This window comes from Staurois parvus, unplaced genomic scaffold (genome assembly GCF_062004578.1).
Source record: "Staurois parvus isolate SC_StPar_1 unplaced genomic scaffold, SC_StPar_1.0 ptg001791l, whole genome shotgun sequence".
Lineage (NCBI taxonomy): Eukaryota > Metazoa > Chordata > Amphibia > Anura > Ranidae > Staurois > Staurois parvus.
The window spans coordinates 1-68,614 of record NW_028319587.1 but is presented as its reverse complement, the minus strand read 5'-3'; the positions used below and the strand labels follow the sequence as shown (position 1 = coordinate 68,614).

Genomic DNA, 68,614 nt, shown 5'->3' with positions numbered 1-68,614 from the left:
GGGAGCGAGGGTCCTTCTCAGCAGCCCTGGAGCATGCTGGCAGGGGTCTGGCCTTTCTGTCCTCTCAGGGCTGTACTTAGGGGATTCACTGGTGAGAACTGATGGTACCGGTGATCCATAATGGAGGAATACAGAGGACAACCATGACAGGACTGTACCTTGAAGGTGATCAGCTCCATGCCCAGCACCCGGGTGTAGAAGGTGGCCGTCTTCTCCATGTTGTGGACCGTCAGAACCAGGTGATCCAGCCGCTGTATACAGAATGGGGTCTGAGAGGCAAAACGCACCAGCGGGGGGCAGACCTGAGAGATACAGAGTGTGTCAGTGCGGGTGATCGGGATTATTGGTGCCGTGTGTGTCAGTGTGGGTGATCGGGATTATTGGTGCCGTGTGTGTCAGTGTGGGTGATCGGGATTATTGGTGCCGTGTGTGTCAGTGTGGGTGATTGGGATTATTGGTGCCGTGTGTGTCAGTGTGGGTGATCGGGATTATTGGTGCCGTGTGTGTCAGTGCGGGTGATCGGGATTATGGGTGCCGTGTGTGTCAGTGCGGGTGATCGAGATTATTGGTGCTGTGTGTGTCAGTGCGGGTGATCGGGATTATTGGTGCCGTGTGTGTCAGTGCGGGTGATCGGGATTATTGGCGCTGTGTGTGTCAGTACGGTCGATCGGGATTATTGGTGCTGTGTGTGTCAGTACGAGTGATCGGGATTATTAGTGCTGTGTGTGTCAGTGCGGGCAATCGGGATTATTGGCGCTGTGTGTGTCAGTACGGTCGATCGGGATTATTGGTGCTGTGTGTGTCAGTGCGGGCGATCGGGATTATTGGTGCCGTGTGTGTCAGTGCGGGCGATCGGGATTATCGGTGCCGTGTGTGTCAGTGCGGGCGATCGGGATTATCGGTGCCGTGTGTGTCAGTGCGGGTGATCGGGATTATCAGTGCCGTGTGTGTCAGTGCGGGTGATTGGGATTATCGGTGCCGTGTGTGTCAGTGTGGGTGATCGGGATTATCGGTGCCGTGTGTGTCAGTGCGGGTGATCGGGATTATTGTTGCTGTGTGTGTCAGTGCGGGTGATCGGGATTATCGGTGCTGTGTGTGTCGGTACGGGTGATCGGGATTATTGGTGCTGTGTGTGTCAGTGCGGGTGATCGGGATTATTGGTGCTGTGTGTGTCAGTGCGGGTGATCGGGATTATTGGTGCTGCGTGTGTCAGTGTGGGTGATCGGGATTATTGTTGCTGTGTGTGTCAGTGTGGGTGATCTGGATTATGGGTGCTGTGTGTGTCAGTGCGGGTGATCGGGATTATTGGTGCTGTGTGTGTCAGTGCGGGTGATCTGGATTATGGGTGCTGTGTGTGTCAGTGTGGGTGATCGGGATTATTGTTGCTGTGTGTGTCAGTGTGGGTGATCGGGATTATTGGTGCTGTGTGTGTCAGTGCGGGTGATCGGGATTATTGGTGCTGTGTGTGTCAGTGCGGGTGATCGGGATTATTGGTGCTGTGTGTGTCAGTGCGGGTGATTGGGATTATTGGTGCTGTGTCAGTGTGGGTGATCGGGATTATGGGTGCTGTGTGTGTCAGTGCGGGTGATCGGGATTATTGGTGCTGTGTGTGTCAGTGCGGGTGATTGGGATTATTTTTGCTGTGTGTGTGTCAGTGTGGGTGATCGGGATTATTGGTGCCGTGTGTGTCAGTGCGGGTGATCGGGATTATGGGTGCCGTGTGTGTCAGTGCGGGTGATCGAGATTATTGGTGCTGTGTGTGTCAGTGCGGGTGATCGGGATTATTGGTGCCGTGTGTGTCAGTGCGGGTGATCGGGATTATTGGCGCTGTGTGTGTCAGTACGGTCGATCGGGATTATTGGTGCTGTGTGTGTCAGTACGAGTGATCGGGATTATTAGTGCTGTGTGTGTCAGTGCGGGCGATCGGGATTATTGGTGCTGTGTGTGTCAGTGCGGGCAATCGGGATTATTGGCGCTGTGTGTGTCAGTACGGTCGATCGGGATTATTGGTGCTGTGTGTGTCAGTGCGGGTGATTGGGATTATTTGCGCTGTGTGTGTCAGTACGGTCGATCGGGATTATTGGTGCTGTGTGTGTCAGTGCGGGCGATCGGGATTATTGGTGCCGTGTGTGTCAGTGCGGGCGATCGGGATTATCGGTGCCGTGTGTGTCAGTGCGGGCGATCGGGATTATCGGTGCCGTGTGTGTCAGTGCGGGTGATCGGGATTATCGGTGCCGTGTGTGTCAGTGCGGGTGATTGGGATTATCGGTGCCGTGTGTGTCAGTGTGGGTGATCGGGATTATCGGTGCCGTGTGTGTCAGTGCGGGTGATCGGGATTATTGTTGCTGTGTGTGTCAGTGCGGGTGATCGGGATTATTGGTGCTGTGTGTGTCAGTGTGGGTGATCGGGATTATTGGTGCTGTGTGTGTCAGTGCGGGTGATCGGGATTATTGGTGCTGCGTGTGTCAGTGTGGGTGATCGGGATTATTGGTGCTGTGTGTGTCAGTGCGGGTGATCTGGATTATGGGTGCTGTGTGTGTCAGTGCGGGTGATCGGGATTATTGGTGCTGTGTGTGTCAGTGCGGGTGATCTGGATTATGGGTGCTGTGTGTGTCAGTGTGGGTGATCGGGATTATTGTTGCTGTGTGTGTCAGTGTGGGTGATCGGGATTATTGGTGCTGTGTGTGTCAGTGCGGGTGATCGGGATTATTGGTGCCGTGTGTGTCAGTGCGGGTGATCGGGATTATTGGCGCTGTGTGTGTCAGTACGGTCGATCGGGATTATTGGTGCTGTGTGTGTCAGTACGAGTGATCGGGATTATTAGTGCTGTGTGTGTCAGTGCGGGCGATCGGGATTATTGGTGCTGTGTGTGTCAGTGCGGGCAATCGGGATTATTGGCGCTGTGTGTGTCAGTACGGTCGATCGGGATTATTGGTGCTGTGTGTGTCAGTGCGGGTGATTGGGATTATTTGCGCTGTGTGTGTCAGTACGGTCGATCGGGATTATTGGTGCTGTGTGTGTCAGTGCGGGCGATCGGGATTATTGGTGCCGTGTGTGTCAGTGCGGGCGATCGGGATTATCGGTGCCGTGTGTGTCAGTGCGGGCGATCGGGATTATCGGTGCCGTGTGTGTCAGTGCGGGTGATCGGGATTATCGGTGCCGTGTGTGTCAGTGCGGGTGATTGGGATTATCGGTGCCGTGTGTGTCAGTGTGGGTGATCGGGATTATCGGTGCCGTGTGTGTCAGTGCGGGTGATCGGGATTATTGTTGCTGTGTGTGTCAGTGCGGGTGATCGGGATTATTGGTGCTGTGTGTGTCGGTACGGGTGATCGGGATTATTGGTGCTGTGTGTGTCAGTGTGGGTGATCGGGATTATTGGTGCTGTGTGTGTCAGTGCGGGTGATCTGGATTATGGGTGCTGTGTGTGTCAGTGCGGGTGATCGGGATTATTGGTGCTGTGTGTGTCAGTGCGGGTGATCTGGATTATGGGTGCTGTGTGTGTCAGTGTGGGTGATCGGGATTATTGTTGCTGTGTGTGTCAGTGTGGGTGATCGGGATTATTGGTGCTGTGTGTGTCAGTGCGGGTGATCGGGATTATTGGTGCTGTGTGTGTCAGTGCGGGTGATCGGGATTATTGGTGCTGTGTGTGTCAGTGCGGGTGATTGGGATTATTTTTGCTGTGTGTGTGTCAGTGTGGGTGATCGGGATTATTGTTGCTGTGTGTGTCAGTGCGGGTGATCTGGATTATGGGTGCTGTGTGTGTCAGTGCGGGTGATCTGGATTATGGGTGCTGTGTGTGTCAGTGCGGGTGATCGGGATTATTGTTGCTGTGTGTGTCAGTGCGGGTGATCGGGATTATTGTTGCTGTGTGTGTCAGTGCGTGTTATCAGGATTATTGGCACTGTGTGTGTCAGTGCGGGTGATTGGGATTATTGGTGCTGTGTGTGTCAGTGCGGGTGATCGGGATTATTGGTGCTGTGTGTGTCAGTGCGGGTGATCGGGATTATTGGTGCTGTGTGTGTCAGTGCGGGTGATCGGGATTATTGGTGCTGTGTGTGTCAGTGCGGGTGATTGGGATTATTGTTGCTGTGTGTGTCAGTGCGGGTGATCGGGATTATGGGTGCTGTGTGTGTCAGTGCGGGTGATCGGGATTATTGGTGCTGTGTGTGTCAGTGCGGGTGATCGGGATTACCTGGGTCCTCAGCAGCCGGCACAGGGACATCATGGTGCAGGGCAGGCAGTAGGAAGTATAATGTCTCTGTATTTCCCCGGCTGGATTTTCTCAGTGAACTTCCTGGTGTTCGGACAGATGAGGGTGGAGCAGACATGAGGATCCCTCCCCCGCTCTCTCACTTCTCCTTCCTCAGATCACAGATGCATGTTAGTACATGAGATCTGCCCACTCAGAGGAGAGCATGCTGAACAGGAAACAATGCTGCACGAAAACTGATTCATTGTATCTCCTGTCATCCTGATCCGTGTACTCACCCCCGACTGTGCTGCTCAGATACATCCACTCACCTGCCTCTTTATTAGGTACACCTGTTCAATTGCTTGGTAAAACAAATTGCTAATCAACCAATCACATGGCAGCAACTCAATGCATTTAGGCGTCTAAACGTGGTGAAGATGACTTGCTGAAGTTCAAACCGAGCATCAGAATGGGGAAGAAAGGGGATTAAAGTGACTTTGAGCGTGGCATGGTTGTTGGTGCCAGACGGGCTGGTCTGAGGATTTCAAAAACTGCTGATCTACTGGGAATTTCATGCACAACCATCTCTACGGTTTACAGAGAATGGTCCGAAAAAGAGAAAATATTAGTTGTTTGGAGGAAAATGCCTTGTTGATGTCAGAGGAGAATGAGCAGACTGGTTGCTGCCACATTCAGATGGTTGGGTCAGAATTTGGCATAAACAACATGAAAGCATGGATCCATCCTGCCTTGTATCAATGGCTCAGGCTGGCGGTGGTGTCATGGTGAGGTGGATCCATCCTGCCTTGTATCAATGGTTCAGGCTGGCGGTGGTGTCATGGTGAGGTGGATCCATCCTGCCTTGTATCAATGGTTCAGGCTGGTGGTGGTGGTGGTGTCATGGTGTGGTGGATCCATCCTGCCTTGTATCAATGGCTCAGGCTGGCGGTGGTGTCATGGTGAGGTGGATCCATCCTGCCTTGTATCAATGGTTCAGGCTGGTGGTGGTGGTGTCATGGTGTGGTGGATCCATCCTGCCTTGTATCAATGGGTCAGGCTGGTGGTGGTGTCATGGTGTGGTGGATCCATCCTGCCTTGTATCAATGGTTTAGGCTGGTGGTGTCATGGTGTGGTGGATCCATCCTGCCTTGTATCAATGGTTCAGGCTGGTGGTGGTGGTGTCATGGTGTGGTGGATCCATCTTGCCTTGTATCCATGGTTCAGGCTGGTGGTGGTGTCATGGTGTGGTGGATCCATCCTGCCTTTTATCAATGGGTCAGGCTGGTGGTGATGGTGTCATGGTGTGGGGGAGATTTTCTTGGCAATAGCATGGCGGACCTAATAAAGTGGCCAGTGAGTGTATGTTGTCACCATGGGATAGAGAGAGGATGGGGGTCATGGCTGGCAAGAGAGGACAGGGGTCACCATTGGATGGACAGGGAACAGGGGTTGTGGCTGGAAGGATTGAGCACAGCTGGCAAGATAGATGAGAGGGGTCACCACTAGAAGGAGAGGGGACCGGGGGTCACTGCTGAAAGGATTGAGCACCACTGGAAGGAGAGAGGACAGGGAGGGCCACTGCTGGAAGGAGAGGACAGGAGTCACCGCTGGAAGGAGAGAGGACAGGGGTCACCGCTGGAAGGAGAGAGGACAGGGGTCACCGCTGGAAGGAGAGAGGACAGGAGTCACCGCTGAAGGAGAGAGGACGGGTCACCGCTGGAAGGAGAGAGGACAGGGGTCACCGCTGGAAGGAGAGAGGATAGACAGGGCCACCACTGGAAGGAGAGAGGATAGACAGGGCCAATGCTGGAAGGAGAGAGGATAGACAGGGCCACCACTGGAAGGAGAGAGGATAGACAGGGCCACCACTGGAAGGAGAGAGGATAGACAGGGGTCACCTCTGACAGGAGAGAGGATAGACAGGGCCACCACTGGAAGGAGAGAGGATAGACAGGGGTCACCTCTGACAGGAGAGAGGATAGACAGGGGTCACCTCTGGCAGGAGAGAGGACAGACAGGGGTCACCTCTGGCAGGAGAGAGGACAGACAGGGGTCACCTCTGGCAGGAGAGAGGACAGACAGGGGTCACTTCTGGCAGGAGAGAGGACAGACAGGAGTCACCGCTGTAGGAGAGAAGACAGACAGGGTGACCGCTGCCAGGGCACTCAGCATAGCTGCCTTGTACATGCACAGGCAGCAATATCTCTTCCTTGGCTCTTCCTCACACAACACAGAGCTGAAATCCAATTCTCTTTCACTCAGCTACAATCAGCACAGTGTGTAAAAACTGTCCCCCTAGTTCCAGTGAAGGGAACTCTTAAGGTGACATTTTGGACAAGTTCATGCTCCCAACTTTGTGGGAAGAGTTTGGGGACGGCCCCTTCCTGTTCCAACATGTCTGCTCACCAGTGCACAAAGCAAGGTCCATAAAGACATGGAGGAGCCAGTTTGGGGTGGAGGAACTTGACTGGCCTGCAACCCCATAGAACTCCTTTGGGATGAATTAGAGCGGAGACTGCGAGCCAGGCCTCCTCCCCCGACATCAGTGCCTGACCTGACAAATGTGCTTCTGGAAGAATGGTCCAACCTTCCCATAGACACCCTCCTAAACCTTGTGGATGGCCTTCCCAGAAGAGTTGAAGCTGTTATAGCTGCAAAGGGCGGGGCCAACTCAATATTGAACCCTACGGACTAAGACTGGGGGGCCATTAAAGGTCATGTGCGTGGAAAGGGCGGGGCCAACTCAATATTGAACCCTACGGACTAAGACTGGGGGGCCATTAAAGGTCATGTGCGTGGAAAGGGCGGGGCCAACTCAATATTGAACCCTACGGACTAAGACTCGGGGCCATTAAAGTCCATGTGCGTGGAAAGGCCGGCCGACCAATACTTTTGGCAATAAAGTGTATAAACCAACATCAGTAACACTTCTCTTGAAGCTCCTAGACTTTATCAAATGTACAATTTTGTAATAGATGGGAAATTTCAGATTCTCATAAAAAAAATGTCTTTCCATCTGCCATCTTAAATGGATTTTTTGTTTGTTTTAGATTTATCCAACTGGTGGACAAAAATAACAAGTTAAATCTGGAGTTTAATCCATGAAGATAATGAGGTCTGACGACGCCCAAACTTTGTAGAAAAAATGAGCGAGTAATACTGAACACCGTGCCAACCTAATTTTCCCCAGATTTCGCAAGTTGGTAACAAAATGAATTTACAAGTCGGCAACATGAATGGTCAGATTCAAAACTCAAGTTTACGATGGGCCCTCAGGGAAGACTTGGTAAAACAAGATACAGCTTGAAGCATATTCCACAGAGCATAGGACAGCTGAGAAGGAATACAGAAGTATCAGAAACCTCCACTCACAAGGTCTTCAGAGGAACTCCGATGAGGCCCTGTTGCAAATTGGGATGGGGCTTGGATTTGCCCCATTGTTCACAATGAACTCTTCCTCTTTGTGAATGGGCTGAATCCAGAAGCAGCAGAAATTATTTATTTATTGGGATATTACATAGTTACATAGTTAGTCTGGCTGAAAAAAGACAAAATCCAGTTCAACCACTAAAAAAAAAGTTATAATCCTACACCCACAGTTGATCCAGAGGAAGGCAAAAAGCCCAGCAAAGCACGATCCAATTTGCTCCTGCAGGGAAAAAAATTTCTTCCTGATCCCCCGAGAGGCAATCGGATATTCCCTGGATCAACTTTACCTATAAATGTTAGTGTGACGAACGCAGGATCGCTGTCACCAACATGTGACGATCCCACCGCTGCCACCAATATGTCACGATCGCAGCGTCAGACCCCAGACCTTCTCACCAAACTCATGACTGAAGGACTGGCCGATCTAAAACCGCGATGTGACGTGCGTAACAACACCACGTCCAGCTGCACCCTGCACAACGATTTTCCAGCTAATGGACTACAATCTATGTACCTGCAGCCTGGACGCTATTGTTACTGGGTCAGGTTAATTACGCAATTAACCCTTCACACTGCCACCACCTCCTTTTTATACAGAGAAAGAGGAAACTTGGCGTTGTCAGCTATAACATTATAATGATTGCAATAATCGTCTGCATAACCCGGTCATTGACACAAGCCGGTTATACAGAGAGTTAAAGCAACAGTAGCGTCTTTTTAACCACTTGAGCTCCAGAGGATTTACCCCCCTTAATGACCACGCCTCTTTTTGCTACTCGGCGCTGCACTAATTCAACTGATAATTGCGCGGTCATGCAATGCTGCACCCAAATGAAATTTACGTCTTTTTTCACACAAATAGAGCTTTCTTTCGGTGGTATTTGATCACCTGTGCGCTTTTTATTTTTCACGCTATAAACAAAAAAAGGACAAAAATTTTGAAGAAAAACAATATTTTTTACTTTCAGCTATAAAAAATATATAGTAAACTCAAAGTTAGTTATAAATTTAGGCCAAAATGTATTCTGCTCCATGTTTTTGGTAAAAAAAATCCCAATAAGTGTATATTGATTGCTTTGTGTGACAGTTATAGCGTCTACAAACTATGGTATAGATCAGGGGTGGGCAAACTTTTTGACTTGAGGGCCGCAATGGGTTCATATATTGGACCCGGGGGCCGGACCAAGAGTAGATGAATGATGTGTATGTGTCATCCATAGTAAGTATAGTAATAATCTCCCATAGTAAGCATAGTAATTAATCCCCCATATAGTAATTCATCCCCCCTATAGTATTTCATCCCCCATATAGTAATTAATCCCCCATATAGTAATTCATCCCCCATAGTAATTCATCCCCCATATAGTAATTCGTCCCCCATATAGTAATTCATCCCCCATAGTAATTCATCCCCCATATAGTAATTCATCCCCCATAGTAATTCATCCCCCATATAGTAATTCATCCCCCATAGTAATTCATCCCCCATATAGTAATTCATCCCCCATAGTAATTCATCCCCCATATAGTAATTCATCCCCCCTATAGTAATTCATCCACCATAGTAATTCACCCCCCATATAGTAATTCATCCCCCATATAGTAATTCATCCCCATATAGTAATTCATCCCCCATAGTAATTCATCCCCCATATAGTAATTCATCCCCCATATAGTAATTCATCCCCCATATAGTAATTCATCCCCAATAGTAATTCATACCACATAGTAATTCATCCCCCATATAGTAATTCGTCCCCCATATAGTAATTCATCCCCCATAGTAATTCATCCCCCATAGTAATTCATCCCCCATATAGTAATTCATCCCCCATATAGTAATTCATCCCCCATAGTAATTCATCCCCCATATAGTAATTCATCCCCCATAGTAATTCATCCCCCATATAGTAATTCATCCCCCCTATAGTAATTCATCCACCATAGTAATTCATCCCCCATATAGTAATTCATCCCCATATAGTAATTCATCCCCCATAGTAATTCATCCCCCATATAGTAATTCATCCCCCATAGTAATTCATCCCCCATATAGTAATTCATCCCCCATAGTAATTCATCCCCCATATAGTAATTCATCCCCCATATAGTAATTAATCCCCCATATAGTAATTCATCCCCAATAGTAATTCATCCCACATAGTAATTCATCCCCCATATAGTAATTCGTCCCCCATATAGTAATTCATCCCCCATAGTAATTCATCCCCCATATAGTAATTCATCCCCCATAGTAATTCATCCCCCATAGTAATTCATCCCCCATATAGTAATTCATCCCCCATAGTAATTCATCCCCCATATAGTAATTCATCCCCCATAGTAATTCATCCCCCATAGTAATTCATCCCCCATATAGTAATTCATCCCTCATATAGTAATTCATCCCCCATATAGTAATTCATCCCCCATATAGTAATTAATCCCCCATATAGTAATTCATCCCCCATATTAATTCATCCCCCATATTAAGTCCCCAAGTCCCCCCTGTGTCAATTCACTTACCTTTGCTCCGCGCGTTCCTCTCGCCGTGTTCCTACGCCGTTCCGGTGTAGCATGAAAATCTGTCTCCTATGAGGATCTGTCCCCCTCGACGTATCTGCGCATGTGCCAGTTTAAGGCATTAGCAGCCGATCGGCGATCTCCGGCACATGCGCAGATACGTCGAAGGGGACAGATCCTCACAGGAGACAGATTTTCATGCTGCACCGGTCTTCAGGGCGGACTGTGAGAGGAGCCTAGCGGGAGCCTAGCTCCGCGGGCCGGATTAAAAGGTCCGCCGGGCCGTATACGGCCCGCGGGCCGTAGTTTGCCCATTGCTGGTATAGATAATAGAATTTACACCATTTTTCTGCTATACAGCGCTGCGCTAGTTTAACGGTCATGCAATATGGTACATAAATGAAATTTACATCCTTTTTTTCCCACAAATTGAGCTTTCTTTCGGTGGTATTTGATTGCCTGTGGGTTTTTTATTTTTTGCGCTATAAAAAAAAAAGGCTGACAATTTTGAGGAAAAAAAAACAATATTTTGGACTTTTTGCTATAAAACATGTCCAGTAAAAAAAAATGCAAAAATCAAATTTAGTCATAAATTTCTGCCAAAATGCATTCTGCGACATGTCTTTGCTAAAAAAAAACCCAATACGTGTAAATTAATTGGTTTACGTGAAAGTTATAGCGTTTACAAATGGCGGGAAAGATACTGGGATTTTTAGTTTTTTTTTATACTAATAATGGCGGCGATCAGCGAATTATGGTGGCGATCAGGGACTTATGGCAGTGACCAGTGACTTATGGCGGGACTGCGGCGGACATTCTGACATTGGGGGGTACTGACTTGGGGTCACTGACATCCCCAAAAACACTAATACAGTGATCAGTGCAAAAAAAAAAAAACTGACACTGTACTAATGGCAATGGGGAGGAAGGGGTTAACTTTATTTAGCAGGGAAGGGTTATAGGAGTGAGGGGAGTGTTTTACTAGGGGGCGGGGTGTGTACTGGGCGGGACAAGGCTGATCGAGAAAGAGAAACTGTTCTTTCTCGATGAGCTCATCCTCGAGCTGACAGGGAAGTGACAGACAGCATAGCTACTGCAGCTGTGCTGTCTGTCACTGTTTGCCGCCGATCGCTGGGACATAGCCGCTAAGGAGCAGCTGTGACCCGGCGACTGACATCTGCGGCGGTGATCCGCAGGACAAATAGGGCGGCGGCGCGCCTCGTGCGCGCCCCCTATTTGTTTACAAAACACACGTTTTAAAACGTGGTTTTGCCTGTGAGTGCCGCCCTGCCACCGTATATGTACAGTGGCAGGGCGGCAAGTGGTTAAAGGCAGGGATTCATAAATTGCAATACAGAGCTATAGAAACAGTTCAACACTTTTAGAAAGTAAGATTTATTACCAAAAGGTTAGAAGGGTGCAGTACAAATATTTACAGAAAGAAGATGTAACCAATATATATATATAAATATACAGAGCATAACAGCACAGCAAACAGATAACAGGAAGAAGTTTAGGGAAATAAGTACTTGCCAAATAAATGCCAGGGGTTAAGCAGCTTCAAGTTTCATGAGCTTCAGGTTGATTTGCTTCTTGTCTCTACTGCCAATTCCATTGACTCATCGCAGGAGACTTTGCTTTCTGTCTGCAGATCTTGCATCGCAGACCGTTATATCTCTCTAACTCCCCTCAAGAAGGGAGAAAGCTCTCCTTATCTAAGACAATCGCACTGGAATTTTCCTATCACGGCCAAACCAATACCTTATTTGGCAAAAGGATTATTAGGCAGGCTCAGCATCATATGCTGCTTGCATTCCTGAGGGAGGGACATGAGGAGATACATGAAACCTCCAGGTGCTCGCATAGGAGTTCAAGAGAAATACAAAAATGCAGAGGTTTAGGAGCAAAATGAAGGACCGCGCCCATCTCTGTATGCATGATTGTGACAGTTAGTACTTGCAATTTGTTGCCAAGACACCAACAAACACACGGTGTCATTGGTTTCTCCATGGCCTCTGGCATCTTAGCATCCCGCTGGCTTGTAAACAAGCCGGTGGGCATTCCAAGTGATGTCATTGACCAAATATGGCTTTTACCAAATTTGGTCAATGACATCAGCCACTATTCTTTACATTCAATGGCGGACCATTGTAGACGTTGTCATTCAAGGAGACGGCTGGGAGAAGATCATCATACATGGCCAGCGTTTTTCTATTGGTGGGTCATCAGGATCACTCAGAATTATGATTAACATTTGTAACGGAACAGGCCCAGACGACGCTTGAGTACTTCCGTTAGAATACCGCTTCTCCGTCTGAATGCCGACCATACAAGACTAGACGACACCAGTCTTGAAGTAAACCAGGAGGTAAACTAGTTTATTTGAGCACAGATACAAGATATATACACTCAGGGGACAATCTCCCCTCCCTGCATAATGACACAGGGCGGGGCAATCTACATTTAGTAACAAGAGACACACAGGTATTCAAACTTCACACCAGCAGACAGTCCCAACAGGAGGGAGGGCTGCTGGAGACACCCCCCCCCCACTAAGCTAATACACATAAACACATACATCCCATAATAGTTTGCTCCCAAGCAAGACAAACAATAGAACAATGGGATGCAACCACATAACATCAAACAATCAACAACCCCCACCCCAATATCAGGACAGATCACCCTGTACCCCTAAAAGGCACATCCCTTTTGAGAACGTACGTTTTGTACGAAACGCGTTAAGGAGGAGCCCCGCAAGCAGTGATGTCATGTAGGTCCGGCGGCCATCTTTGATACCAGCTGGGCAGTGTATCCAGCAGCTGTTTAGCTGCATGTCATTGTATTTGAGGATTTACCATTACTATTACTTGTGTTTTCTGGATCATTTAATAAATGGTTCATTAAGCATACTACACTATGGGCACTATACTTTCTTGCTCTGCACCGAGCATCTAATTCCCCAGGACCCCCCAGGTGACCATCCCAGGGCTCAGAAGAGAGAGACCTACATCAGACCCCACCACAGCTTACCTTTAAGGGGACCTCTGATTGACATCCTATCGCCCAGACCCATAAGGAGGAGGTTTACACATACCAGGCTGCGTCTTATTCCACCCTAAGAGGGGACCTCTGGCTGTCTGATTAATTGCGCATTTTTAATGCGCCTCTGGTGAGTGTGCATTTCTACTATTATTTCGCACATCACTGGATTACCTGCTTCCACTGGGAGAATAAGAGTCACCTATTCTGTAGCTGCACCTTTGCCGAACTTTCAACTTATCATCTTAATATTATTTATACGTGTTGATGTCATATATGAGCAGCTTATTATAGTCTCGAGGGATTTGTATGGTTATCTGTTTGATATCTCTATCTGCACTACTTCATTGGACACTATTTGATTATCCTTAGTATTGACATTTCTGTGCAGATCATGTATTTACTTTATACATTTTGGCATTTACTTTGGTTTTAGTACCGCACTTTAACCCTGTGCAGGTTATGCGACTATATTGGTAATTTTATGCGTATTTGCCATTTATCACGTTTAGCGCTGCACTACATTTTTTACTTGCACTTCATGCAAATTGGGTGCATGCTTAGCTTTTACCAATCATGGCCAGGGCTGCTGTTAGAAACCATGGGGCCCCATACAGCCAACAGCCCCCCCCCCCCCAAAAAAAAACAACAACAAAAAACAGTTCACTATGTTTCAGTTATGAATGAACACAGTGAGTGACTGATACCAAACACGCATTGTGTTTGTTCAGGAAAGGGGCTGGTAAACGTCCTTTCCCCAACTCTCTATCCAGAAGGATCCTATTGAGTGGTTGCAGCTGCTGGTGGGAAGGAGAGGAGGGAAGCCAGCAGAACTGTGGGGGTGGGGGGTGCATAGGGAGACTTGGGTAGCTGGGAGAGACATATGGTGCACAGTGAGGGTGAGGAATTTGGGGGAGGTCAATTATTGGAACTGATCCCCTGTATGACTCTCTCTGCAGCAGCTGAAAGCCATCGGGAGGGAGAGGAGAAGAAGCCGTCTTTCAGCTGCTGCAGAGAGAGTCATACAGCAGATCGGTTCCAGTAATTGCCCCCCCGCCATGTCGATCACCTTCCCTGCCCACATCAGATTCACCCAGCTGCCTGGGCCCCGTACAGGAGGACTAATGGTACCCCTTTTCCACAGTCGTGATCAGGGGCAGACTGACAACTCATGGGGCCTCCGGACAATAGGGGTCATGGGGCCCCTGTGTCCTTGCCCAAACTCAAAAAAGCCTATGTAAAAAGGTACCAGGGGCATCTCATGGGGCCCCCTACTGACCCCGGGCCCTTGGGCAGTGCCCGAGTTTCCAAATGGTCAGTCCGCCCCTGGTCCTGATCATGGTACTCAGGGGTTGGATTGCTGTGCAGAGCCAGCCCACATGGAGCTAAAGTGGGTTGGGCCTGCTGCTGACACATATGCTAATAGCTTGTCCTTCAAGGGAGACTACAGTATTGTTCACACCCCACCACTAGTGTCAGGATGTCATGTGTTGTCACTCAGACAGCAGAGAGCACTACCAGGATCAACAGGTATTTGGAATGATCTGCAGGGGGATAACAAAATGTCAAATACAAATGAGGGGGGAATGTTTTCTGCTGAACAACATATTGATCTCTAACTTGTGCCTATAGTTCCTCATAACCACTGGAACTCCTTGTGAGAACAATGGTCCCTATCTCCAGTGTGCTGCGGCTCTAATACATTGATAACAAAAAAGTACTTGCCACATATTTTACTCTTAAAAGAGAAGTATGGCTTTAAGAAAAAAAAAATCCAGATGCGGCATCTGTCCTCCGCTGGGTCTAAGATGGAGAAGGGCGCAATCAAAGACCGCTGATTGCTCAGTTCTTAGTCTTCATTGGAGCACCGGGCTGGGGAGGGAGTAGGAGCGACTCGCTAAGAGGCTGAGCCAGGGGCCAGTCTAGGTATATGGGTGAACCCCGACTTTAAAGTGACGTCAACCGACAGCGGGCTTTAGCCTGTTGTCAGCTGAAAATGGGTCACAGGACTGCAGAATGAAGAGCACTTCTGTGATTCATAGGAGCTTTGGCTATACGTTTACTTTAAGGCAACCTGATAGCATTCATGTAGAATATAAAATGTGTTGATTGGGATGGTTTTACCACATGTGTCACTGACACAGACCCCCTCCACCCACCAATGCCCCCTATGTCACTGGCACAGACCCCCTCCACCCTCCAATGCCCCCTATATCACTGACACAGACCCCCTCCGCCCTCCAATGCCCCCTATGTCACTGACACAGACCCCCTCCACCCTCCAATGCCCCCTATATCACTGACACAGACCCTCTTGGCCCTCCAATGTCCCCTATGTCACTGACACAGACCCCCTCAACCCTCCAATGCCCCTTATGTCACTGACACAGACCCTCTCTGCCCTCCAATGCCCCCTATGTCACTGACACAGACCCCCTCCACCCTCCAATGCCCCCTATATCACTGACACAGACCCCCTCTGCCCTCCAATGCCCCCTATGTCACTGACACAGACCCCCTCCACCCTCCAATGCCCCCTATATCACTGACACAGACCCTCTTGGCCCTCCAATGTCCCCTATGTCACTGACACAGACCCCCTCAACCCTCCAATGCCCCTTATGTCACTGACACAGACCCTCTTTGCCCTCCAATGCCCCCTATGTCACTGACACAGACCCCCTCCACCCTCCAATGCCCCCTATGTCACTGACACAGACCCCCTCCGCCCTCCAATGCCCCCTATGTCACTGACACAGACCCCCTCCACCCTCCAATGCCCCTTATGTCACTGACACAGACCCCCTCAACCCTCCAATGCCCCCTATATCACTGACATATACCTCTCCACCCTCCAATGCCCCTAATGTCACTGACATATACCTCTCCCCCCTTTAACACCCCCTATGGTACTAACACAAACCCCTCTACCCTCTAATACTGCCTATGTCTTTGACACAGACCCCCTCCACCCTCCAATGCCCCCTACCCTCCTCCCTCCATCCTCCAAAACCTCCTATATCATTGACTTATACCTCTCCATCCTCTAATGCCCCCTTGTCACTGACACAAACCCCCTCTACCGTCCAATGCCCACCGTGTCACTGACTAAGACCCCTCCACCATCCAATACTTCCTTTGCCACTGACATATACCTCTCGACCCTTCAACACCCCCTATGTCACTGACAAAGACCCCTCCACCCTCCAACACCTCCTATGTCACTGACAAAGACCCCTCCACCCTCCAGCACCTCCTATGTCACTGACAAAGACCCCTCCACCCTCCAACACCTCCTATGTCACTGACAAAGACCCCTCCACCCTCCAGCACCTCCTATGTCACTGACAAAGACCCCTCCACCCTCCAGCACCTCCTATGTCACTGACAAAGACCCCTCCACCCTCCAGCACCTCCTATGTCACTGACAAAGACCCCTCCACCCTCCAACACCTCCTATGTCACTGACACAGACCCCTCCACCCCCCAGCACCTCCTATGTCACTGACACAGACCCCTCCAACACCTTCTATGTCACAGACACAGACCCCTCCAACACCTTCTATGTCACAGACACAGACCCCTCCACCCTCCAACACCTCCCATGTCACTGACACAGACCCCTCCACCCTCCAGCACCACCTATGACACTGACACAGACCCCTCCACCCTCCAGCACCACCTATGACACTGACACAGACCCCTCCACCATCCAATACCTCCTATGTCACTGACACAGACCCCTCCACCCCCCAGCACCTCCCATGTCACTGACACAGACCCCTCCACCCTTTAACAACTCCCATGTCACCGACACAGACCCCTCCACCCTCCAACACCTCCCATGTCACTGACACAGACCCCTCCACCATCCAATACCTCCTATGTCACTGACACAGACCCCTCCACCCTCCAACACCTCCTATGTCACTGACACAGACCCCTCCACCATCCAACACCTCCTATGTCACTGACACAGACCCCCCACCGTCCAACACCTCCCATGTCACTGACACAGACCCCCTCCACCCTCCAACACCTCCTATGTCACTGACACAGACCCCTCCACCCTCCAACACCTCCTATGTCACTGACACAGACCCCTCCACCATCCAATACCTCCCATGTCACTGACACAGAGCCCCCACCCTTCAACACCTTCCATGTCACTGACACAGACCCCTCCACCCTCCAACACCTCCTATGTCACTGACACAGACCCCTCCACCATCCAGTACCTCCCATGTCACTGACACAGAGCCCCCACCCTTCAACACCTTCCATGTCACTGACACAGACCCCTTCACCATCCAACACCTCCTATGTCACTGACACAGACCCCTCCACCCTCCAACACCCCCCATGTCACTGACACAGACCCCTCCACCATCCAACACCTCCCATGTCATTGACACAGACCCCTCCACCCTCCAACACCTCCTATGTCACTGACACAGACCCCTCCACCCTCATGCACCTCCCATGTCACTGACACAGACCCCTCCACCATCCAATACCTCCCATGTCACTGACACAGACCCCCCCACCCTCCAACACCTCCCATTTCACTGACACAGACCCCTCCACCCTCCAACACCTCCCATGTCACTGACACAGACCCCTCCACCCTCCAATACCTCCCATGTCACTGACACAGACCCCTCAACTCTCCAACACCTCATATGTCACTGACACAGACCCCTCCACCATCCAATACCTCCCATGTCACTGACACAGACCCCTCCACCCTCCAATACCTCCCATGTCACTGACACAGACCCCCCACCCTCCAACACCTCCCATGTCACTGACACAGACCCCTCCACCCTCCAACACCTCCCATGTCACTGACACAGACCCCTCCACCTTCCAACACCTCCTATGTCACTGACACAGACCCCTCCACCATCCAACACCTCCCATGTCACTGACACAGACCCCTCCACCATCCAACACCTCCCATGTCACTGACACAGACCCCTCCACCATCCAACACCTCCCATGTCACTGACACAGACCCCTCCACCATCCAACACCTCCCATGTCACTGACACAGACCCCTCCACCATCCAACACCTCCTATGTCACTGACATAGACCCCTCAGACCTCCAACACCTCCCATGTCACTGACACAGACCCCTCCACCATCCAACACTCCCTACACTGGAGAAACCCACTTGTTGGTGGGACTTTTAAGGCACACATTAGAAGAAAAAAAGAAAGAATGTTCTAACAAATTACAGTGAAAAGAGAACCATATTTTATTTATACAATCTTAGAAAAAAGACATATAGTTACACATTGTGACGGTACACCAGACGTGATTTTACAATAATTAGATGAAGATCAGTCATGCGTGTATTTGTACTTGACGCGTTTCGAGACCAATCACGATCTCTTCTTCAGAAGTGCTCAAAAAACATGACGCATAGCCCCATACAGGGGCGGAGAGTATACAACAATCCGCCAATTGATTAAAACTATTAAATGGATGTAGCCAGTAATTCCATGATCCCCACACGGCAAAAGTGGAAAGGAGAAAGAAATGTGTGAAGAAACACAGCCTCTGCTCCGTTTATCTTCTGAAGGGGTCCCTCCACAGTCACCAAAGGGCAACCACAAGGCTGCGTTATCATCAAGATTGTTACAGATGATATGGGGGTGCAACTGTGGCAAGGAACACCCAAGATGAAAATAATAATATATAATGATGACCCAGCATCCAAATCCCAGGAAGGAAAGGAATCTCTCCGGTGTTCTATGGTGGGCAGGGGCGGACTGACAACTCATGGGGCCCCCGGGCAATAGGGGATCATGGGGCCCCTGTGTCCTTGCCCAAACTCATAAAAGGCTATGAAAAAGGTACCATGGGCATCTCATGGGGCCCCCTACTGACCCCGGGCCCTCGGGCAGTGCCCGAGTTTCCAAATGGTCAGTCCGCCCCTGATGGTGGGTCCACTGGAAAGAGGGCACCACGGCTGAATAAGCAAAAGGCTTATTGAATGCTGGGTCATCATTATTATTATTTTTTCATCTTGGATGTTCCTTGCCACCATTGCACCCCCATGTAACCATACATAGAAAACGCCCTTCCAGCAATAGAAACAAGCAGCAGGGTGCAGCTCTCACATTATCAGTCCATAGAGGTCCTTCTTGTGGGAATAAGGCCTGACAGTGCCTTATTCCCACATGGCTGTGAGTGCTCATCTGTGTGTTGGCAGGGGGCAGCCCCTTGTCAGTTGGGGAGATCGCCGCACTTACATTGCCTAGTTAATTTTTTTTTTTTAGTTCAGTCGGCTGTATTGCATGAAGAAAACCTCCCAGTGTGTACCCAGTTTAACCTCCTTAGTGGTATTCCCGAGTGTAGCTCGGGGTAAAATTTGAGTACCAAGAGCGGTAACCCCCCCGAGCTACACTCGGGCTTACCATGCGGTGTTGCTCAGGGGGTCCCTGCAGCACTTACCTTGTCCTTCGCTCCCACGATGTGTCCCTTGCAGCGTCCCCGGCCATCTCCTCCAGCCGATGCCGGCATCCGGCTTCCGTGTTCGTCGGGACGTACGGGCGCCGGAACCGGCGGCAAATTTGAAATTTTTAAAAAATGTCACTTTTTTTAAAAATGATTATAACTTAGTAAAACATTGCTGTTTCAATGCATTTCACATACATATTGTCCCGAGTGCTTTGTCCGGCGCCCTGCCTGCATTTTGACTGTTCTTTCTGCCTGGAAACTGAGAAACATCCATGGCGTCCAAAAAGCGTCCCTTTAGGTCAGACGTGGTTTTAGACCGGCTAGAGAACAGCGATAGTAAATCAGAACCACTTGCAGAATTGAGTGATAATGATTGGTGGGGGAAATTCCTCATCAGACACTGAAAACGATTCTGCGACTCAGCTCAGCGATGTGCGAACTTGGCGCTATATTTCACATTTCAGTGTTTTTGGTTTGATTATATTATTGAATTACATTTATTATTATTATATTATTATTTTTTATGATTATTTATTAAATTATAATTTATGATTTCGTGTTTCAAATTTTATCCTCCCCGGGATGTTTACTAGACTCTTGTTTGGACAGATTTCAGTGAGTTATTCCTAAAAATTACAGACCTACAATAAAAAACTACATATTTCCATGCAAAAAAATGTACTGCTTTGAGCACAAAAAATCAGAAATAATCAGACCGCCACGGAGGTTAACTGCTGTTTCAAGATTTAATTTAAAGGAATGGCAGCCCATTTCTTTGGTCAATGTTCCTATCTTTCATTGATGCCCCCCCCCCCAGCTTACTTGTGAGGCAGTGGAAATCTTTATTCCATATAATGAGCAACTTTATTCAGCCACAGCAATTTATTAAGAAAAATCATCGGGGTTTGGTAACTTTACACCTCTGCATGATCGATTTTCTGATATGTCTCAATATACTGCAACATTTTTCAAATAGATACAGCTGTATTAAAAAAACAGTGGTGCTTCCTATCCAACTAGCCAGCAAATAGGTTTCCGACACATGAGCCAGCTAATTGTATTCTACATTAGTGATCATCCTGCACCGACCTATTGAACAGAGAAATGACCTCTGAAAACGTCAGCAAAAATGTAACAAAATTAGCTTCCTATTGCAATTAAGGCAAAATTATCTTGAAAAAGTTGACATTGCTGTATTGTCTCCCTTTTTATTGTAAAGAGCTGAGAAAACTGTTGGCGCCATATAAATCCTGTATAATAGCATGATAATCACATGGCTTTGTTAATAAACAAACTTTCACCCCCTTCCAGTCCGGACACTTTCACCCCCTTCCAGTCCGGACACTTTCACCCCCTTCCAGTCCGGACACTTTCACCCCCTTCCAGTCCGGACACTTTCACCCCCTTCCTGTCCAGGCCAATTTTCAGCTTTCAGTGCTATCACACTTTGAATGACAATTGCGCGGTCATGCAACACTGTACCCATATGATTTTTTGTAGCATTTTTTTGAGACAGATAAAGCTTAATTTTGGTGGTATTTATTCACCACTGGAATTTTTTTTTTTTTTGCTATATAAATGAAAAAGTCCATAAATTTTGAAAAAAGCGTTTTTCTTATCAAATTTTTCAAATAAATAATATTTCATCATAAATCTTGGCCAAAATAAATTCAGTTATCTTTTTCGTAAAAAAAAAATAACCCAAATTAGTTTACAACCAAAAATTATAATTTTTAAATGTATTTTTTATATTTTTATTTTATATTTTTATATTATTTATGGGGTTTTTTTTCTACATACTTACATACTGTCACCCTAGCAGTACAGTGTCACCATGGTGACACTGTACTACTTGTTGGGGTTGATGAAGGTTTTTTTTTTTTTTTTTTTTTACACTGATTGCTTTTACACCCATAAAGGCTGTAAAGTCAATAATTTCTCCTCTCTGGCTGCATTCTTGCAGTCATTGAGAACTACTGTGTGAGCTGTGATTGGTCACAACTTGTCACATGGTACAAGGCTGTTGTGAATAGCCCTGTACCATGTGACCTCTGTGATCATTCACAGATTTCACACGTAGTAAGCAATGATGTCAGAAGCGACATCTTGCTTACTACTCTGCATGTGGTCACTGATTGGCCAATCAGTGATCACATGATCGGGACCTCGCACAGAGGTCCCGTACGATGATCGGTGTTCCACTGTGTCCAGAGGACACAGTGGGCACCGGACAGTGGTGCTGCGCGCTCCCAGAGAGCGCGCACAGTCCATAATGGCAGGCGCCATTTATGAAAGGCAACCCGCCCCTGGACAGCCACCGTCCGGCCGTTTATATACAGTGGCCAGACAGCAAGTGGTTAAAAGTGCACTCCATGTGCATATAGAATGAAATACTTTACTTTTTAAATCCATTTCCATTTCTCAGCTAATGAGGAACCACAAGAACAGGTCCAGGATGGCCATTTAAAACCCGTTCCAGCCTCCACCGCCTTCATTTCCCATGCAGTTGATGGGAGCCCACCATCATTGCTGAAATTATGGCAAGTTTTTCTAATTTATTTGCCATTAATTGGATATTAAATTTGCTTATCCCTATAGTAGAGTACCGGGATCATTCTTTGGACGGACCATGAAAAGCTAGATCCCAGTGTTTGCCCTCTTCTGCCTGTTGGGCAAGATGTACCGTAAAAGTAATGACATCAGATCCCGGCTCTATAGAATACGGGCAGACGTCTGTCTTTCTGTTTATGGTCAGCTTCAGTTTTGCCACAACACACCAAGCTGTATATGTACTTCACAAACTTTGAGGACCCGCAATAATAGATAACAGGGTCCAGACAACAGCTAATGCTACTAATAGTGAAAGACATGATATAGGCAAAATACATAGAGTCTCCAAAAGGCTTATTGATGTTCAGATAATTAAGCAAAAAAAAGGTGTTGGTCGGGCCAAAGCAAATAATAAATTCAAAAAGCACTGTGATACAAAGGCACACGGATCGGGACTTTTTAAAGGTGCTTTCGATTTTTGGTGAGCTCAGACTTCGGATGGTTCCGGCGTAACAGAAAATTGTAACAATAAAAGGCAACAAAAAGAAAATTGAGATATAAGCAGTGAAATAATGAAAGTAAATGGTCTCAAAGCCTTTATGTGCCGTCGTATCATAGCAAACTGTGATGTTCAGTTGGTCGATGCGAACAGTTAGTTGGCTTATAAGAAGCGGCACAGCGCTGGCGATGGAAACCATCCAGATGAAAAGACAAACATACCAGGCTCTGCTCACGGTGCGCCATAGGAGAGATTGCATAGGATAGACCACGCTCAGGAAGCGGTCCACGCTGATACTGGTCATCAGCAGGATGGAGCAGTTCATGTTGCAGAAAGATACAACAGTCACAAAGCGGCACATTCCTTCTCCCATCACCCAATGGTTTCCTGAGGATCGGTAAATGATTTCAAAAGGCATCAAGACAACTAAGAGGATGTCGGCAACAGCCAAGTTCAGCATGAATACCACAGCCGGTGTCTTCACTTGAATTTTGCACAGGAATATCATGATTGCTGTTAAGTTCAAAGGCAGCGATATGAGGAACACAACCGTATAAACCGCAGGTGCAAATTTAGTCAACCAAGGACTGCGGAGATAAGCTAAAACATCTTCTGAAATGGAGGTCCGGTTGGTTTCATCACCCGTTCTAGCATCTAAAAAAAAACAACAAGAATTTAACTGAAGTTACTGAATTCGGTCCCATTATCTATACTACAATGAAATCTCAAACACAACAAAGCATTGGGATAGCTAGGGTACAGGATTTAGAGATAAGTGGCAACATGAGGCTGTAAGGAAAGTACTCCTCCAACATAGTAGAATGGCTACCCTTTGGTTGGATGGCTCATTGAGGTGGGCATCCAGCAGAGTTGAAAATTGGGCTGGCCACTTGGACTACCATCAGATTTTGGCAGAACTTCCATTAGGGCACATTTTAACTACGGATCATACGGCTCTATAGCAGAGGGTGATGGGACCACCATTGACCTCTCTACTGTCATTGATCTTAAAGCGTAACTACGATTGCTGTTATTTTCAAAGTCAGCGATATGAGGAAGACAACCATATAAACCGGTTGCTGTTATGTTCAAAGGCAGCGATATGAGGAACACAATCGTATAAACCGATTGCTGTTATGTTCAAAGGCAGCGATATGAAGAACACAACCGTATAAACCAAAGGTGCAAATTTAGTCAACCAAGGACTGCGGAGACAAGCTAAAACTTCTTCTGAAATGGAGGTCCGGTTGGTGTCATCACCCGTTCTAGCATCTTAAAAAAACAACAAAAATGTAACTCAACTGACTGAATTTGTTCCCATTATCTATACTACAATGAAATCTCAAACACAACTAAGCATTGGGATAGCTAGGGTACAGAATTTAGAGGTAAGTGGTGACATGATGCTGTAAGGAAAGTTCTTCTCCAGCATAGTAGATTGGCTACCCTTTGGTTGGATGGCTCATTGAGGTGGGCACCCAGCAGAGTTGAAAATTGGTCTGGCCACTTGGATTACCATCAGATTTTGGCAGAACTTCCATTAGGGCACATTTTAACTACGGATCATATGGCTCTATAGCAGAGGGTGATGGGACCACCATTGAGCTCTCTACTGTTATTGATCTTAAAGCGTAACTACGATTGCTGTTATGTTCAAAGGCAGCAATATGAGGAACACAACCGTATAAACCGAAGGTGCAAATTTAGTCAACCAAGGACTGCGGAGACAAGCTAAAACTTCTTCTGAAATGGAGGTCCGGTTGGTGTCATCACCCGTTATAGCATCTAAAAAAAACAACAAAAATGTAACTCAAGTGACTGAATTTGTTCCCATTATCTATACTACAATGAAATCTCAAACACGACAAAGCATTGGGATAGCTAGGGTACAGGATTTAGAAGTAAGTGGCGACATGAGGCTGTAAGGAAAGTACTTCTCCAGCATAGTAGATTGGTTGGATGGCTCATTGAGGTGGGCATCCAGCAGAGCTGAAAATTGGGCTGGTCACTTGGACTACCATCAGATTTTGGCAGAACTTCCATTAGGGCACATTTTAATTATGGATCATATGGCTCTATAGCAGAGGGTGATGGGACCACCATTGACCTCTCTACTGTCATTGATCTTAAAGCGTAACTACGATTGCTGTTATTTTCAAAGTCAGCGATATGAGGAAGACAACCATATAAACTGGTTGCTGTTATGTTCAAAGGCAGCGATATGAAGAACACAACCGTATAAACCAAAGGTGCAAATTTAGTCAACCAAGGACTGCGGAGATAAGCTAAAACTTCTTCTGAAATGGAGGTCCGGTTGGTGTCATCACCCGTTCTAGCATCTTAAAAAAACAACAAAAATGTAACTCAACTGACTGAATTTGTTCCCATTATCTATACTACAATGAAATCTCAAACACAACTAAGCATTGGGATAGCTAGGGTACAGGATTTAGAGGTAAGTGGCGACATGATGCTGTAAGGAAAGTTCTTCTCCAGCATAGTAGATTGGCTACCCTTTGGTTGGATGGCTCATTGAGGTGGGCATCCAGCAGAGCTGAAAATTGGGCTGGTCACTTGGACTACCATCAGATTTTGGCAGAACTTCCATTAGGGCACATTTTAATTATGAATCATATGGCTCTATAGCAGAGGGTGATGGGACCACCATTGACCTCTCTACTATTATTGATCTTAAAGCCTAACTACGATTGCTGTTATATTCAAAGGCAGCGATATGAGGAACACAACCGTATAAACCGAAGATGTAAATTTAGTCAACCAAGGACTGCGGAGATAAGCTAAAACTTCTTCTGAAACGGAGGTCCGGTTTGTTTCATCACCCGTTCTAGCATCTAAAATAACAACAAAAATGTAACTCAAGTGACTGAAATTGTTCCCATTATCTATACTACAATGAAATCTCAAACACAACTAAGCATTGGGATAGCTAGGGTACAGGATTTAGAGGTAAGTGGCGTAAGGAAAGTTCTTCTCCAGCATAGTAGATTGGCTACCCTTTGGTTGGATGGCTCATTGAGGTGGGCACCCAGCAGAGTTGAAAATTGGGCTGGCCAGTTGGACTACCATCAGATTTTGGCAGAACTTCCATTAGGGCACATTTTAACTACGGATCATATGGCTCTATAGCAGGGGGTGATGGGACCACCATTGACCTCTCTACTGTTATTGATCTTAAAGCCTAACTACAATTGCTGTTATGTTCAAAGGCAGCGATATGAGGAACACAACCGTATAAACCAAAGGTGCAAATTTAGTCAACCAAGGAATGCGGAGATAAGCTAAAACATCTTCTGAAATGGAGGTCCGGTTGGTCTCATCTCCAGTTCTAGCATCTAAAAAACACAACAAGAATTTAACTGAATTGACTGAATTTGGTCCCATTATCTATACTACAATGAAATCTCAAACACAACTAAGCATTGGGATAGCTAGGGTACAGGATATAGAGATAAGTGGCGACATGAGGTTGTAAGGAAAGTACTTCTCCAGCATAGAAGAATGGCTACCCTTTGGTTGGATGGCTCATTGAGGTGGGCATCCAGCAGAGTTGAAAATTGGGCTGGCCAGTTGGACTACCATCAGATTTTGGCAGAACTTCCATTAGGGCACATTTTAACTACGGATCATATGGCTCTATAGCAGAGGGTGATGGGACCACCATTGACCTCTCTACTGTTATTGATCTTAAAGCGTAACTACGATTGCTGTTATGTTCAAAGGCAGCGATATGAGGAACACAACCATATAAACCAAAGGTGCAAATTTAGTCAACCAAGGACTGCGGAGATAAGCTAAAACTTCTTCTGAAATGGAGGTCCGGTTGGTGTCATCACCCGTTATAGCATCTAAAAAAAACAACAAAAATGTAACTCAAGTGACTGAATTTGTTCCCATTATCTATACTACAATGAAATCTCAAACACAACAAAGCATTGGGATAGCTAGGGTACAGGATTTAGAAGTAATTGGCGACATGAAGCTGTAAGGAAAGTACTTCTCCAGCATAATAGATTGGTTGGATGGCTCAATGAGGTAGGCATCCAGCAGAGCTGAAAATCGGGGCTGGTCAGTTGGACTACCATTAGATTTTGGCAGAACTTCTATTAGGGCACATTTTAACTATGGATCATTTGGCTCTATAGCAGAGGGTGATGGGACCACCATTGACCTCTCTACTGTTATTGATCTTAAAGCCTAACTACGATTGCTGTTATGTTCAAAGGCAGCGTTATAAGGAACACAACCGTATAAACCGAAGGTGCAAATTTAGTTAATCAAGGACTGCGGAGATAAGCTAAAACGTCTTCTGAAATGGAGGTCCGGTTTGTTTCATCACCCGTTCTAGCATCTTAAAAAAACAACAAAAATGTAACTCAAGTGACTCAATTTGTTCCCATTATCTATACTACAATGAAATCTCAAACACAACAAAGCATTGGGATACCTAGGGTACAGGATTTAGAGGTAAGTGGCTACATGAGGCTGTAAGGAAAGTTTTTCTCCAGCATAGTAGATTGGCTACCGTTTGACCTCTTTCCACCATTGACCTCTCTACTGTTATTGATCTTAAAGCGTAACTACACTGCATCAAAGCAACCCCCCCCCCCCCCACACACCACCACCAATCCATGTCGCCATGTTTTATTTTGCTGAGAAATCACACTAAAAATGCCCCCCCCCCCGAATTTCTGGCCATGGTCATCTTAAGAGATGGCAGATGATTCATGCAGCATTTACTTCCTGGAATCTGGTTGGTTGGAAGGTTTTCTTACTTTATTAAGAAATGGAGAAATGCTCCTTTTTATTGGTTGTTGGTGCAAAAGGATCCCCTTAAATTAGTGATTAGTGGGGGAAGGGCTCACTTATATTTATGGTCAGTCTAGAAGGGCCCTTTACATTGGTGACTAGTAGAGAATGGCCCCTTACATTGGTGTTCAATGAAGAAGTCCCTCCTTACATTGATAGTCAGTGGAGTAGGGTCCCTTTACATTGGGGGTCAGTGGAGAAGACTACCCTTACATTGATTATAAGTGGTTATTTTAACCCTGTTGCAAAGTCTGCCCCTTTTGTGTGAAAAAAATGTTACTTACACAAGATGCAGGAACATGGAAAATACACAATTCCTACAGAAACAAAAAGAACAGAGAGCTAACACTGCAACATTCTGTACATTAGAGACAATCAGAGCAAGCATTACACAGCCCAAGTGTCCTTTCAGTGGAAATCGTTATGTAGCACCCCCCCCCCGACACCTGAAAGGTAGGTGAAGTACAGAGTGGGCCAGCATCTCACCTCTGGGTGCAGTCCTCGGCAATAGTCCAAAATGTGTACAGATGGGCTCCAGTCACTTTGGGGGTACTAAAACAAAAGGAGTTTATTGACCCTAATTAAAAACTCCAGGGAGAGAGGGTAAGGGCACAGGACACCCATGGATATGCAGACTTCACAATACTGAACAAAAGTACTTACAGTCTTCACAGATGTAGAACGTTTAAGCCAGACAGACATTCTGTGACTGACATACTCATACCATCCCTTCAGAGCTCTGTACTGCGGCCAAACTCCTGTGTACATGCGCAGAAGTGACGTCATCACGGCTTGGCCATTCAAACAAGCCCGCAAACCCAGAAGGATGACCGGGTGAAGAAGGATGCCCTGTCAGCGGTGACAGCACACCACTGGAGAGCTTTGTTTTTAGGTACGTTTTTCATAATGTGCTCATATACGATCCATACTAGCTCATTATGTCATTACCTTGCAGGGAGAAGTTTTTTTTTTTTCCCAAAGAGTCTACTACCGCTTTAAATAAGTTCTTTGCTCTGTTTCTTTCATTCTTTGACCACAGTTCAGTAGGGAGCCTATGAGAAGGTTTATTTTATAGCATGCAAGTAGACTAGTAAGAAGTTATAGACCAGAAAACCCCATATAGTCATCCATTTATAACAGATCAATAGGCTGATGACTCTGTTGGGGTTTGTCATATTGCAAATAAAAACCCAAATGGATTGCATCCAAATGGAAAAGAGGTCATTCAAGCAGGGCCCTCAAATCCCTCTTGTATTGAACTGTATTGTTGCTGTATTGTCTCCCGTTATATTGTAAAGCGCTGAGCAGACTGTTGGCGCTATATAGATCCTGTATAATAATAATCCTAGGGCAACACAGGTTAATAGTATCAGTGTAGCTGGTCCCTTACATTAGCATCAGTAGGGAAGAGCCCCCTGCTTTGGTTTTTACTATGGAAGGGTTTTTTGCATTGGTCGTCAGTGGAGAAGGTATATTTACTTTGGTGGTCAGTAGAGAAGGGTGTCAGAAGAGAAGGCCACCTAACAAAGGTGTCAGTGGAGAAGGCCACCTTATTTTGGTATCACTAGAGGAGTGCCCCTTACATTGGTGTCAGTGGTAGAAGGCTCCACCTTCATTGGTGTTTGCGGAGAAGGACCCACTTACAGTGATGTCAGTAGAGAGGGGCCCTGTTACTTTGGTGGTCAGTGGTTTGTTAAAACCTGGTCAGCACCACTCTGTGAAATACACTGACTCGGTAGCAAAGACCCTGGCTCCGGAAGCCATTTCAAGATGCTGTAGCGTAGTGGGACCCCCTTAGAAGCCAGCAGTTGGAGATTTTTTCTGGACTTTTGTCCTGCAGCCAGGCACACAATCACAGTCACTCTTTGGCTCAGCAACAGTTTAGGGGATACTTTAGGTTGGGGAAGAATGGGATGCTCGAAAAAGAATTATGCAGAAGATGAGGATACTAGTTGCACTGTAGGCATAATGCTCGTAGGGGCCAGCAATGGACTTGGCTTAGTTGAAGCAGATGAAGGCACAAACTTCCTTTTTTAACCCCTTGGCGCCAGTGCCTCCCGGCCCTTTAAGGGTTTCAGAAGCCGGGAGGCGGGACTTGGTTTAGAGTCATGTGACTGCCATGACATGACGTCACGGCGGTCACATGATCGGGAAAGGTCCTGATCGAAAGAGGAGATCAGGACCTTTCCATGAGTACTGGACATGTGTGCTGGGAGCGAGCAGGGCGCACGCTCTCAGCACATATGTCTTTTTTTAATAGAATGCAAATGTGCGGCCGCTCGGCGTCTAGGCCCAGACGTCGGGAGGCCGCATATTTGCATTCGGCCGACGCCAAGAGGTTAAGCAGTTTGAGCAGAGTCTCTTTAACACAGATCAAGATGTACTGAGCTCTTCAGGATACCAGCCGGTATCCCCTTTACACACACAGCTGACTCTCTAGCACAGGGGTCTGCAACTTTTAAGACATAAAGAGCCACTTGGACCCGTTTCCGAAGGGAAAAAAAAGACTGGGAGCCGCAAAACCATTGCAACATTTAAAACAAATCCGACACTGCATATATTGTTTCTTACCTTAATGCTATATACAGGATCGTGCAGTTAGCTTCATCCCCCATATAGTAATTCATCCCCCATAGTAATTCATCCCCCATATAGTAATTCATCCCCCCTATAGTAATTCATCCCCCATAGTAATTCATCCCCCCTATAGTAATTCATCCCCCATAGTAATTCATCCTCCATAGTAATTCATCCCCCATAGTAATTCATCCCCCATATAGTAATTCATCCTCCATATAGTAATTCATCCTCCATAGTAATTCATCCCCCATATAGTAATTCATCCTCCATAGTAATTCATCCCCCATAGTAATTAATCCCCCATATAGTAATTCATCCCCCATAGTAATTCATCCCCCATAGTAATTAATCCTCCATATAATAATTCATCTCCCATATAGTAATTCATCCCCCCTATAGTAATTAATTCCCCATATTGTCTCAATTCACTTACCTTTGCTCCGCGCGTTCCTCTCGCTGTGTTCCCGCGCTGTGTTCCGGTCTTCAGGGCGGACTGTGAGAGGAGTTCGTCACGCTGCCCCGCCTACATCCTGGCTGCCCCGCCTACATCCTGACAGCTAATGTTCCACGCTCCGCGGGCCGGATTAAAAGAGTCCTGACTTTTGAGGCGGCCGCCCGAGAGGAGGGAGGGGAGCGGGCGCCCGGCACACAGAAGAGCCGCATGTGGCTTGCGATCCGCGGCTTGCCGACCACTGAAACCCTATTGCCTGTCACCTGGTGGGCAGTGTGCTCCGGAGCCGCAGCAAAGATGAAAAAGAGCCGCATGCGGCTCTGGAGCCGCGGGTTGCCGACACCTGCTCTAGCACTAGAACGGTAGCAGCTTTCCACAGTCTCTAGGGTCTTTCACACCAGTCTTTACTCATAAATGTCCTCAGACGAATGGATTCCTCCTTCCAATGTCTTCCAGACACCTCTACCAGTGACCTCAGGCCAGTTCTTCATATGACAGCCTTTCAGTCAGTTTCCAGCAACTTTCAGCTTCCAGACCTTCCAGCTAGCCCAGCTGATGCCTCGTGAGCAGGGGCGGACTGACCATTTGGAAACTCAGGCCCGGGGTCAGTATGGGGCCCCATGAGATGCCCCTGGTACCTTTTTCATAGGTTTTTTTTAGTTTGGGCAAGGACACAGGGGCCCCATGATCCTCTGTTGCCCGGGGGCCCCATGAGTTGTCAGTCAGCCCCTGCTCATGAGCAGTGTGCACATGGCAGGACTTCTCTTTAGGAAAAGCCAAGAATGCCCCAGGTCTCTGACTATTAATGTCCATTTATCAGCAGCCACCTGTGCAGAACTCACAAAGCTTGGTTGGTACAGTATAAATATTCATGCAGTCCAATTCGATTACTCCACACCAGGGGTGGACTGACAACTCATGGGGCCCCCGGACAATAGGGGATCATGGGGCCCCTGTGTCCTTGCCCAAACTCAAAAAAGCCTATGAAAAAGGTACCAGGGGCATCTCATGGGGCCCCCTACTGACCCCGGGCCCTCGGGCAGCGCCCGAGTTTCCAAATGGTCAGTCTGCCCCTGCTTCACACCTATGTTCCAGAACTGCCCAGGTAGTTCTGAAGATACAGAGTGAGAGCATTTAAACATGCAGCCTGTGAGACACAGAACAGACCTGACTAATCACATGCAGCTGCACTGAATACAGCGAGCCAGAACTAAATTTTCCTAACCCAGAATGTGTAGCCACGCTGATTACAGTGAGAAAAACTAAATTTACCTAAAAACAAGAATGCAGCTCCACTGGATACAGTGAGCTAGAACTAAATTTATCTACTCCTAGAAGCTATCTAAGAGGGTGCTACACTCACCCCCCTTCAAAAAATAGGCCATGTCCTCATTGGCCTGAGCTCAAAGAGCTCCTAACAAAAGTACCTTACCAAAAAGACTAAGCAGAGAATCCCACAAAAAAAAGGGGGCAAAGGGGCGTTGACAATTAACAAATGCCATGTGGCATTCCACATATTGAAAGTAACCAAGTACAATATAAATTAGCAGCACAGGTTTTACTTAATATATACAATATTTACACAGCCTAACAGGTAGACCTTGTAGACCCTACCACTATTCAAGGTATTAAATATACACACCACTCTAAAAGTAAGGAGAAGTGAGGTAACTTAATACATGTCACCAAAGTATCACCGTCTATACCTAAAAGAAAACAAAATTAGTACATACTGGACATCCTACCAAGCTATTATATACTGTACATTCTACAATGAGGATAGCTCTCCAGGAAAATCTCAAAAGCTAACACCCTATTTCCCTAAATATTACATCTTATACACTAGACTGTGTGGATATGTGCAGTTTAGCTTAGAGGCTGTAAATCACTAGGACTCATTTAAATATTCCTACCTTAAGGAATACCATTCCACCAAGTGGCCTAAATATACTATAAGTCCCCTTGTGGGTGACCCCTCCAGAGTCCTGGAAAAGAAAGCAGAAGATGCTTCTTATCTAACTACACCTATCTACATATTTACATACAGTGGGGAACATAATTATTTGGTCCCTTGCAGATTTTGTAAGTTTGCCCACTTACAAAGAAATGAAGGGTCTATAATTTTTATCATAGGTGTATTTTAAAAGGTAGAGACAGAATAACAACCAAAAATCCAGAAAACACACAAGATACAAATGTTATAAATTGAGTTGCAGTTCAGTGAATAAAATATTATTTGATCCCCACGGAAAACATGATTTAGTACTTGGTGGAGAGGCCCTTATTGGCAAGCGCAGCGGTCAGACGTTCCTTGTAGTTGGTTACCAGGCTTGCACACATCTCAGGAGGGATTTTGGTCCACTCTTATTTATGGATCTTCTCTAAATACTTAAGGTTTCTTGGCTGTTGCTTGGCAACTCAAAGTTTCAGCTCCTTCCATACATTTTCTATAGGATTAAGGTCTGGAGACTGGCTAGGCCACTCCAGGACCTTAATGTGATTCTTCTTGAGCCGCTCCTTTGTTGCCTTGGTGGTATTTTTTGGGTTATTGTCTTGCTGGAAAACCCATCCATGACCCAGCTTCAGTGTTCTGAGGGAAGAAGGTTTTCATCCAAGATTTTTCAATACGTTGCCCTGTTCATTGGCCCCTCAATGCGGCAAAGTCAGCCTGAACCTTTAGCAGAGAAACAGCTCCAAAATATGTTTCCACCTCTGTGCTTGACTGTAGGGATGGTGTTCTTAGGGTCATGGTCAGCACTTTTCTTCCTACAAACACAGCGAAAGTAGCTAATACCAAAAAGCTCAATTTTGGTCTCATCTGACCACAGCACTTTCTCCCAATCCTTCTGTGAATCGTTTAGATGTTCATCGGCAAACTTCAGATGGGCCTGTACATGAGCCTTCTTGAGGAAGGGGACCTTATGGGCGCTGCAGAATTTCAGTCCATCTTGGCTTATCCTGATACCAAAGGTTTGTTTGGTGACTGGTCCCAACTGTCTTGAGATCATTCACATGCTACTCTTGTGTAGTTCTGGGCTGATCCCTCACTTTTCTCATGATCATCCTTACCCCCTGAGGTGAAATCTTGCATGGAGCTCCAGACCGAGGGCAATTGATGGTTATTTTGTATTTCTTCTATTTGTGAATAATTGCTCCAAAAGTTGTCTCCTCACCAAGCTTCTTGCTCATGGTCTTGTAGCCCATTCCAGCCTTGTGAAGATCTACAATCTTGCCCCTGACATCCTTTGACAACTCTTTGGTCTTGCCCATGATGGTAAATGGAAGAAAGAGATTCTGTGGACAGGTGTCTTTCATACACAGAACAAGTTGTTGTTAAAAGCGGCTTCTTAAATTGACAGGACTAATCTGTGTACCACATGAGCACTTAGCCAGTCTGTGGGAGCCAGAATTATTGTTGGTTGGTAGGGGATCAAATACTTATTTTACTCACTGAAATGCAAATCAATTTATAACATTTATATAATGTGTTTTTTTTTATTTTTGGTTGATATTCTATCTCTATCATATAAAATACATCTATGATAAAAATTATAGACCCTTCATTTCTTTGTAAATGGGCAAATTTACAAAATCTGCAGGGGATCAAATAATACATTTCCCCACTGTATGTACAAATTTGTCTAATGCATTAAAACTGCTTAGCCAGAGATACTCAATGACCTGAAAGCAGTGTGGAGAGTCCTTTAAAATATGGGTTCTGGCTTCGCTAACCAAAGTCCATGAACCCAGGCTGAGAGTATAGAGCTCAGCTCAACTGACATCAGTAAGCAACCCCTTCCTGCCACATTAGGAGCTCAAACTCCTCTTTTCAAAGAAAAGGGTAGCACTTGAAATTACAATAAGGAATCCTTCCCTTTTTTTTATAAAGTACAGACGAGTGACAGAAGACGTTTTTCTACAAGGGCCAGGGCCAGGGCCTTTTTTTTACAAGTAACAAGGGTTGCCCCCTATGTCAGGCAACAGATTAGTTCTTAGGCACCATAAGATAAAGATTCCCAGGGGTCACACTACCTTGGGCAGACTTTTTTGAGTGTAGTAATAGGGGTTGTCCCCTTTGTTAGGCAACAGTTTAGCTAGTAGAACACCTTTATGAATAAAGTCCACAAGGGCTCCTTCCCTTGAATACACTTCTTTTTGTGGAAAACCCTTGCATTTTTGCTACAGCAATGGCTCACCCAAGCTTAACTTCAGCAAACTTTTGAGAAAACGCTGAAGTACCCTCTCCCTAAGTGCAAGGATAGTAGGGAAGGGGTTTGGGGGATTGCGCCCCCCCCCCTTTATTTAGTCATACAATTTAGTTTAAACTTGAGAACTGGAAAAAAATTGAAAACTGTTGAAACTTTTTAGTGAAAACTTGGCAAGGGGTCTCCTCCTCTGGGGCAGATGTTGATGGGCTGCTGTCCATTGCCACAACAGCAGTCCATGTAACTTAGTAATTGAGCTTCAGCTACTGCACCATTCTCCCATCTGGTCTCTTGATGTTGATGGACCATTCCTAGTCCCAGTGAACCACCTTTTTCACTAGAACTTATGGATGGACCCCTCCAAACTCCAGTTCTTTTTAATGGCTTGGAACCTTGCCATAGATGGGAATGTCTGGTTCCTGTATGGTCTGAGCACATGCATGAAACACCACACTTCTTCCTTGTACCAGGTGACCCTGTTAGACTCCACTTCCTCCATGACCTCTCTTGGGACACAAGGGAAGTCATAGCCATATTCTAAGACCACCTTCCACTGCATAATCCATTGGAAGCAAGAAAACCATGCCAACTCATCTGGGTCCCCCTTTCCTGGAAGGATGAATAGGCTTTTTGCTCTCTTGATGAGGTGGCTTTAGGCCTCATCTTGTGCCCAGGCTTGGGCCATAGTACGGGGCAGGGATAGGTCAAGCCTCCTCTCTGCATATTGCTTGCTAACGCCAAGTCCCTCTGCCCATCTCCTTAGCTGGGCAACATGCTCCCTGTCACATTGTCTGTCTTGGAAACCCTCTTCAGTACAAGCTCCCCAGTCCCAATCAGTCTCAGCCACTGACCCCCAATCCCCTCGTCTATGGACCCATAGACAATTTGAACCTCAGTGATTCCGGATCAAAGACCCCTTGACCCTCCTCACCCGAAGAGCTGGTATAGTCCAGCCTCTGGGTCCTTTGAGTCTCTGAGTACCTCACCACAGCCATCTGATCTTCTGCCCTGGCAGCGGCACTGGTGAAGGGCTGCTCTCCATCTTCTACTGGCCGTATCTCTCTAATAGTGGAAACACAAGTCTCACTTGTCTTCAAGACTGTGGTCTGGGTTTACACCGCAGGTCCCAGCCCCGATAACTCCATTGCACTGCTGCCACTTCTGAGGGTTTAGGCATAGGATTCAGCATTTCCATGCTGTAGCCCATCTCACAGTTCACAAGCAGGACACTAGGTTGCTGACTACTGGGCAGTAGATTCAGTAGCCTCTCCCTGGAGTAGCTTCACCAGCCCCAGGCTCGCAGCTTGAAGGCGACATGGTGGCATCTGTCACAGCACAATGTGTTCCTCGTCATCCCTGCTGCATAAAGCCAGACATCCATGGAGAGCTAACTGTATTCCTCCATAGGTCAGCATCCTGCTCTGCAACTCCACTAGCATCTGGACACTTGCCGCTATTACTGGCAACTCCGGTACTCACACTCGGTTCACTTTTCTCTATGTGGCTTCTTCTCTTGTACACCAAGAAGTGGTTTGTCAGCTCTGTCCACCCTTCCAGATTGTCTGAACCCAGATGGCGACCCTGCCTGCTTCTCTCGATAGGCTGGCATACTGGAGGCTACTCCACCTGTTAGGCAGACTCTTCTGGCGCTCTCTCTCCTGTTCCCCACATTATCTCCTTTTTCGCCATTACTCACATTACCAACACAGGGGCCGACTGACCATTTGGAAACTCGGGCACTGCCCGAGGGCCCGGAGTCAGTAGGGGGCCCCATGAGATGCCCCTGGTACCTTTTTCATAGGCTTTTTTGAGTTTGGGCAAGGACATAGGGGCCCCACGATCCCCTATTGCCTGGGGGCCCCATGAGTTGTCAGTTCGCCCCTGCTCCGGCATTAACAGTCTCTACTGTAAAGCAGGCAGTAGATGCAGTAACACACACACTGGTGGCAACTTCACTTGTCCCCAAGAAAACGCCACTGACGCTCTCACTCTCACACCCCTGGGTTTACTCCTTCTGCTGTGAGACAACACTTCTCCATCCCCATCTGACAAAAACATGTTGCTAAGTTGTTTTCTTTCCAATTGTCTAAAATATAATGGAATACAACCCACCAGAATAAACAACAAAAAGAACAATCTGACAGCAAGCACGATTAATATCATGCATAATGGAGGAGAAAAATGTAGCAAAAACAAATTTACAAAAAGGGGAATTTAAAAAAAACAAACATTTTTCTGTCCTTTTTTTCTTATTTTTTGGGTGTTTATTTTTGTTGTTATTTGAGTTTTATTAAGACAATAGAAAAAGAAAATTGTGAGCTAATATTTTTTTCTTTCATCAATTCTGTAAACGCCTCAAATAACAAAATACAAGGGGAAAAAAAGAAAAAAATACTTTTTTTTTTTTTTTTACTAATTTTGAATTCCTTTTTTATATTTGCTAAGTTCACCTTGATATAGGTGGTACTCAGGAGCAGGGGCGGACTGACCATTTGGAAACTCGGGCACTGCCCGAGGGCCCGGAGTCAGTAGGGGGCCCCATGAGATGACCCTGGTACCTTTTTCATAGGCTTCTGTGAGTTTGGGCTCTTAATTTTTTTTTTTTTCACCTGTCCTAAGGAGCAGGCTCCACATATGTGTGCCCTTTGACCCCATCTATTACTCAACATGTTCAAGCAGACACTAGCACTAAGAACCAGGGGCGGACTGACCATTTGGAAACTCGGGCACTGCCCGAGGGTCCGGGGTCAGTAGGGGGTCCCATGAGGTGCCCCTGGTACCTTTTTCATAGGCTTTTTTGAGTTTGGGCAAGGACACAGGGACCCCATGATCTCCTATTTCCCGGGGGCCCCATGAGTTGTCAGTCCGCCCCTGTTGCTGAGTATAAACCCTTGCATATACCTAATTTAGTGACTGGCCTCAGGTGAGACACAAAGATATAACAAATCCTCTTAAATAGGTTGTATCTGTTTACCTGCAGCTGTATGGCCCCTACATCCATTCAAAGTCCAGAATTTACACAGGATGGAGCTCACAGGGGCCCCATGATCCCCTATTGCCCAGGGGCCCCATGAGTTGTCAGTCCGCCCCTGCAAAAAAGTCATTTCTTGGCTGGAAAAGCGTCCAAAATATCCACAATTACAATCCATCCTTGGCAGGACTCCAACAAAGGAATTAGGCAAGCAAAGTCCAACAGGCATAAACCAAACTATTAATCCCATTTTGGAAGTGTAGAATATGACTGTCTGGTGTTTTAAAAATGTCTGCTGTGAACAGACTTTTAGGGTGCTGAAAGATTCCTGATGATCAAACCATCTTTTATATTATGACAGCCAATGCTTAGAAAGGTATTGCAGTTGCATTCAACCTAGAGAGAAAAATGACCTCATACAATTACGTTTTGCCCCCATTTGCACAGAACAAATGTACATACAGTCAGGGGCGGACTGACAACTCATGGGGCCCCCGGGCAATAGGGGATCATGGGGCCCCTGTGTCCTTGCCCAAACTCAAAAAAGCCTATGAAAAAGGTACCGGGGGCATCTCATGGGGCCCCCTACTGACACCAGGCCCTCGGGCAGTGCCCGAGTTTCCAAATGGTCAGTCCGCCCCTGCATACAGTACATCCATGGTCTGAAAACTGCATAAACTGGAATCCCCCTTTAAATACGGCAGATTGTGATTGCTTACCCCATGTGTCATTGTTGCAGTCCGCACTCCATAAGCTGATGGCGCTAAGAAAGAAGAGAGGTGACAGGATGGTGGTCCCCATCTAGACGGATCCGCAATGAAGAGCGCAAAGTCTTCAGAGATCAAACCTTTAATGCTTCCACTTATGATGACAGCACGTCTGTCTGAGACGCAGGAGGTGATTTTATTATCTTGCTTTTATTTTAATTCTCTAGGGGATGAAAGAACCATCTCTAATGCACCAAATATGATTGCTTTCAATTTCCACCCTAATGACACCATTAATTGAGAACTACAAAGTGGTTGTAATGCTTAAAGAGGACCTGTCACAAGAGTCTGGATACTCCAGAACATGAGTGTAAGGAGGGGTTGGGTTCAACTCAAAGGTTAAAAAAACACAATTTCCCAGCCTGAACAAAACGATAATGCTTTCTAGAGGTTGCTCTTAGTCAACAGGCATTGGTGGGAAATGCTGAGACTTTGGATGCAACCGCAAGGCAACAAATAATAGCATGCAAAGTAGGATGAAAAATAGTTTTTCTATATTTTAGTTAATAAAAAAATTCAGGCTTTGGAGGTCTAAAAAAATTCCCTTTCATCAGGGCATGCATGAAAAGTAAAACCCAATATTCTGGGGTTTTCCATCTACCACGGCGCTGCAGGGAGCTGTAACCCCACACTGTGTAAATGCTGGGACCAGGAGGTTGTGTTTGGCATCGGAAAAAGGGTCAGCACAGAGGATGGCATCCTGAAAAAACATTTTGATAAAAAAGTTTTCTAAAACATTAACCTCCCTAGCGGTCTGATTATTTCAGATTTTTGGTGCTAAAAGCGGTACCATTTTTTTGCATGGAAATATGTAGTTTTTTATTGTAGGTTGTAATTCTTAGGAATAACTCACTGAAATCTGTCCGAACAAGAGTCTAGTAAACATCCCGGGTAGGATAAAATTTGAAACACAAAATCATAAATTATAATTTAATAATAATCATAAAAAATAATAATATAATAATAATACATTTAATTCAAAAATATAATCAAACCCAAAACACTGAAATGTGAAATAGAGCGCCAAGTTCGCACATCGCTGAGCTCAGTCGCAGAATCGTTTTCAGTGTCTGATGAGGAATTTCCCCCACGAATCATTATCACTCAATTGTGCAAGTGGTTCTGATTTACTATCGCTGTTCTCTAGCAGGTCTAAAACCGCTTTCGACCTAAAGGGACGCTTTTTGGATGCCATGGACGTTTCTCAGTTTCCAGGCAGAAAGAACAGTCAAAATGCAGACAGGGGACAGGACAAAGCACTCGGGACAAAATGTATGTGAAATGGGTTGAAACAGCAATGTTTTACTATGTAAAATCGTTTTGAAAAAAATTACATTTTTTTAAAATTTTCAAATTTCGCGGCGCCCGTACGTCCCGATGTCACAGGGACCGGAACACAGAAGCCAGATGCCGCCATCGGCCGGAGGAGATGCAGGGGACGCTGCAGGGGACACATTGCGGGAGCGAAGGACAAGGTAAGTGCTGCAGGGACTCCCTATGCAGCACCGCATGGTAAGCCCGAGTGTAGCTCGGGGGGGTTACCGCTTTTGGTACTGACATTTTACCCCAAGCTACACTCGGGAATACCGTTAGGGAGGTTAATAGAGGGTGTGCAGAGGGTAGAACTGGAAGCATAGGGGGAAATGAGCTAAAACTGGAGCACACAGAAATATGTTTTAGGAAATCTCCCCTAGAGAGCGTTAAAATCCATGTGTTTTTCTAAGTTTCCATTTTGCCATGGGTAGATCCTGACCCTGCCACCATGCTCCCAGCACTACAGCTGACGTGCTCTCAGCATTCAAATTACAGCTGCCATAATACTGCCATACTCTCAGCACCTAGACTACAGCTGCCATACTACTGCCATACTCTCAGCACCTAGACTACAGCTGCCATACTACTGCCATACTCTCAGCACCTAGACTACAGCTGCCATACGGCTGCCATGCTCTCAGCACCTAGACTACAGCTGCCATAATACTGCCATACTCTCAGCACCTAGACTACAGCTGCCATACTACTGCCATACTCTCAGCACCTAGACTACAGCTGCCATACTACTGCCATACTCTCAGCACCTACACTACAGCTGCCATACTACTACCATACTCTCAGCACCTAGACTACAGCTGCCATACTACTACCATACTCTCAGCACCTAGACTACAGCTGCCATACTACTACCATACTCTCAGCACCTAGACTACAGCTGCCATACTACTACCACCATGCTCTCCACACCTAGACTACAGCTGCCATACTACTACCATACTCTCAGCACCTAGACTACAGCTGCCATACTACTACCATGCTTTCAGCACCTAGACTACAGCTTCCATACCACTGCCATACTCTCAGCACCTAGACTACAGCTGCCATACCACTGCCATACTCTCAGTACCTAGACCACAGCTGCCATACCACTGCCATGCTCTCAGCACCTAGACTACAGCTGCCATACCACTGCCATGCTCTCAGCACCTAGACTACAGCTGCCATACTACTGCCATGCCCTGAGGATTTAGACCACAGTTGCCATACTACTGTCATGCTCTCAGCACCTAGACTACAGCTGCCATGCTACTACCACCATGTTTTCAGCACCTAGACTACAGCTGCCATACTACTGCCATGCTTTCAGCACCTAAACTACAGCTGCCATGCTACTACCACCATGTTCTCAGCAGCTAGACTACAGCTGCCATGCTACCACCACCTAGACTACAGCTGCCATACTACTGCCATGCTCTCAGCACCTAGACTACAGCTGCCATGCTGCTACCACCATGTTCTCAGCAGCTAGACTACAGCTGCCATACTACTGCCACCATGTTCTCAGCAGCTAAACTACAGCTGCCATACTACTGCCACCATGCTCTCAGCACCTAGACTACAGCTGCCATACTACTACCTCCATGCTCTCAGCACCTAAACTGCAGCTGCCATACTACTACCGCCATGTTCTCAGCACTTAAACTGCAGCTGCCATACTACTACCGCCATGCTCTCAGCACCTAAACTGCAGCTGCCATACTACTACCGCCATGCTCTCAGCACCTAAACTGCAGCTGCCATACTACTACCGCCATGCTCTCAGCACCTAAACTGCAGCTGCCATACTACTACCGCCATGTTCTCAGCACCTAAACTGCAGCTGCCATACTACTACCGCCATGTTCTCAGCACCTAGACTACAGCTGCCATACTACTGCCATGCTCTTAGGATTTAGACCCCAGTATACTTCTGTATACTCATTATGTTTTTTGCCACATAAAGTCCCAGAGGACTTTCTCTATTTTTTCTTGGTCAGGGTAGGCCTGAAAGCAGCTACCAACCCACCACACTAACAGGACAGGACATTGTGGGATGCGAGGAATAAGTTGATTTTCAGGAAAGAGGTTGTGGATGTGAAGGAGTGTGCGGCCATGATCCGTGGAAGGTTGGACTTCTACAGATCCTGGGACAGTAAAAAGCTTGAATATGATATATAATATCTGGAAATTGAAAATGTGGAAACACCGGTTATTTGTGTTCTTTTTATTGTTCCTGTGTCTCAGGTTTAAGCTTTGATGCTTTTGATCTGTTTGGGTTGTTCTTTGTACTATTATGTGTTTCTTTTATGTTTTAGGGTGAGTTGATTGGTGTAGAGAAGGAGTGAAGGGATAGATAAGGAGGGGATACTTTTATTTTAGGGATAAGGTGGAGGGAGAGTGTACATAGGGATAGTTTTGTGAGTTATGTAAATGTGTTGGGGGGGGATTTTTGTTTTGTATGGGGAGGAGAGGGTTGGACCATTGTATATATTATATGTAAATAGGTGAAGGAGGTGATATGAAAAATTATGTTTGTATTTTTGATTTATGTGGAGTTGTGATCTTTTCTTTTTGAAATACAGGCGTACGGTTTACGAATTTAATTCGTTCTGCGGGACTTTTCGTATTGCGAAAAATTCGTAAACCGAAACACGGTTTCCCATAGGAATGCATTGAAAACCAATGTATCCGTTCCGGAGGCCAGAAAAAAGTAAAAAAAAGTCTTATCTGTTTAAAACTTTATAAAGTGCACTTTAAAGGCATAAATACTGTACAGGGACATGATTAAAAATGAATTTGTAAATGCATTGAAAACCAATTAATCCATTCCGGAGGTGAAAAAAAAGTTAAAAAAAGGTCTTATCTGTTTAAAACTCTTTATAAAGTGCCCTTTAACCATTAGCCGCCCGGCCAATGGCCGTTTGGCGGCTTCAAAACTGTCTCTGCACTCCGGGTGCACGCCATTTGGCGTGCTCCCGCACATGCGCAGTTTGCGCTAATGCAGAGCGGCGCAGCAGTGCGATCTGTCACCGGCCGTGCACTTCGGACACGGCCGATGACAGATCCGAGTATCGGCTCCCGTTGCTGGTACCATGTGACCTGCTGTGACCAATCACAGCAGGTCACATGACAGTTGTATACAATGGATGGCTTCATTCATGATGCCATCCATTGTATACTAGTGCCTAGCTGTGAATGGTCACAGCTAATCACATGCACATGTCATGTGATTAGCTGTGACCAAGCTGTGACCAAAAGCTGTGACCAAGCTGTGACCAAATCACAGCTAAGCACAAAAAAAAAAAAAAAAAAAAAGCTGAATGAATCGATTTCATTCAGGTAAATGCTTGCTTATAGCAAAGTAATTCTTTGATATAAGCAAATTGTGTAAAAAAAAAAAAAAAAAAATACTGATCACTTCCCCAAAGTAGTACAATGTTACTATGGTAACATTGTACTACTTTGGTCATAGTAAAATATGAAAAAAAAATCTTAAAAAAAATAAAAAAAATGTAATAAAAAATTAAATATAATAATAAAAAAATATATATATATATATATTTTTTTTTTCATACTGTCACCAGTCAGTGTCCCTGTTCACCGCCATGCCAGTTATATGATGACGCTGTACTGCACTGGTGACAGTATGTAAAAAAAAAATAGTGAAAATAATTTTTTTAATTTTTTCATTTTCCGAAAAATTATGACAAAAAAATACAACTTCAAAAAACTCGCCATGCCTCTTATGAAGTACGTCGGACTGTCTACTCTGCAAAAAGGGGTCATTTGGGGGATATCTGTACTGTCCTGACATTTGGGGGATATCTGTCCTGTCCTGACATTTGGGGGATATCTGTACTGTCCTGACATTTGGGGGATATCTGTCCTGTCCTGACATTTGGGGGATATCTGTCCTGTCCTGACATTTGGGGGATATCTGTACTATTCTGACATTCTTGGACCTCAAGAAATTAGATTGGCTGTCAATACTTCAGGATTGATCAATATTCAGATCTATACCATAGTTTGTGAACTCTATAACTTTCCTACAAACTAAAAAATACATCCTAATTTGGGTTATTTTCACCAAAGACATGTAGCAGAATACATCTCGGCCTAAATTTATGAAGAACAATTATTTATATGTAAACTTTTATAACAGAAACAAAGAAAAATGTGGTTTTTTTTCAAAATTTTTGGTCTTTTTTTGTTAATTTAGCAAAAAATAAAAACCCCAGCGGGGATTAAATACCACCAAAAGAAAGCTCTAGTTGTGTGAAGAAAATGATAAAATTTTAGTTTGGGTACAATGTTGTATGACCGCGCAATTGTCATTCAAAGTGTGAGAGCGCTGAAAAATGGCCTGGACAGGAAGGTGTAAAATTGCCCGGTATTGAAACGGTTAAAGGCATAAATACTGTACAGGGACATAATTAAAAATTTCTAGAATGGCTGCAAAACTTGATGCAAAAACTGCTCCAACACCTCCACACTTGATGCCACGTGCTAACCACAGACTCCAGCATGCACGGGGGCGGCGCTATAAACCTCCCAGGAGCAATTCATCCTGGAGAAACTTGCTTTGTATTGCGAAAAAAAATTGTAAATGCATTGAAAACCAATTAATCCGTTCGGGAGGTCATAAAAAAATCAAGAAAAGTCTTTTATCTGTTCAAAACTCTTTCTAAAGTGCACTTTAAAGGCATAAATACTGTACAGGGACATGATTAAAAACGAATTTGTAAATGCATTGAAAACCAATTAATATATTCCAGAGGTCAGAAAAAAGTAAAAAAAAAAGTCTTTTATCTGTTCAAAACTTTATAAAGTGCACTTTAAAGACATAAATACTGTACAGGGACATGATTAAAAAAAAATTTGTAAACGCATTGAAAACCAATTAATCCATTCCGGAGGTCAGAAAAAAAGTAAAAAAAAAAGTCTTTTATCTGTTCAAAACTTTATAAAGTGCACTTTAAAGGCATAAATACTGTACAGGGACATGATTAAAAAAAAATTTGTAAACGCATTGAAAACCAATTAATCCATTCCGGAGGTCAGAAAAAAAGTAAAAAAAAAAGTCTTTTATCTGTTCAAAACTTTATAAAGTGCACTTTAAAGGCATAAATACTGTACAGGGACATGATTAAAAAAAAATTTGTAAACGCATTGAAAACCAATTAATCCATTCCGGAGGTCAGAAAAAAAGTAAAAAAAAGTCTTATCTGTTCAAAACTCTTCATAAAGTGCACTTTAAAGGCATAAATACTGTCAGGAAAAGACTCACCGCTGGTGGTGCTGGGGCTCACCTGCTGTGTGGCCTGCAGTACCGGTGCTTGCCAGTGGGTGCTTTCAGCAGCCAGGATCTCGCTCCTGCAATCAAGCCATCACCTGAGGCTGATTGCAGAAGGCGTATTTAAGCAGTACCAGGCCTGCAATCAGTGCCTTGGTGTTTTTCCATGAGCCCCTGTATCTGCATCCTGTTGTCTACCTGCCTGATCCCCCTGCTTGACTCTGACTCTGATAGAACTCCGCCTGCACCGACCCCGGCTATTCCTGACCATTCTCCTGCCTGCTCCTTTTGTACCTTATCCGCCCAATTGATCCTGACCCGGCCTGCCTGACCATTCTACTTCTCCAGCTCTGTCTACGCCTGTGTTCCTGAGCATCTAGTTATTAGTTGAAGGTTTGGTTTTGGTTGCACGGTGCGTTTCTGTATGTTGTTGAAGCTCTTAATAAATTATATTATTACATCATTCCTGCAGTCTGCTATTCCCTGTGTCAGTCCACACATCTCTGGTCATATCCGGATCCTTGACAAATACTGTACAGGGACATGATTCAAAATTTCCAGAATGGCTCCAAAACTCGATGCAAAAACTGCACCAACACTTCCACACTCGACGCCACGTGCTAAGCACAGACTTCAGCATGCACGGGGGCCATAAACCTCCCAGGTGAAGTTCATCCTGGGGAATCTTGCTTCGTATTGTGAAAAAAAATCATAAATACATTGAAAACCAATTAATCCGTTCCGGAGGTCAGAAAAAAGTGAAAAAAAGTCTTATCTGTTCTTTATAAAGTGCACTTTAAAGGCATAAATACTGTACAGGGACATGATTAAAAATGAATGTGTAAATGTATGAAAAACCAATTAATCCGTTCCGGAGGTCAGAAAAAAGTGAAAGAAAATTACGTTAATGGAGGTGTTTGTAAACCGAGGCGCGCCTGTATTTCATTTTATTTTTAGGAGAACCCACTACCTCAGAACGAGATGGAGAACGAGATGGAGAAAGAGATGGAGAAAGATCGCCTGTTTTCATGTTGGGTCTTCATAACAATAAAAGGGTGATCTGCCTCCACCTTGTGGCCCTTCTAGGGTGGTGGTCTCTCATAAGCAATTTCATTTTATAGACGTTTAAAGGATAAGTTCACCTTTTTGCAGTTAAAAAAAATTTGCATTTATTATTTTTTTGTTATTGAGCCTCTAAAGCATTGCACCAGTGATCAGTGGATCACCGGTGCAATGCAGGACTTTTGGAGACCTGTCAGTGTATCTGTACGGGCAGGACGTGGATAAGGGGGTACCAGCAGTCCTCCTATACGGGGTCTAGGCCTGCAGTCCTCCTATATGGGGCCCAGGCCAGCAGTCCTCCTATACGGGGCCCAGGCCAGTAGGGGGACCCAGGCAGCTGGGTGAATTGGAAGTGGGCAGGGAGATTGATTGGCAGGATGGTGGCAATTAATGGAACCAATCCCCTGTATGGTTCTCTCTGCAGCAGTTGAAAGCTGGCTTCTTCTCCTCTCCCTCCCACTGGCTTCCAGCTGCTGCAGAGAGAGCCATACAGGAGATCAGTTCCACTAATTGCCCCCCACCGGTGCAGCCATCACCCACCCATTACGCATACTTTTCCCCCTGCTGCCCCCACCCCTGTAATGTTGCTGGCTTCCCACCGGTAGCTGCAAGCACACAATAGGATCCTTCAGGATGGAGAGTGGGGGAAGGGTCTGGTAATTATGTCTCACATTTACCAGCCCCTTCCTTTCCTGAATAATCACAATGAGTAATTGGTACCAATCAATCACTGTGTTCATTCATAATTGAAGCATAGTAAATTGTGCTTTTTTGTGGGAATGGGGGGAAGGGTTGTCAGGTTGGCTGTATGGGGTATCGTGGTTCGGAGGGCCCTGTCAGGTTGGCGGTATGGGGCCATGTGGTTTGGAGGGCCCTGTCAGGTTGGCTGTATGGGGCCCCCGTGGTTTGGAAGACCCTGTCAGGTTGGCTGTATGGGGCCCCGTGGTTTGGAGGGCCCTGTCTGGTTGGCTGTATGGGGCCCTGTGGTTTGGAGGGCCCTGTCAGGTTGGTCGCATAGGGCCATGTGGTTTGGAGGGCCCTGTCAGTTTGATTGTATGGGGCCCTGTGGTTTGGAGGACCCTGTCAGGTTAGCTGTATGGGGCCCTGTGGTTTGGAGGGCCCTGTCAGGTTGGCCGCATACAGCCATGTGGTTTGGAGGGCCCTGTCAGTTTGATTGTATGGGGCCCTGTGGCTTGGAGGACCCTGTCAGGTTAGCTGTATGGGGCCCCGCGGTTTGGAGGGCCCTGTCAGGGTGGCTGTATGGGGCCCCATGGTTTGGAGGGCCCTGTCAGGTTGGCTGTATGGGGCCCTGTGGTTTGGAGGGCCCTGTCAGGTTGGCTGTATGGGGCCACGTGGTTTGGAGGACCCTGTCAGGTTGGCTGTACGGGGTCCCGTGGTTTGGGAGGCCCTGCCAGGTTGGCTGTATGCAGCCCTGTGGTTTGGAGGGCCCTGTCAGGTTGGCTGTATGGGGCCCCATGATTTGGAGGGCCCTGTTAGGTTGGCTGTATGGGGCCCTGTGGTTTGGAGGGCCCTGTCAGGTTGGCTGCATGGGGCCATGTGGTTTGGAAGGCCCTGTTAGGTTTGCTGTATGGGGCCCTGTGGTTTAGAGGGCCCACTCAGGTTGGCTATATGGGGCCCTGTGGTTTGGAGGGCCCTGTCAGGTTGGCTGTATGGGGCCCTGTGGTTTGGAAGGCCTTGTCAGGTTGGCTGTATCGGGCCCCATGGTTTAGATGGCCCACTCAGGTTGGCTGAATGGGGCTCTGTGGTTTGGAGGGCCCTGTCAGGTTGGCTCTATGGGGCCCCATGGTTTCTAAAAGCAGCCCTGTGTATGGGCAGGCAGAGACTTACTGATGTGAAGACTCAATGAACTACCATGGAGCTCCACAGTGCCATGGTAGTTCATTGAGGACAACAAGCCAACAGGATACTGTAAATGAGTGATGCGGCCGGGTAGGTGGAACCCTGCACTGCGGCATTTTTTAAACGTGGGGGGGGGGATTGGGGGATCTCCTGCTAGCTGTCACAATGGGGAGCGGGGGAAGGGAGTGTGGACCGTTCCATTTGTAACATGTTACTGTACATGCTACACCCTGAATATGGGTGTAACATGTTACGAAAGGTGAACGTATCCTTTAAATCCAATGAGACTTACAGAATTAGTCATTCTTATGCCATCCATTATGAGTGTATTAAAAAAATGATTAAATATATGTCACGGTATAGGGGCCTGGCCAATTATTAATTCCTGATTAATGATCTGGAGTGTCACGAGTTTTCTGCCAGCCCAGTTATTAATCCCCAGGTATTAATTCCTTGTTCCTAATCCCTCCTGGCCATAGGAAGAGCCTCCTCCAATTAGTATTCACTCCTGAGTGCCAAAGGCCCCATAGCTGTAATTAAGGCTCCCACTCCACAAAAGGTCCCAAATTCAATTAGTGTATACATCCCTAATTAGTGCCTTACTTTTGTATTAATGTATTTTCCCCACTGTTACACTGTTTACAGCTGCAAATCCAGTTATCCTGTTTCAGTGTCCAGCCTGTCCAACCAGTATTTTCTGTTTACAGCTACAAATTAAATTACTGTAGTTCCATTCCTGTCCATTCTCTTCATTGTCACCTGCTAATGACCCCCCCCCCCACCTCTCATCCTGCTCAGGGGGTTTAAGAGGCCAGTACTGGTCTCTCTTGTGGTGTCATTCTGCGTACAGTCACTAAGGGATCCCAGCTGCGGCGGGACGATAGTGGCAAGACTCTGCCTAAGCCCCATTGGAGCAGGGGGACCCCAGAATCTACATCAGCCCTGCCTGCAACGCCATCAGCTCTGCCTGAGACTACCACACCAGCTCTGCCTGAGACTACCACACCAGCTTTGCCTGAGGCTACCACATCAGCTTTGCGTAAGTGCATGCTTCCCCGGTGTTATCTGACTGTTTATGAACTGCTGTAGAGCCTTTAACTTTGCCCACCGGGGCTGGATTACAAGTATTTCGGACTCTCTCTCTCTCTCTGCACTACTCCCCATTGAGTGACTGTCATCTGTTTTAATAAAGCTTTAACTGTTTGCCATCTACTCTGTGTGTTCTGTCCTGCCTACGCTCCATCACAATATGTATTTTAACTGAGAATTAGAAAGTTATCCTTGTGTAAATGCATATCCTGAAGAAGTCACGTGATTTAGCGTGACGTAATGCGTAGGTACGCAGGGATGAACTTCCAGTATGCGGTGACGTCGCTTCCGGCGTGGGCGCCATCTTGGTGCACCCTATGCCCATGCAGTACACCCATAGTGTGTGGTGTAAAGGCGAGTGTTTCATTACAGACATGTGAGTGGGCATTTTTATATCTTTATAATATGGCTACATTAAAACATTCTCACACTATGGAGGATCTTTTTGTTTCATTACTGTGGTCCTGTGTGGAGGGTAAAAAGTGTTGCTGATGCCAGTGGCTGGAGGAGACCTATAAGGAGAGGAGTGAGTGCCACCATTGATGACCACAAGTGGGTGATTGACCCACGAAGAGTACTAGCTGTGAGGATCGTGGTGTGATCCTAAAAGCGAGCTGGCCCTGCGGGGTCATTGTAAGGAGGTGAGGGGGCATTTTGGCCATTTGAGGATTTGCACCTGTGACCACGACCACACAAATACCACCTGCATGTGTTTTGAATATTTGGAGCACGATTTGATTTGTTTTTGGACTGTAGTCATTTTAGCATTTATATGTGGGGGACTCTGATTTGTGTTTGGGTTTTACTGTGGAATTTTGTCAAGTGTGGTTCACTGATCACATTTTAGCAATTTATCCCTGGCTAGGGATGCACCCACTATTTTGCACTATTTATTTTTAATTAAGTGATCCCTCAAATGTGGATTGGAGGGGGATCTTAGATTTTTTTCAATTGTTTGATCATGTGTGTATATAATTTATCACTCTATCATGTATATATATTGATCTTTTTATGATCCTTACACTGTTTGGAGGGAATTAGTTTTATAGCGTTGCACTATTATATATTTATTTTGAAATGATGTAGGCAGGTGCAGTCTGCTTTCTCCACTGTAGGGGGCGCTTGACCTGAGCAGTATTACAGCCTGGAGAGGAAGTCAGGAACCCGATTTCTCTATGATTTCCTGGTCCCTGAACGCAGTGTTCCAGTTCTACACTGCATCCAGGTGACCTCTGGTGGCCATCTTGGGTCAGCAGAGTCTTTATAAGTCCCTGCCCTCAGGTTTTGGAGTTCAGTGGCTAGAGTAAGAAGAGACCCCATCTTCCAAGGAAAGTAATAGCGACAGAGGAAGGTTCCAGACCAGTAGGGACAGGCTAGGGACTCCTATTCCTGCACAGAAGCCTTTCCTATGGGGCCGGATTGGCCAGGTCGCATTCCGCCCTCTGAAGACAGATGCGGTCGGTGTATCTCTTTCCGCTGAACCTCTGTATTGAACTGAACCATGAGTGTTACCTCAAGTGGTGTTCTCCCACTGGGGTTGTCTATAGTTGACATTCCCTGAAATACAAGTTCTGAGTTTATCTGCAACCGGACTCTTCGTGTTTACTGTCGCCGCACCACGCTGCACCTACACATAGGCGTGCAACATGTGCGGAACCGTGGTGTTGGTGCCACATGTGCCGCACAGTTTGGTGGCACGGTCAAGGTTGAGTGCAGCATATGGTGTTGGGGACTACTAATAGGAGAGGCGCTTCATAGGAGGACGTCATGCATGCCCGTGATTGTGGAGAGCATTACTGAAATATCTGAAATGACTACTTAACCAGGTGAGTCTCCCAAGTACGCTACAGGGCAGCTTTCCTGTGCAAAATCATGTGTATGTATACATGATTTTGCATTTCAGCCACACAGGGCCGTGTGCACGCTGCCGGAGGAAATCTTCTGCTGTGAACTGTCACAGCACAGCAACTACTCGCCGGGGCTTGTAGAACGTTTTGTGCTGTGAGAGTTCCCAGCAGCAGATTTCCTCTGGCGGTGCACGTGCGCCCCCGTGTTGCGGAAGTGCAAAATGCACCTGCAGATCATTGGTCAGGGAGGAAAGGGAGTCATGGATCATGTCTCTCTGTAGAGCTGAGAACACGATCCATCACTTCCCCTATTAAAAGCACCACCTAGCGTACACCAAGCACTTAGGTAGGCACACACTTAACCCTTTGATTACCCTTGATGTTAACCCCTTCCCAACTAGTGTCATTAGTACAGTGCCATAGCTCTGTTGTGACAAGAGGGAGTCATGAATCGTGTCTCTCTGCAAAGCTGAGAACACTATCCATCACTTCCCCTATTAAAAGCACCACCTAGCGTACACCAAGCACATAGGTAGGCACACACTTAACCCTTTGATTACCCTAGATGTTAACCCCATCCCAACCAGTGTCATTAGTACAGTGCCATAGCTCTGTTGTGACAAGAGGGAGTCATGAATCGTTTCTCTCTGCAGAGCTGAGAACACGATCCATCACTTCCCTTAGTAAAAGCACCACCTAGTGTACACCAAGCACATAGGTAGGCACACACTTAACCCTTTGATTACCCTTGATGTTAACCCCTTCCCAACCAGTGTCATTAGTACAGTGCCATAGCTCTGTTGTGACAAGAGGGAGTCATGAATCGTTTCTCTCTGCAGAGCTGAGAACACTATCCATCACTTCCCCTATTAAAAGCACCACCTAACATAAACCAAGCACATAGGTAGGCACAAACTTAACCCTTTGATTACCCTAGATGCTAACCCCATCCCAACCAGTGTCATTAGTACAGTGCCATAGCTCTGTTGTGACAAGAGGGAGTCATGAATCGTTTCTCTCTGCAGAGCTGAGAACACGATGCATCACTTCCCTTAGTAAAAGCACCACCTAGCGTACACCGTACACCAAGCACATAGGTAGGCACACACTTAACCCTTTGATTACCCTAGATGTTAACCCCTTCCCAACCAGTGTCATTAGTACAGTGTCAGTGCATATTTTTAGCACTGATCACTGTATTAGTGTCACTGGTTCCCACAAAGTGTCAGTGTAAAAATGTTTGCCGCAATACAGCAGTCCCGCTATAAGTCGCTAATCACCGTCATTACTAGTATAATAACAAAAAAATTTAAAAAGTTAAAAAAATTCCATAATATGTACCATAGTTTGTAGACGCTATAACTTTTGTGCAAACTAATCAATATACACTTATTGGGATTTTTTGTACCAAAAATTTGTAGCAGAATACATTTTGATCTAAATTTAAGAAGAAATGTGACTTTTATATTTTTTTTTATTGGATATTTTTTATAGCAGAAAATATATTGTTTTTTTTTTTTTTATTCAAACTTCTCAGTTTTTTTGTTTGTAGCGCAAAAAGTAAAAAACGCACAGGTGATCAAATACCACCGAAAGAAAGCTCTATTTGTGTGAAATAAAGGACATACATTTTGTTTGGGTTTAGCATTGCATGACCGCGCAATTATCAAACGAAATAGCGCAGTGCCGAATAGCAAAAAAATGGCCAGGTCAGGAAGGGGGGGGGGAAACTTCTAGAGGGCAAGTAGTTAATACAGCACTTAGATTGCTCATGTGATGAAAGCTGATTTTATAGAGAAATGATCAATTGAAATTTTACCAAAAACTTTTACCAAAATTCGCCTCACATTGCAATGCGTGGACTAAAAAAATTAGCTTGAAAAAAAAAAGTTGACAAGATGATCACATGGGTTTGTTAATAAACAAAGGCATGTCAATGACATCTGTCACTAGATTTGTTCCAGAGGGCACTTCATATATGTGTAGAAAGAAATAATTGTCTTGTCAAATCCATCTCTGTTCTTCAATATCCAACATCAGGTTCTCAGGCAATGAGGGACTGTTTCTTTGGTACCAGAACAGTTCCGGGAACGGAGCTTCCGTAGCCATTTAAAAACTCACCTCCTTTATTTCCCCTTGTAATTGATGGGTGGGGCACCACTTCATTTTTCTGAATTAATGAAATGTGCCGAAATGTCCCAATTTTTTTGCCGATAATTGGATGTTAAATTTACTTATCCATGAAGTAGCGTGCCATTTTTAGGGTATTCTTTAGGATGCGGTTTTCTCATTTCTGTCTGTTGGGTGAGATATACTGTACTTGAGAGCTGGGGGGAAAGGTACCTCTAGATGCAATGACTAGGCGCCAAGATGTGGGCTGATGCCAAGAGGTCTACCTGCTTTTGGGGCTATGCTAGGCACCTTGGATGGGGTCACTCACCCTGCACATTTACTGTGCCGTGCTCATCAATGCCCCGGGACAAGGTGGAGGCCGCTTTCAGCAATAACTTAACCTTAAAGTAGTTGTAAACCTCAGACATGAAATATGAACAGAGCATTACCCTCTATAGTGTGTACTTGTCTCAGTCCAGAGCATTAAGTGTCATTTCTATCTGCTGCTTCCTTCCTCTGCTATCAGCACGAAACTTTCTGACAAGTGTTCCTGACACCAAGAGAAAAATGGTGACAGAGGAGGGACCTCCAGCAGATTGACAGCCTCAGCTCTGTTCCTATGTGCTGTGTGGAGGGGGGTGTGTCCCTTCCCTCTAATCAGCTCTCAGAGCTTCTCACTGATATAACTTAAGCTCCCCACCCCCTGCTTTCCAGAGCTCCATCCTGTGTAAATTCTGGACTTTGAGTGGATGTAGGGGCCATACAGCTGCAGGTAAACAGATACAACCTATTTAAGAGGATTTGTTATATCTTTGTGTCTCACCTGAGGCCAGTCACTAAACTAGGTATATGCAAGGGTTTATACTCAGCAACAGGGGCGGACTGACAACTCATGGGGCCCTCGGGCAATAGGGGGTCTGGGGCCCCTGTGTCCTTGCCCAAACTCAAAAAAGCCTATGAAAAAAAAGGTACCAGGGGCATCTCATGGGGCCCCCTACTGACCCTGGGCCCTCGGGCAGTGCCCACGTTTCCAAATGGTCAGTCCACCCCTGCTCAGCAACTTAGGTGGACCTCCAACTTAAAAATGGCTGTACACCATGTACACTTGAACAACTCAACTGGACTCCAGTTAACTCCCAAGTCAATACACACCTTCACTGTAACTTTTAATATCTATATAAACAATATCGGGTCTGGGATTAGAAATCCCATTTTAGTCTTTGCAGATGACACCAAGCTGTGCCGGGAATAACGTCCTTACAGGATGTCTCCAACTTACAAGCCGACCTCAATGCTCTGTGTAATTGGGGGACTATGGGGCCAAGAGGTTTAATGTTGATAAATGTAAGGTTCTGCACTTGGGGGCTAAGAATATGCATGCATCATACATACTAGGGGGGGTACAACTGGGGAGGTCAATGGTGGAGAAGGATCTGGGGGGGGGGTCAATGATGGAGAAGGATCTGGGGGAATCAATGGTGGAGAAGGATCTGGGGGAATCAATGGTGGAGAAGGATCTGGTGGAATCTATGGTGGAGAAGGATCTGGGGGAATCAATGATGGAGAAGGATCTGGGGGGGTCAATGGTGGAGAAGGATCTGGGGGGGTCAATGGTGGAGAAGGATCTGGGGTTCTGGTAGATCACAAGCTTAATGTTGGCATGCAATGCCAAGCTGCGGCTTCTAAAGCGAGCAAAATCCTCTCTTGTATTAGGAGAGGTATAGACTCCAGAGAGACAGATATCATTCCCCCGGTACAAATCATTAGTAAGACCTCATCTGGAATATGCAGTTCAGTTTTGGGCACCAATTCACAAAAAGAACATTGGGGAACTGGAGAACGTACAGAGAAGGGCAACCAAACTGATACGAGGCATGCGTGCTCTTTTTTAACACTTCCTTTTCTGTACATAGTGGTTAGGCCAAGGGCCTCTAAGGTGTTGATCTGCTCCCGTTGCTATGGGAGATGGACTGCTCGGGGAGAGGGTCCAAACAGAAACCCCCCTTGCAGCTAGAGGACACCTCTCCTGTCACAGGTACATGCTTCATGACAGGCTGCTGATTCTAGTCACTAGACTCCCGTAACGTTTGGTAACCACTTGCTTGTACTCCATACCATGTTGACTCTTGCAGAGTTGTCTTCATATCCCAATGTGCTTTACTGACTCATGCTGTAAAATATGTGTAGTGCCTTTTTCATACTTTCACGCACCCCTTTGAGTAAGTTCAGACCAGGCATGGAAAAGTTTCAACACTTTATTGAACAACTTCAACATAACAACAAACAGCAAAGAGTCCTAACCCCAACTAAGGCTGTAGCTGCCCCAGCATACCTACACAGGTAAAGTCCATGACAAGGAAAGTCCATGGTGGACTTAACTGGTATCTTCAGGGGAGACTGCAGGTCCCAGCAGTCCCCCTACATGTTGAGGCTTCTGCACGCCAAGATACGGTTTCCGACCTGAAAAAGGCCCCAGATCCGGACCCCTGTCCCTTTTATAAGCCACAGGATCAGTGGGTTGGACCCAAAAAGCCTTCAAAGAAAGACCTGGGAATGGCAGCAAAAACATTAACTCTATCCCTCCTGGCTGGGGCAGCAAAACTGGCTAACTAACAGTAGGCAACCTGCCTAGATACAAATACAGCAAGAAGTCCCAGCTCTACAGAGTAGGAGTAGATGTCTCCCCACCTGTTGTTCTTGAGGAGCTATCTGTCTGTTTATGGTCAGCTTTGGTTTTGCCACAACACACCAAGCTGTATATGTACTTCTGACACTTTGAAGACCCGAAATAATAGATAACAGGGTCAAGACAACAGCTAATGCTACTCATGGTAACAGAGATGACGTAGGCAAAATACATAGTGTCTCCAAATGGCTTATCAAAATTTATATATTTAAGTAGAAGGACAATGTTGCTTGGGCCAAAACAGATGATATATTCAAAAAGCACTGTGACACAAAGGAACACGGATCGGGACTTTTTAAAGGTGCTTTCAATTTTTGGAGAGCTCAGACTTCGGATGATTGCAACGTAACAGAAAGTTGTGATGATAAGAGGCAACAAAAAGAAAATTGAAATAAGAGTAGTGAAATAATGAAAGTAAAAGTTCTCAACAGCTTTACGGCCCAGCATGTCAAAGCAAGTTGTAATATTTAGTTGGTCAATGTGAATAGTTAGTTTGCGTATAAAAAGCGGCACAGGAAAGACAATGGAAACCATCCAGATGAAAAGACAAATTTTCCAGGCTCTGCTGACTTTGCGCCATAACAGAGACCTGATGGGATAGACCACCGCCAGGAACCGGTCCACGCTGATACACGTCATGAGCAGGATGGAGCAGTACATGTTGCAGTAAAAAGCAACAATGACAAAGCGGCACGTTCCTTCTCCGATCACCCAATTGTTTCCTGAGAATCGGTAAATGATTTTAAAAGGCAGCAACATGACAAAGAGGACATCAGCAAACGCCAAGTTTAACATGAACACCACTGCTGATGTCTTCTCTTGAATTTTGAACAGGAATATCATAATTGCTGCTATATTCAAAGGCAGTGATAGTAGGAACACAACTGTATAAACCGAAGGTGTAAATTTAGTCAACCAAGGACTGCGGAGATAAGCCAAGGACTCATCTGAAATGGAGGTCTGGTTGTTGCCCTTATTAGTTCCATAATCTAAAAAATCAACAGACAAAAGAAATTAACTTAGTAGGCTGAATATGGTTACAATGAAATCTCAAACATGACAAAGCATTGGCATAGTTAAGATACTGTACCCAAGGAGGTAAGGGGTGACCCAAGGTTTATAAGGAAAGGACTTCTCCAACATAGAATAAGAGCTACCCTTTGGTTGGTTGGCTGTTTGTTTGTTTGTTTGGTTGGCTGTTTGTGGTGGGCATCTTTCAAAGTTTACAAATGGGCTGACCACTTGAACTGCTTGCAAAATTTGGTAGAACTGCTTTTTCAGCATTTCAAATCAGAAGAAGGCCTTCCATCCCTTCCATGGCCACAGCAAACAAGAGTTGTAGTACCAATAACAATGACCATCACAATATTTAATACTATGACATAATTGTTAATATATGGACAACTACTCCACACTAATACAAGCTTCTGGGTGGCTAGTTGGAGAAAGGTTCTCTACACATTGATGGTCTGTCCCCCCCTGTTACATTGGTGGTCAGTAGAGAAAGGTCCTCTTAACATGGGGGTTTAATGAAGAAGGACTCCTTCATAATGATGGTCAGTGGGAGAAGGGTCCCCTTAGATTGGTGGCTAGTAGAGAAGGCCTCCCCATATATTGGTGGTCAGTGGAACAGGGTCCCTTTGCATTGACAGTAATTGGAAAAGACCCCCATTACATTGCTGGTCTGTGTAGATGTGCCCCTCTACATTGGTGGTTAGTGCAGAAGGACCCCTTACACTGGTGGTTTGGGAGGGAAAGGTTCCCTTACATTGATGGTTAGTGTAGAAAGACCCCTTACATTGGTGAACAGTGGAGAAGGGCCCCTTTATATTGGTGGTCAATGAAGAAAGGTCCCTTCACAATGTTGGGCACAATGTTGAGAAGTGTCCCCTTAAACTGGTACCAAAGAAGCAATCTTCCTTAAATTGGTGGATAGTAAGAAAAGGACTTTATATTGGTGATCAGTGGAGAAGGCCCCCCATTACATTGGTGATCAGTGGAGAAGGCCCGCCTTATATTGGTGATCAGTGGAGAAGGCCCCCCCTTACATTGGTTATCAGTGGAGAAGGCCCGCCTTACATTGGTGATCAGTGGAGAAGGCCACCCCCTTACATTGGTGATCAGTAGAGAAGGCCCCCCTTACATTGGTGATCAGTGGAGAAGGCCCCCCTTTACATTAGTGATCAGTGGAGAAGGCCACCCCCTTACATTGGTGATCAGTAGAGAAGGCCCGCCTAACATTGGTGATCAGTGGAGAAGGCCACCCCCTTACATTGGTGATCAGTATTGAAGGCCCCCCTTACATTGGTGATCAGTGGAGAAGGCCCCCCTTGCATTGGTGATCAGTGGAGAAGGCCCCACTTACATTGGTGATCAGTGGAGAAGGCCCCCCTTACATTGGTGATCAGTGAAGAAGGCCCCCCCTTACATTGGTGATCACCATAGAAGGCCCAGCCTTACATTGGTGATCAGTGGAGAACACCCCCCCTTGCATTGGTGATCAGTGGAGAAGGCCCCCCTTACATTGGTGATCAGTGGAGAAGGCCCCCCTTACATTGGTGATCAGTGGAGAACACCCCCCCCCCCCTTGCATTGGTGATCAGTGGAGAAGGCCCCCCTTACATTGGTGATCAGTAGAGAAGGCCCCCCTTACATTGGTGATCAATGGAGAAGGCCCCCCTTACATTGGTGATCAGTGGAGAAGGCCCCCCTTACATTGGTGATCAGTGGAGAAGGCCCCCCTTACATTGGTGATCAGTGGAGAAGGCCCCCTTACTTGGTTATCAGTGTTTTTTTACCTCAAACCGGATGCAAAGTTTGCCCCTTTTGTGGGAAAGAACCTTTACTCAAACAGAATGCAGGAACATGGAAATACATCTGTGCACACTTCCTATTGGAACAAGAAGAACAGAGAACTAATGCTGCCATCAAGACTCTGTACACTAGAGATAATCAGTGGAAACGTTACACAGCACCAACCAGTGGCCTTTTGGTGTAATCCCTACAACATAAACCTGTAGCTCGTGATATATTTTAATATCCCCTTTTAACAGTGAATCTTTAGTGTCTTTAACCAAGGGCAAGGTTTTGAGAAATCATCTGCTATCATATACAGTATTTAGTCATACACTATTGTAAGTAAAAGAGGTCTATGCTCTTTGGACTCTCAGGAATTGATATTTCACATCAGTGAGCTTAGCTCTTGGGCTATCCCTCTCTGACCGTGAGAGCGTAAAGAATCTTGGTTATCCATGAAGATCTGAGGAGGTTCTGTCTGTTAATAACCCAAGTCTGTTAGAAATGTAGGTTTTAGCTCTAGCACCTCTTGACCTGAATTGCTGCAACATGTTGACTAAAGTGTTACAGTAGTCTCACAAAATAGAAATATGTGCCAATTATGGACTTTCTGTCACAGAAGTCTTCAATCCAACCTGCATCCACAAATACAACGAGTTAACATTAGGGATGAGCAAATCTTTTGGCTAAGATCAAGTGTAGTATCTGTTCTTATCATGTCCAGTAGGGGAGCTCCGTCACCATTCTTGCCTTTTGATGAGATTGGTTGGCTGTATAGTACCCCTGCTGATATGATGGAGGCTCTAAAATCTAGTACCAGCTGGAACAGAAACCAAGGCACCCACAAGCTGTTGGGGCCCAAGAGTAATTCCCCCAGGAAAACTGGATGGGCCTAGTTCCTCCTGGTTTGAATGGGTCTACTTGTCTGGCCAGGGGCCAGGGAAACAGAAAGTCTGCGGTGTCTTTGCCCCCTGGGAGTGGTCACCCTAGGGGTGCTCTTAATGACACTTGGGTGTGGGATCCCAGTGTGTGAACCAGCACATGGTCACAGCTCCAAACACTTTATCTGCACTCCACCTTTTAGAGCTAGACCTTTTGTCTAATTCCGGGGGCAATTTTTGTTACCAGGCTCTCTCTCTGTCTCTCTCCCCCTCTCTCTCTGCCTCTCCCCCTTAATCCCCCCCTCGCCCCCCTCTTCCCCCTCAATCTCCCTCCCCCCTCTCTCTCTCTAACTCCCTCTCCCTCCCCCCATCTCTCTCCCCTTCCCCCCCCTCTCTCCCTTTCCCTCTCCCCCCTCTCTCCTTTCCCTCTCTCTATCCCCCTTTCCCTCTCTCTCTCTCTCCCACCTTTCCCTCCCCCCTTCCCCCCCTCTCTCTCCCCTTTCTCCCTCCCCCCAATCCCCCCCTCTCCCTCTCCCCCTCCCCTCTCCCTTCACCCCCCCCCAATCTCCCTCCCCTCTGCCTTTCTCCCCCCCCCCAATCTCCCTCCCCTCTCCCTCCCCCTCTCTCTCTTTCCCTCCCCCTCTCTTCCTCCCTCTCTCCCTCTCTCCCCCCCAACCCCCCCTCCCCCTCTCCCCCTCCTCTCTTCCTCTCCCTCCTTCTCTCCCCTCCAATCTCCCTCCCCCTCTCCCCCCTCTCTTCCTCTCCCTCCTTCTCTCTCTCCCCTCTCCCTCTCTCTCTTCCCTCACCCTCTCCCACTCTCTCCCCCCCCTCTCTCTCTCTCCTCTCTCTCTCTCCCCCTCTCTCTCCCCCCCCCTCTCTTTGGGACAGCCCCTCAACCTTGTACGGGATGGTCAGCTTTGGCTGGCTAGCCTTTGGCTAGGCAGACCACACTGGAAACCTTGACCCTGTCAGGAGCCTTGCACCTCGGAGGATAATGGTAGAGGTCCTACCCCTTTGGGGGTAGGACACACCCCTAAGTGCACTTTCTAGTGTGGTGTTGCACCCCTTTTGTTCATTTATTGGGTTTTAGTTTTTTCGCACCACCACGGACTTAAAAAAACAAACAAAAAAAGAGCAAATCTACTGTAAGGAATGTATTCTTCCTCCCACTTACAACCAATGTAAGGGGCATTTTTCCTCCCTCTCACCACCAATGCATTCTCCTCCTACTGATCACCAATGCAATGCAGCTCACTTCCTTCTACTAACCACCAATGGAAGAAAAGCATTCTCATGTTCTAGATCACGCACTTTTAAGACACAGTGACTGTTCAGTGTGTTTTGGCTATGGTTGCTGTTCAGTTTGACCAAGGGTGTCCCTAGTCAGTTATAAGCCTAGCAATGATCAGCACCCCTCACCACCAATGGGCAACAACTCCACAAACAATCCAATGGCAGGGCATCACTCTTTCTTATTACATAAAACCCCGGACCCTGCACTCCCTATATCCGCTCTCCCCGGACCCTGCATTCACTATATCCGCTCTCCCCGGACCCTGCATTCACTATATCTAGTCTCCCCGGACCCTGCATTCACTATATCTAGTCTCCCCGGACCCTGCATTCACTATATCCACTCTCCCCGGACCCTGCATTCACTATATTCGCTCCCCCCGGACCCTGCATTCACTATATCCGCTCTCCCCGGACCCCGCATTCACTATATCCGCTCTCCCGGGACCCTGCATTCACTATATCCGCTCTCCCCGGACCCTGCATTCACTATATCCGCTCTCCCCAGACCCTGCATTCACTATATCCGGCCTCCCCGGACCCTGCATCCAGTATATCCGGCCTCCCCAGACCCTGCATTCACTATATCCGCTCTCCCTGGACCCTGCATTCACTATATCCGCTCTCCCCGGACCCTGCATTCACTATATCTGGTCTCCCCGGACCCTGCATTCACTATATCCGCTCTCCCCGGACCCCGCATTCACTATATCCGCTCTCCCCGGACCCTGCATTCACTATATCTGCTCTCCCCAGACCCTGCATTCACTATATCTAGTCTCCCCGGACCCTGCATTCACTATATTCGGTCTCCCCAGACCCTGCATTCACTATATCCGGTCTCCCCGGACCCCGCATTCACTATATCTAGTCTCCCCGGACCCTGCATTCACTATATCCGGTCTCCCTGGACCCTGCATTCACTATATTCGCTCCCCCCGGACCCTGCATTCACTATATCCGCTCTCCCCGGACCCTGCATTCACTATATCCGCTCTCCCCGGACCCTGCATTCACTATATCCGGCCTCCCCGGACCCTGCATTCACTATATCCGGCCTCCCCGGACCCTGCATCCACTATATCCGGCCTCCCTGGACCCTGCATTCACTATATCCGCTCTCCCCGGACCCTGCATTCACTAAATCTTGTCTCCCACGGTACACAGAACATGGAAATGCAATTATTTTAGTAAATATAAACAGCTAAATACCTTTTCTCATCAGCAGTATATACGTAGCAGTCTTGTGACTTCTATCAGTGTCCAGCTGAGCACTGGTTAAAGCTTTTAGAAGGAGTTTTCATTCTGCACTGACTGTCCTATGAGGCTGCATAACCTCTGACCCTCTGTCTAGTGCTGATTGGCCCTGTTCTGATCACATACACCCTCCCAAAAAAGAAAAAAAAAAAGCTTTCTAGCAATACACACTAAACTGAGCATGTGCAGAGTGACTCCTAGAGCTCTGTACTATCAGCAGATGGATTGGGGACAGCAGGAGAAGCAGAGAAGACAGGATCAAACAGCATTTTAACACAATGCAGAGGATTAACCCCTTAGTTTCCACAGTGAGTATAACAAGCATGATTTACTGCATCTACAGACTGATTGTACTGTTGGGGGTTCAGGAACACTTTAAGCAGCCCATAGATGACTCAGTTTTCTTTCCTTCCACTGTAGGTAAATGTGTATCTCATTTAGGGCTAACATATAAATGAATGAAACCATAAATATACATGAAACAAACCAGCAGCTGGATATCAATGAAAAGATTCAATCAAACCAAGATCTGACATGGCTCGGGAAAATCCACAGACACCCAAATTGTTACGTGCCTCTTTTGGGGTTTGCCACATTGCATATAAAAGCCCAACAATATATTCTAGCTCCCATCCAAATGGCGCATCGTAGGGTAACACAGGTTATTAGTGTCAGTGGAGACCACCTTACATTGGGAGAAGCCCCCCCACCCCTTACGTTGTTGTTGGTTGAGAAGAAACCACACAGTAGCGTCAGTGGAGAACGACCCTTTTTACTTTGGTGGTCAGAGGCAGGGGCGGACTGACCATTTGGAAACTCGGGCACTGCCTGAGGGCCCGGGGTTAGTAGGGGGCCCCATAAGATGCCCCTGGTACCTTTCATAGGCTTTTTTGGGTGTGGTTTGAGCGTGGGCAAGGACACAGGGGCCCCATGATCCCCTATTGCCCGGGGGGCCCCATGAGTTGTCAGTCCGCCCCTGGTCAGAGGTTTTTTTTTTTCTATTATGTCAAACAGAAGCTTCAGAAGAGGATCCAGTTCTTCTTTCACCGGTCAGCACTGTTTTGTATCTGTGTAAAATACACGGGATCAGAGGAAGCCATTACAAGATGCTGTAGTTAGCCACTTTCCTGCCGCCCCATATAGAAGAAGTACTGCTACAGGGCGGCAGGGCTGTGCAAAGTCATATATATATATATATACTGTATATATATATATATACATGATTTGCATTTCCGGGTAGGGGGTGCGTTGCCCTACCCGCACTGCTATTGGCTGCTTGACATGTCAATCGCCGGGTCCCAGCCAGCGATTGTCGGCCGGGACTCGGCGATCTTCGGCAGAGCTGACAGGGGAGCGACCTGTGTGTAAGCAACACAGGCCTCTCCCGTCAGCAAGGACATGCTGCTTTGTATTTCTCTGCACAGCAGCATGTCTCCCTAGCAGGGGCGGACTGACAACTCCTGGGGCCCCCGGGCAATAGGGGATCATGGAGCCCATGTGTCCTTGACCAAACTCAAAAAAGCCTATGAAAAAGGTACCGGGGCATCTCATGGGGCCCCCTACTGACCCCGGGCCCTCAGGCAGTGCCCGAGCTTCCAAATGGTCAGTCCGCCCCTGGTCCCTAGTAAAACACAACACAGCACATCATGTGAAACACACACAGCACACAGTTAACCTTTTGATCGCCCCAGATGTTATCCCTGTCAGTGTGCTTACAGTGAAGCACACACCCCCCGCCCCCTAGTAAAACGCTCCCATCAAACAGTTAACCCTTTGATTGCCTCAAAATGTTAACCCCTTCCTGCCCAGTGCCATTAGTACAGTGTCAGTGCTTTTTATTAGCACTGATCACTGTATTGGTGTCACTGGGGATGTCAGTGACACCAAGTCAGATCCCCTCCCAGTATCAGAATGCCTGTCACAGTCCCACCATAAGTCACTGATCACCACATTACTAGTATAGAAAAAAAAAATCCCAGTATACATACCGCCATTCGTAGGCGCTATAACTTTCACGTAAACCAATTGTTATACACTTATTGGGATTTTTTTTAGCAAGGAGCAGAACACATTTTGGCTGAAAATTTTGAAGAAATTTTATTGTAAATTTTTTTTTAATAGATAGGTTTTATAGCAAAAAGTCAAAAATATTGGGGGTTTTTTTTCATAATTGTCGGTCTTTTTTTATTTATAGCGCAAAAAATAAATAAAACGCAGAGGTGATCAAATACCACCGAAAGAAAGCTCTATTTGTGGGGAAAAAAAATTTAATTTAATTTATGGTACTTATACTGTATATCGCCATCAGTTTACGCAGCGCTTTACATATATATTGTACATTCACATCAGTCCCTAACCCTCAAGGGGCGTACAATCTAAGGTCCCTAACCCTCAAGGGGCGTACAATCTAAGGTCCCTAACCCTCAAGGGGCGTACAATCTAAGGTTCCTAACCCTCAAGGGGCGTACAATCTAAGGTCCCTAACTCACATTCATACATACACATACTAGGGACAATTTAGACAGGAGCCAATTCACCTACCAGCATGTCTTTGGAGTGTGGGAGGTAACTGGAGTACCTGGAGGAAACCCACACAGGCACAGGGAGAACATGCAAACTGCAGGCAGGTGGTGCTGTGGCTGGGATTTGAACCAATGACCCTAGTACTGCCAGGTGGAAGTGCTAACCATTTAGCCTCTGTGCTGCCCATTTATGTACAGCATTGCATGACTGTGCAAGTTCTAGTTAAAGTAATGGATTGGCGTAGCTCAAATAATGGCCTGGTCAGGAGGGGGAGGGGGGGGGGGGAGGGTAAATCCTCTGTAGGGCAAGCGGTTAGCACCTATATTTTGTTTATTGGAAAGTTCATTATTTCAGCTCCTCTGGATAGATAATGTAATTGCTTTGCAGATTGTACACCTACACCGATGTGCAGGATAAAAAAAACCAAACATTTCATTGAGGGGTTAAAGTGCATCGTTAGTCTACGGACCGACAACCCGCTCCATTAGTTATCAGACATGCTAATAACAATAGATTAAAAAAATTTAGTATATAAACTTACCACGGAATAGAAAGGAAGTTACACCTGAAAAAAAAAAAAAAGTACTTTTATTGTTGAATTGAAATGACCCATCTACAACCTGTGACCCCCCTCCTCATGCTCACACCCTTTCCCCTACCAAACCTGTATTATGAACAACGATAGATGGACATCCACCAATGAACCAGTTTGTCGGTTTGGGGACATTTGCTCTCTCTGAGCTGGCGGAACACTAATCTAATATAAAAAGACTTCCTGCGCTAAGAATGAGGCCCTATCCCTATAGCTGCTGACACTTAACCTCCTACCAATGTGAGTACAATACAATTAATAAATAGTGCAGCGCTAAACCATAAATCTAAAATAAATATATATATAAATAAATACAAAATTAATATATATCATATAAAAAGTGCAGCCGTGCAAATAAAGAATAAATTCAATAAAGTGCAACACGTGTATTCCCCTCGGGAATAATCAGAGTGACCAAGTGATCACAACCAGGGGCGGACTGACCATTTGGAAACTTGGGCACCGCCCGAGGGCCCGGGGTCAGTAGGGGGCCCCATTAAATGATCCTGGTACCTTTTTCATAGGCATTTTTGAGTTTGGGCAAGGACACAGGGGCCCCATGATCCCCTATTGCCCGGGGGGCCCCATGAGTTGTCAGTCCGCCCCTGATCACAACTTATAAATAAAACCTCAATTAAATAAAGTGCAATACGTGTATTCCCTACGGGAATAATCACAGTGGTCAAGTGATCACAGCAAACAATCAAAATACACTCTAATATAAATCACCACTTATTGTAAATATGTCCATATGTACTGTATATAGCAGGGGTGGGCAAACTTTTTGACTTGAGGGCCGCAATGGGTTCATATATTGGACCCGGGGGCCGGACCAAGAGTAGATGAATGATGTGTATGTGTCATCCATAGTAAGTATAGTAATATTCCCCCATAGAAAGCATAGTAATTAATCCCCCATATAGTAATTCATCCCCCATATAGTAATTCATCCCCCATAGTAATTCATCCCCCATATAGTAATTAATCCCCCATATAGTAATTCATCCCCCATATAGTAATTCATCCCCCATAGTAATTCATCCCCCCTATAGTAATTCATCCCCCATATAGTAATTCATCCCCCATATAGTAATTCATCCCCCATAGTAATTCATCCCCCATAGTAATTCATCCCCCATATAGTAATTCATCCCCCATAGTAATTCATCCCCCATAGTAATTCATCCCCCATATAGTAATTCATCCCCCATAGTAATTAATTCCCCATATTAATTCATCCCCCATATAGTAATTCATCCCCCATAGTAATTCATCCCCCGTATAGTAATTCATCCCCCATAGTAATTCATCCCCCATATAGTAATTCATCCCCATAGTAATTCATCCCCCATATAATAATTCATCCCCCATATAGTAATTCATCCCCCATAGTAAGTCATCCCCCATATAGTAATTCATCCCCCATATAGTAATTCATCCCCCCTATAGTAATTCATCCCCCATATAGTAATTCATCCCCCATAGTAATTCAACCCCCATATAGTAATTCATCCCCCATATAGTAATTCATCCCCCATAGTAATTCATCCCCCATATAGTAATTCATCCCCCATAGTAATTCATCCCCCATAGTAATTCATCCCCCATATAGTAATTCATCCCCCATATAGTAATTCATCCCCCATAGTAATTCATCCCCCATATAGTAATTCATCCCCCATATAGTAATTCATCCCCCATAGTAATTCATCCCCCATATAATAATTCATCCCCCATATAGTAATTCATCCCCCATAGTAATTCATCCCCCATATAGTAATTCATCCCCCCTATAGTAATTCATCCCCCATATAGTAATTCATCCCCCATAGTAATTCATCCCCCATATAGTAATTCATCCCCCATATAGTAATTCATCCCCCATATAGTAATTCATCCCCCATATAGTAATTCATCCCCCATAGTAATTCATCCCCCATAGTAATTCATCCCCCATAGTAATTCATCCCCCATATAGTAATTCATCCCCCATATAGTAATTCATCCCCCATATAGTAATTCATTCCCCATATTAAGTCCCCCCTGTGTCAATTCACTTACCTTTGCTCCGTGCGTTCCTCTCGCCGTGTTCCCGCGCCGTTGCGGTGTAGCATGAAAATCTGTCTCCTATGAGGATCTGTCCCCCTCGACGTATCTGCGCATGTGCCAGTTTCAGGCATTAGCAGACGATCGGCGATCTCCGGCACATGCGCAGATACGTCGAGGGGGACAGATCCTCATAGGAGACAGATTTTCATGCTACACCGGTCTTCAGGGCGGACTGTGAGAGGAGCCTAGCGGGAGCCTAGCTCCGTGGTCCGGATTAAAAGGCTCGCCGGGCCGTAGTTTGCCCATTGCTGGTATATAGTGTCCAATACAAAATCTTCATGCAGGTGATATCAAGTGTCCACACTGTGTATATCCAAAAAGTAGCTGCAGTGGCCCCTCACCTCCTTACATAGACCCTACAGGGTCAGCTCGCTTTGGAAAAACCACCACTCAGGTGTATCCCAGGATCCTCCCCAGCGATGTATACTCTATCAGCAGCTTCCTCTCCAGTTCATATGTAAACAAAAGACTCTCATAGTGTAAAACCGCAATTTATTAAATACACTGTATACAAAATTATCCACTCACATGATTATTCATCTTTTGTATGGCTCCTATACCTCATGCTATGCCTGCCTTGCATGGGTATTAGATATAGGGGTTTCAAATATGGCCGCCACGCCGGAAATGACGTCACCATGCTCCCAGAATCCTCCTCGTGTACCGACGCGTTGCGTCACGCTAATCACGTGACTTCCTCCCTGCCAATGTAGCGGTAAAATGAGTATCTCATGAAGATATGTATCCCCTGAAGCGACTGCGCATGTGCCGGTTTCAGGCCAAAGAAGCCGATCTCTGACTTTAGCACAGAGCTGGCGATCGACTTCTTCGGCCTGAAACCGGCACATGCGCAGTTGCTTCACGGTATACTCATTTTGCCGCTACACCGGGGTGGGGGGCAGCTGTCACTGTGCTGGTATTCTGCTCCTGCACCCCCTGTGATGGTGTCACCCGGTGCGGCCCGCACCCCCGCCACTCTCCTAGGGACGCCACTGCAGGACAGTATTCCATGTAGCAGTGAAGTGCCGGCTCCCCCTAGGATGGGAAGTGGTGACATTAGCCCAGGACCCGAGGTGGTCAGCAGTCTCTGATTGGAGGATCGATCCATACATCTCTGGTGCTCCCACCGGCAAACATGATCCTCCAGCTGTAACAGCGAGCCGGCTAGTGACTGAATGGGGTGTGTCCTGCACTGGCTCCGCCTTCTTATACACAGCTGGAACCAATCAATAGGCGGGGGTGTGCTCCGGTTGCAGGGTTAACCCCATATGAGTAGGATGATGGGGGCCTGATGTGTATGAGAGGGAAGCGGTGTAGTGCTGGGAGGCCGCCTGTCCTCACCGAGAGTCGCAGCCTGGATTCCGCACCTCAGGGGGGGAGCCATCAGAGGTGGA

General features: G+C 46.3%; 1 protein-coding gene and 1 pseudogene across 1 annotated transcript; both read right to left on the bottom strand.

The window, feature by feature from the left end:
- Positions 1-22,355: 22,355 nt before the first annotated feature.
- On the bottom strand, positions 22,356-46,143 carry LOC149434267 (proteinase-activated receptor 1-like). Its single transcript, XM_089663862.1, has 4 exons — positions 46,084-46,143; positions 39,082-39,206; positions 35,700-35,830; positions 22,356-23,359 (listed from the first exon to the last, which is right to left on the bottom strand). Exons 1-4 carry the CDS (start codon positions 46,141-46,143, stop codon positions 22,356-22,358), a joined length of 1,320 nt encoding a protein of 439 aa, XP_089519988.1.
- Positions 46,144-55,324: 9,181 nt separating this feature from the next.
- Positions 55,325-56,752, bottom strand: LOC149434266 (proteinase-activated receptor 1 pseudogene; annotated as a pseudogene).
- Positions 56,753-68,614: the final 11,862 nt, after the last annotated feature.

Coding starts and splice junctions, on each gene's coding strand:
- LOC149434267 (XM_089663862.1), bottom strand. CDS start 46,143: ATGAAAACAGGCGATCTTTCTCCATCTCTTTCTCCATCTCGTTCTCCA. Junction 39,207..46,083: donor GTTCTCCATCTCGTTCTGAG/GTAGTGGGTTCT, acceptor ATGTTTTTTCAG/GATGCCATCCTCTGTGCTGA. Junction 35,831..39,081: donor GGAAAACCCCAGAATATTGG/GTTTTACTTTTC, acceptor TTCCACTATTAG/AGAGATACGGCCAGTAGAAG.